Below are 72,089 nucleotides of genomic sequence, written 5' to 3' on the forward strand. Positions count from 1 at the left end.
AATTACATCAGCGGTGCTCGGTGAGGAAGAGGACAACGACGACGACGACGACGACGAGATGCCGACTCTCGTGTACGTCAAGGGATGCCAGAAACGAGAATGGCTGGTAGATCTGCTTGAGAGTAAAGCGAGAAAAAACCTAAACATCGAGACTCTGGATGCGGATTACGAAGATATCGAATCTTTAAATAATCTAGATGTTACCAATACTGTGCGATGTGGAAAACACATTAAAAATTGCGCATTGCAAAATGTATTAAAAATATTTAACTGGTGGTCGCGACGCCAGAGAGAATTGTCATCTTTTTAAAAAATAAATTTTATATGTATGTGTAAATTTTTCAATGTTTTATTTCTTTTCCCTTTAGTCGATAGTGTACAAAATTAAAGAATAAGTAAGTATACGTGACGAATTCTAACTCGAGAGCTTCGAGGAGGGGGAATGGGGTATCAGTTTTAGACGAACATGTCTGAACATGTTTCGCGGTTGATGTCATGCGGAGGGGAGAGAGGGAGGGGGGGATATACGTCTTAATAAAGAAAAAACATCCTACCTTAGTCCCCTCTCCTAAAATTCAGAGCGCTGATTGCACGTTACAGAAACATTAATTTCCTCCTCCTTCATCATAGTTTTGGAAGGGTTATAGTGGGTGCTGTCGCGTATACTCGATTAATTTTATACGACTAGTCTCGTATCGGCTGCTTGTGCGAACGGCCCGCTTCTCATAACCGAGAGAAAAAATGTATTCCGTTGGAGGAAGCAACGGCGGCAACAGCGGCAACAGCGGCAGTAGACGTATGAATTATTACGTGCCGATTCCCGATGTTGAAACTCCAACGTGTGAAAACAAGTAAGTTTTGTATAATTTATAGAGCTTTATATTTTTTTATATCTTTTTTTGCGAATTGTATTATTTTGAAAGTAATCTCATTATTTTTTTCTACAGCATTTCGTTGGATCGTTGCGCGGTTCGTATACTCAGCAGACGATACGCGCTGACAGCTACGGAATACAAATTCCTCGAAATTGGTATCAACGTGGGTCCACCAAGCTACGTGGAGATCGCCATTGGAGATCCTCGCCGAGGAAAGGAACTGCTGTTGTCTCTCGAAACGTGGAAGGCGCTATCAAGAGACACGGTAGTGTCTCGCGCCAAGTACACGCGGAGCGAGACCGACCGTGACTCTTTTACGCGACGCGACGGGTTGCGAGTACCCGAGATGTTGAGATCTCGATAACGAGTGAACGGATCAAGTTCTAAGTAGGCTTGATCGATAGCTTGGGGTCCAATTAGGGGGGGGTTTCTCTCATAATATTCCGCTACGTGCCTTACGAGCGGAGATATTGCGACGCAAAGTCCAAATGTGAAAATTTATTTTTAAGATACTCCTCCTAACGCTCTCATTCAATATTATTATGATTATCAGAGAAACGTCCTTTTCACTTTTTCGACGCTGGCGGCGCAGGTATCGCCAGTTTCGATATCGCGCGCGTATTTCAAAATTAGGTCGATAAACTTATCGGTCAGGAGGAAGATTTCTATTTAAGTAAAAATTAGGTATATATATAATAAATATTGAGTCAACGGAAAAGTAGGTTCTCTATGCTTGGCAGAAAGTGCCGCTAGGGAATTTTTAAGTCGATTCTTATGAATCAAGCTTGAATTTGATGTCTATGTATCCCAGGTTGCCGATGACAAGGTCCAGATAGTGCGCTTTATAGTTTTCGGTGTCCAGGTGTAATAATACGTTGAATTCGATGTCTACGTGTCCCAGGTTGCCGATGACGAGGTCCACATAGTGCGCTCCGTAGTTTTTGGTGTCTACGTGTATTAATATCTTGAATTCGATGTCCACGTGTCCCAGGTTGCCGATGACGGGATCCAGATAATGCGCTTCATAGATTTCGGTGTCCAGGTGTAATAATACGTTGAATTCGATGTCTACGTGTCCCAGGTTGCCGATGACGAGGTCCACATAGTGCGCTCCGTAGTTTTTGGTGTCTACGTGTATTAATATCTTGAATTCGATGTCCACGTGTCCCAGGTTGCCGATGACGGGGTCCAGATAGTGCGCTTCATAGTTTTCGGTGTCCAGGTGTAATAGTACGTTGAATGCGATGTCTAGGTGTCCCAGGTTGCCGATGACGAGGTCCACATAGTGCGCTCCGTAGTTTTCGGTGTCTACGTGTATTAATACCTTGAATTCAATGTTCACGTGTCCCAGGTTGCCGATGACAAGATCTAGATAGTGCGCTTCATAGTTTTCGGAGTCCAGGTGTAATCGTACGTTGAATTCGATGTCTAGGTGTCCCAGGTTGCCGATGACGAGGTCCACATAGTGCCCTCCGTAGTTTTCGGTGTCTACGTGTATTAATACCTTGAATTCGATGTCCACGTGTCCCAGGTTGCCGATGACGAGGTCCACACAGTGCGCATCGTAGTTTTCGGTGGTCCAGGTGTTAATAATTACGTTGAATTCGATGTCCACGTGTCCCAGGTTGCCGATGACGAGGTCCACACCAGTGCGCTTCGTATGTTTCGGTGTCCAGGTGTAATCGTACGTTTGAATTCGATGTCTAGGTGTCCCAGGTTGCCGATGACGAGGTCCACATAGTGCGCTCCGTAGTTTTCGGTGTCTACGTGTATTAATACCTTGAATTCGATGTCCACGTGTCCCAGGTTGCCGATGACGGGATCCAGATAGTGCGCTTCATAGTTTCCGGTGTCCAGGTGTAATCGTACGTTGAATTTGATGTCTACGTGTCCCAGGTTGCCGATGACGAGGTCCACATAGTGCGCTTCGTAGTTTTCGGTGTCCAGGTGTAATAATATGTTGAATTCAATGTTTAGGTGTCCCAGGTTGCCGATGACAAGGTCCACATATTGCGCTCCGTAGTTTTCGGTGTCTACGTGTATTAATACCTTGAAATTGATGTCTAGGTGTCCCAGGTTGCTGATGACGAGGTCCACATAATGCGCTTCATAGTTTTTGGTGTCTAGGTGTATTAATAACTTTAAATCTGAATGAGTGCGTTCAGCCGATACTCCGCTAGCCTAGCAATCGTGAGCAATTGCTCGTTTTTGCTCGTTTCTTCTTTTTTTAATCCAGTAAGTCAAAAAAGAGGAAACGAGCGAAAACGAGCGACTGCTCACGATTGCTAGGCTAGCAAAGTATCGGCTGAACGCACCCAATGTAGGACACGTAGATATCGAATTCGAGGTATTAATACATGTAGACACCGAAAACTACGAAGCGCACTATGTGGACCTCGTCATCGGCAACTTGGAACACGTGGCCATCAAATTCAAGGTATTAATACACCTGGACACCGAAAACTATAGAGCGCGCTATGTGGACCTCGTCATCGGCAACCTGGGACACCTAAACATTGAATTCAAGCTTGATTCATAAAAATCGACTTAAAATTTCCCTAGCGGCAGAATTAAAATTATGTCATGACATAATAAAAATCGCTGAATTAAAATTATGTTTAGACATAATAAAAATTGGACAAAAATTATGTTTAGACATAATAAAAATTGGATGAATTAAAATTATGTCTGACGTAAAAATAATTATCAAAAATATCGATACCTGAAGATATCGGTACATATACAGTTGCAAACAACATTCAGTAAGACACGCAAATAAAAATAAATAAAGAATTTTACAGTTAACGACTTATTAACATTAATCATGCTTTATTGCGATTATGTTTTATGTTGAAATTGAAAAATATATACAAGGTGTACAACTAAAAGGGTTACAGATTATTATTTTTAAAAAACTGAGCAAAATATTAAATTGTTGTTTTCTTTAGAAATAATAGTCCGTAACACTTTTAGCTTCATACCTTGTATTATATACGGTTTATGAAATTATAAGATATATTGTTTATAAGATTAAGTTGCGTAACACTACAAAAAAGCGTGATATCCGTACAAAATTACCTGTTTAAAAAAAAGGTAAAATGAGCGCCAAGTACACGCATAATAGTGTATATGTATTATGTTGTTACTCTGTTATGTTGTTACCTCGAAAAAAACAAAGTGGTAGTATTATACCTCCAAATAGCTTTATCCTGTACATACTGTTTATACAATGCGTAATATACTACAAAAAGGCGTGATATCCGCACAAAATTACCTTTTTTAAGAAAAGGTAAAAAAAGGCGCCAAGTACACGTATAGTAGTGTATATGTTGTTACCTAAAAAAAAAAGAAAGTGGTAGTATTATACCTCGAAAAAACCTAAGTAACAAGTGGTAGATCTTTATATCTCGAAAAATCTCAAAAAAATCTAAGCAGTAGTATCTTTATTTCCGAAAAATTATAACCCAAGTGATACACGTCACAAAATTATGTTACCTTATCAAAAAGAAGAGTCGCGCTTCAAGTGATCTATTACAATTACAAAAAAGAAATGATATCTCTTTAAGTTAGAGCGCCAATTACAGAGAGAACATGTATATTGCCTCAAAAAATAATTGTTGCACTACATTGAAAAATCTTTACATTGTGTCAATTAGAAAATAATGTATAATAACAATTTTATAAGATTAAAAAATTTTATTTAAATTTAACAAGGGAATACAAGATATTTAAATACAAAGTTATTTACATGTGTATTTTTTAATGGCCACAAAGAATTACAGAAGTAACAGTACAAAATAAAAATATTTTATTAAAATACATAAATTTTTCTTGTAAAAAAACTTGGCGCTGCTAGACCTCGAAATTTTAAATAAATAAATAAACTTATTCTATACTTAATTATAAGCCGCATTATCCGCCGTCCACGTAGTCACGCACACCCATATCACTCATTCCCACATCCACGCTGATAATCATTTAATATTACTCCCATTGTATTCTTCTCTGAATTATTTTTATTTATTGTTGTTTTTATTTATTTAAAAGGTCTAGCAGCGCCAAGTTTTTTTAAAAGAAAAATTTATGTATTTTAATAAAATATTTTTATTTTGTACTGTTACTTCTGTAATTCTTTGTGGCCATTAAAAAATACACATGTAAATAACTTTGTATTTAAATATCTTGTATTCCCTTGTTAAATTTAAATAAAATTTTTTAATCTTATAAAATTGTTATTATACATTATTTTCTAATTGACACAATGTAAAGATTTTTCAATGTAGTGCAACAATTATTTTTTGAGGCAATATACATGTTCTCTCTGTAATTGGCGCTCTAACTTAAAGAGATATCATTTCTTTTTTGTAATTGTAATAGATCACTTGAAGCGCGACTCTTCTTTTTGATAAGGTAACATAATTTTGTGACGTGTATCACTTGGGTTATAATTTTTCGGAAATAAAGATACTACTGCTTAGATTTTTTTGAGATTTTTCGAGATATAAAGATCTACCACTTGTTACTTAGGTTTTTTCGAGGTATAATACTACCACTTTCTTTTTTTTTTTTGGTAACAACATATACAACACTATACGTGTACTTGGCGCCTTTTTTTACCTTTTTTTAAATGTAATATACGCTAGCGATGCGTTCAATACGAATCAGATCATCGATTGTGAGCTCGCAGCTTTAGTTTTTAGCATGTAAGATATATTATGTAAAAAAAGAGTTAAATAAACAGGCTTTTCTTACACCCTAAAACAAACGATGTATTTTTCTTTTGCGTGCATGTCCTTCACCCACTGTATCTAAAATTATCTTTCCTTCTCCCAATTATTTATTATAGAGAAAAGAAACGCGAGCGAAGGGGCGCGAGCAAGAGAGGACGCGAACGAAGAGACGCGAGCGACAGAGAACGCGTTCACATGTGTCGATGCTCCGTCGAACTTTTGCCTGCCATTGTAGTGCGAGACATATTTTATTTTAATTTCTTTTCGTTGGAAGGGGCTGTCCGTTTTTAAACTGTTACCATTTCTTTCTCTGGTGACATTTTACCCCGCTTCGTTCTGCAACCGTCGTTGCAGAACCGAGAATTCAGTCTCGTCGAGTCCGCGAAACCAAACGTTCGAAAGTTCGAAAGTTTTAGTGTCAAACAATTATGGTGCAGTACATAGAAGTACTGATTCCGAGGGAGGGCACGGTACGGAAGACACGGTGACAGAGTATAGTGAATAGTGACATAATATAGTTTTTTAAATATGTTTTTTTCTGTTTAGCAGATGCAGCTAAATATACAAGTTGTGACGGATGAGCGGTGGGTGCGGGTGCGCATTGCACGGGAACACGTGAGTCTTATTTTTTGTGTGTGCGCGCGTGTTTTGAGAAAAAGTAATATTTTTTATATATTGATTTTACAGCTGAGGATGAATTATGTGATACCGGGCTTTGTTAATATTGCATATATGAGCTGGATGCAAGATGAGAGGCGTGCAAGCAGAGAATGGTACGACTGCCAAATCGATTCGTACTCGTTGCGAAGACTCTTCGGAGAAGATATTAAGGAGGAGGAAGAAAATGAATACTGATAAGATAATCGCTTTTTAATAAAAAAATTTTGAATTTTTATTAATTATATTAATCATATTGCATTTGTATGTTTCAGGTGAAGATCCTCCGGATAAATTGATTCTCCATATAAATTATTTAATTTTTATATTATAAATTTTCTCAAAATAAAAACAAAAAATTAAATAATTATAATATTTATTTATTTCCCTTCTTTCTCCCTACCTTAAAAATAGTTTAATTATATATAATAAAATATATTTATTATGGGGGGACGGGAGCGAGAGAAACTGCGCGCGAGAGAGAACGCGAACGGGGGACGGGAGCGAGAGAACGCGCGCGAGAGAGAACGCGAACGGGGGACGGGAGCGAGAGACTGCGCGCGCGAGAGAACGCGAACGGGGGACGGGAGCGAGCGAGAGACTGTGCGCGAGAGAGAACGCGAACGGGGGACGGGAGCGAGCGAGAGACTGCGCGCGAGAGAGAACGCGAACGGGGGACGGGAGCGAGAGAGAGAACGCGCGCGAGAGAGAACGCGAACGGAAGACGGGAGCGAGCGAGAGACTGCGCGCGAGAGAGAACGCGAACGGGGGACGGGAGCGAGCGAGAGACTGCGCGCGAGAGAGAACGCGAACGGGAGACGGGAGCGAGCGAGAGACTGCGCGCGAGAGAGAACGCGAACGGGGGACGGGAGCGAGCGAGAGACTGCGCGCGAGAGAGAACGCGAACGGGGGACGGGAGCGAGCGAGAGACTGCGCGCGAGAGAGAACGCGAACGGGAGACGGGAGCGAGCGAGAGACTGCGCGCGAGAGAGAACGCGAACGGGGGACGGGAGCGAGCGAGAGACTGCGCGCGAGAGAGAACGCGAACGGGGGACGGGAGCGAGAGAGAGAACGCGCAACGTCATAATCGAATGGCACCGCAAAAACGTGACCCAGTGAACCTGTGACCCACATGTTCACCAAAAAAAACCTCAATAAATTGCCCTAAAAGACATGTCTGAAGAGGACATTGCGGCGGTAGGCATGCACAGCGGGGGTCTCCGAGACTCACAGGCCAACTTTCTTTTCCGGCGTTTTATTGTTTCCCTTTTTTTACCTCGTATATCTCGGAGTTTTTTTAGAAATTTTCTTAAAATAAATATATAAATATTAAATAATTATCTATTTCCTTTCTCTTAGATAGTTCTCCTATACAGAAAAATAAAGAGAAGAGACCGCGACGGTTAAGTCGCATAAAATTTTGGTCGAGTACCTACGTCGCGCGACCATCGATGCTCGGCCATCCGCAGTGCGAGATGATATTCGTTTATAAATTCTGTCATCGACGTTCGTCGATACCCATAGAAATTGAGTCGCGTTGCCGCGCTTATGCCGTCTAGTGTTTATAAAATCTAGCTGCATGTCATCGGCGCTCGCCTTTGTAACGCGCGACGCCATAGCCGAATGGCGCCGCCGCGAAACACCGATAAGCGGCAATTCCTACGAAGAAAAGTGAAAAGGACCGCGGTGTCACGCTAGTCGCAGGTCGTAAATTATAGCCGCCTGCCATAGGCGCTCGCTCGCATTTGATAAGTGTGAAATGACATCTGTTTATAAATACTATCGGTCGAACATCGACGCGAGGCTGCATTTGTTTATCGAACATGTCCCGACGCGCTCGCCTAATCCACCCCCCCCCTCTCCCCCCTCCCCCCAACCCTATGCTAGGAACGCAGATCACCCACCACCCCTCCCCCCCCCTCCGCACCATATGGTGGAAACGCAGACCCCCCCCCGCCGCACCTCCTCGGAGGACGGTGGCACTAGAGTCCCCCCCGGCAGACCCCGCGGCCGCAAGTCCTTCCCTCGCCCCTCACCCCCCCTGAGATCCCCGGCCTAGAAGTCTCATATCTATGCTACTTCCGGATCAAGAATCCAGATTCATGCGGATTCAAAATTTTTAATCGGATTCAATCGATCATTTTTAGCAGGGTGAATTTCAAATATTTCATAAGCTCGAATCGAGAGATGCGATTTGATGCTACTGCTAAAACAGATACGTAGAACTTTACTTTAATCTAAACATGATGCTATTAAAAAAAATAGAAAAAAAACTATCCATATCTCAATTTGTAATATAATAATAATATAATAACAGTTTAATATAATACAGCGACCATATTTTTTGGGAGAAAATAAGTTTTTGAAAAAATAAATCTAAAGGACAGCTATTTCAAATAAAGGACTATCTTTTACAATATAAAGGTCAAATTGTACATGGTCACCGTAGGTATATACAAGTACGGTGACCATTTCCAGGAGAAAAAAAAGACAAAAGAGTTTTGAGAAAATAAATAAATCTAAAGGACAGCTTCTTGAAATAAAAGACTGTCTTTTACATCAAAAAACGTATGGTCACCATAAATAATAATTGAAATATACAGGATATACGTTAATCTTCCATTTTCCGAGAATACAGAAGAAGAACTTTTGTTTATACATATATTGGCCCATATTCTCAACTCTCTTTCATCACAGATTGCATTTCTCACTGGTTTCAGCGCCATACCGTGTAGCGGCCAATGCAGTAACTACTCTTAAGATAAAGCGGGTCATTTTCGGACGAAGTCCAGTCATCGTTTCGGTAACAGTCGATAAGTCGCGTCGTTAAAGCTATTTTCTGTAACTTTTATAAGTACAGTTTCGTTATCATCGTTATATTATCGCTGTGCAGATATAATATATATATGATAAAAAAGCTGCGCAACGACAATATAATGATAACGAATTGTTGTTAATTGTTATAGAATCAGAGCACTCTGATCTCTAAGCCGAGAACTCCGCGTGACGTGTTAGAGAAGTACGTTATATTGCAATCAAAATTAAGTATGTTAATTATTAGGACTTTCAGCCCTTAGAAATTTGTTATGTCAATTGTAGTTAAAAAGATATTGATGATTAACATAAAGTCTATTGCATCAAAGTTGCGACTTACATAGACCATATTATATAATTAAGAAACTATTAAATTTTTTTTGTTATTCAAACTTAAGAGTTTTTCAGGTTGCTAAATATTAATCTGATGTTAAATTTAGTTGATAAATTCAAAATGTCGGAGCCATATAGCGGCCGGATATCAAAAGTAAAAATTCTATCATTTTTATTTTTAATATTCGCTATTTTTAATTAACTTTTTGCCATCCGATTAATATTGCGGTTATTAAAAGAAAACCCTTAACTTCGAATACATAATAAAAAAATAATTCATAGATTCTGAATGATATATATATATATATATATATATATATATATATCATTCAGAATCTATGAATTATTTTATATATATATATATATATATATATATATATATATATATATATAATTGCAACTTTTTGACGCAATAGATTCTGTGTTAATCTCAGTGTTAATAATTATGCATCAATTATATATTATTTTTAATCATAAATGACATAAGAAATTTCTTTTAAGAACAAGTAAAGGATAAATATTTTAATTCGCGATGCTTCTTTAATAAACTTATTCTTTTAATTATATTTATTATTTATACTGTGTAGGAATTAAAGTTTCATATTTGTATATCAATTAAAATTTTAAATAAACTTTTATGTAATTTTCCTGGTAATTTCATAAAATTAATATTTTCATCAAATTAAACTGCCAAATACGGTCAGGTTGAATTTTGTTCATTTATACATATAGTAACAATTTTTCGTGTAAATTTTAAAAGTATATTCTTTCGCTTCGTCAACTACACGCGTCGTACTTTCAATCTTGAAACGCAGTCTGAAATTGAAACGTACAATCACATAATTAAATTGATAATCAATTTAACAATACCGATACTATACCCATCTCCACACACACACTGCAAAGAATGTTACGAAGACATTTTTAATTTATCGTTTCTAATTGTTCAAAAAATGTATCTCTGAACCGCGGTATTAACTTACAATAAAGGATTATGTTTATACAGAAATATTTCGATCCTGTAACAATAATCTTTCATTTTAGTGAAGAAAAGTGAGTTTAATGCCAAATTGGCAACAATTTGCTATTAATTTACTTACCGGATTATAAACACGCTATTGTGTATTACAGACGGGTTGCAATCACATCTACCTATTAGAGAATAGATATTTTGTACTCTAAACGATAAGATATAAATGCACCCATCTGCACATATAGGTAGCAATTTACTCCATTTGCACGAATTCTTGTATGAACACAGTGCACAAGATGACACTAATGTAGATAAATGAGCGAGCGTATATTTTATTTGCACATTATAAACAGCGCTAAGCGCAGAATGCATTTTGACAGTAGTCACTGCGGCGAGCGTAGAATGCATTTTGACAATATAGTTACTGCAATGCGGCGAGCGCAGAATGCATTTTGACAATAGTCACTGCGGCGAGCGTAGAATGCATTTTGACAATATAGTTACTGCGGCGAGCGCAGAATGCATTTTGACAATAGTCGCTGCGGCGAGCGCAGAATGCATTTTGACAATAGTCACTGCGGCGAGCGTAGAAGGCATTTTAACATTGCTTATTACGACGGTCGTCTTTATGCTTAAAATGTAAAAATTAATTTAAGTGGAAAACTTTGAGTCATAAGTTGAAACATAATATATTTTACATATGTTTTATATTTCTCAGTTTTTGACATTTTGTCTTAATTTCTTTTGATTTTCTAGATGCTGTATTTATTCCTTCGCTTCCTCCAGTGTTATTTTTTTTTGCAATTGCATATATTTTGACTTTTAACATAAAGTCTAACATTTGGATTCTATGTGGATAACACTTGTTGTTCTGGTCAAACCAATGTTCATCTGCATGCTGGACGTGTTTTATACAAATTTCAAGAAATTTTTTCTTCACATCTTTAAAATGCTAATACTTTTCGTAGCATGAGTTCAATGCTTAAGTTGAAGAGCGACAATATTCAAAAATGTATCCGTTGGTCTTGATAGCCATTCAACTTCAGGTTCTTCTTCGTCTTCGTGTTCATATTCACGTAGCTGAATATAGATCTCATTATCGTTTAATCCTTCCATCGGTGTTTTCATATTTGTTTCACGGCAGCTGTCACACTTAGTTTTTTCGTAACGGTAGCGAGCAATATACCCTGCAAAATATGCAATTGCATTTCTTTCATATGTCCCTGGTGAATTGAAGTTGTTCTCGTCGATCGTATTCATTACTGGATTGTCGGAGTTTTGTTCTGAATACCTAGTAATTTTTTCAAAAGCTGTCGCAATGAGATCATCATTACCGTCGTCAATATCCATTTCAATTGGAAAAGTAAGTTCTTCTTGTGTAATGGGACAGTGTTAGTTTCTATTTCACGGACTATCGACGTACCATTCGTTAACGAAGAAGTTTCTGGACAAATTACATTGCCTCTGTTGCTTCCATAAATATATCCGCTTGATAAAATATGGCGTAACGTTAACCGTACCATTCTCGCAGTGGGATTACGGTTGAATCCTCCGCGTCCTCTAACTTTTCTGTATGCTCTACGGAATCCTGGTTGCACAGTGCAGTGGCGAGCTTGAAGTCTGGATTATACTTTTGTTTGATAGAACGATACATTAATAAAATTGCTCGTACAGTTGTAATCATTCCATCAAAGCACGGAGGTCTGGTTATCTTGTTGGGAGAAGTACTCCAGTTTGAACACCATTCAATAAAAGACGTTAATATCTCTTCAACTATTGTATTATCATCTGATAACGGTCCCTTTTCTCCTTTCTAATTATTTAAACGATATACATTCATAGCATCTATTACTTTATTCATTTTGTAAGCAAAATCCGCGGATGCTTTCCATGAAGTACTTTTCAATACATTACTTTGGCCTGCTGTCGATATTGCTGCAGCGAATCTTGCACTTAACATTTGAAAAGCTCTTTTGACATTCATGGCTTCAAAATTGTTGGGATAAAAGTGCGTGTAAGTTATGTGATTCAATAAATTTGAAGTACTTAACTGTTTGTCAAATTGCCACGTTGCAAATAAGTCATTAAAAGACATAATTATACTTCTCCATTAATATAAATATATTTATGCGATCTCAATTGGCTAATCAATCGCTTGATAAGATGGGGCCAATCAAAAGAAGCAAAATAAGTTTCATTGTTCAATGAAAAAAACGGTTCTTCTGGTGAAATTTTCCATTGACCGAAAGCTTTTCTATTTGGTCCACCTTGGTCACATGTAATCAATTGTATATGCCCCTACATTTTTTAATTTTTCTAAACATATCTCGGTGAGTTGAACAATCTCCTTGTGCGTTGAATTTTTTCCGGTCAAAAAGTACGCTACTATTTGTCGCCAAGGATTTTCCGCATTAATACTATCAAGACAAAATAGTAAAACATGTACCGCTGGTTCATTGCTTTGTCCCAGGGGTCCGAGATCTGCTAATCCTTCAATGAGGTCATATTTTATGCTGTATTCTTGAAATTTTTTTATCGACATTTCATCGAATTTTAAACAGCAAACTGTCTGAGAAGGTGGTAGTTAGGAAATATTTTCCTCAATTTTTGAAAATATATTATCACAGAATCCTGGTCGAATTTCTGTTTCAGAAATTCAATTTCTGACAGAAGATTCTGACGGGAGATTTAATCCAGCTTTTCTAATTCGCGAATATCCACTTGCGGAATAATAAAACATGTGTTTTGCAAGATCTTTTTCTTCTTTCGTATATTCTGATTTCCCCTTGTGCAGTTGAAGTTTTATCATGGTTCTCGCAAGTGGTTTTCGACACTTCTTTCCATCTAAAAATTCATTGACACTGTGTTTGCAAATGTTCTTCTTTTTTAGAGCTTCAATATGACGACGTTTCAACATAGCAGTGGTATTTTTTTGTTTTCTTTTCTTTTCCATAAGAAGCGTTTTTAATCTCAAATTTTCTTTCTTTAATTTTTTGATTTCAGAGATTTCATCTTTAGTATATATTTTTTGGGGGGCTGACTTCTTTTACTGTTTTTTTTTCGCTTTTTCTGAGTGTTTGCTGTCATTTCTACTTCTCCCCGAGAGTAATTATCATGAAATAATGGAAATGGATTTCCATTATTGAGCCATTCATCGTCGTCTGCGATTTTATCTCCAAAATTGCAGAAAAGTTCTTTTCCAGAAGGATAACATTTTCTAGGTGTCGTCATTGTTGCTGTAACGATTTCTTCATTTGTATTCTCGGGGGTCTCCGCAATCTCTACTTGAAAGTCGGTGTGAGTCTCGACTTCCATCGGAGTGTATTCTCGATCATCTGTTTGATCAACGACATTTTCTTGTACAATTTCTTCAATAGTTATGGTTTCTTTCCTCTGTTGTATTTTCATCATTATCCTTGACAGGAGAAATCCCAGTATCCTTTGGGGTTTCTTCCAATGTGCAACCTTGTACGGCTTTTAAAATCGTGTTTATTAAAGTGATCTGCGCATAAATCCTGCTTTTTGAATTGATGCCGGGGACCACTTAAGTATTAAATTTTCATTACCTGTTTAAGCATAAATGTAGTTTATATACACAAAAAAACATCACGCATTTTCAACACGTTGCGTAAATAAATTTTATTTCATTAATCAAATAACAACAACATACAGATCGACGAATGGCTCGAGGTATCCTAATCACTCTCTCTCTCTTTTATGAAAGATGAAAAATAATTATAATAAAATGTATTAAGTGTATGTGAAAAAATTAGTAAATTTTTCAAAGTAATCTTTATTTTGTACAATTTAGAAATTCAAGAAGCCTCTTTTACGCTTAAAAAAAGTATTGATTTTTTTTAATGATGCTAATTTAATCTGCCTTAGAAAAAGCAACAAATTCAAGATTTCACGCTGAAAATACCTCGAGCCATTCGTAGTGGCTCGCAACGGGACAGCAACTCGCGCGCGGATTGAAGCGTCCTGGAGATGATATTTTTTTTTATATATCTTTAGGTAGAACGTATGGTTTCTATAAATTTTTTCTTGCAGAATTCGAATTTGTCGAGAACATAGTTTAACACATATCGTTTTATAGTTATTTCAACCTAAAAAAAGCCGAAAAATGGTCTTTTTGGCACATTTAAGTACAGATATCTCCAAAACCTGACGTGATAGAGCAATTTGGGAAACAGATTCGGTTTCAGCATGTCAAAATCCTTCAGAAACAACTATTGAAATCTGAAAGTGAAAAAAATCAAAATTTGTCGGCTTGTGTATAATAATACTATTTAATAATGATTGCAAAAAAATATTATTTGTGTGTGGACACTACAAGATATAAATAAATCAATGAAATTTGTATTTATTTTTTATGTGTACATATTGTTACTCTAATATAAATAAATGTATGTTGTCTAAAACAAGTACTCCGATAGGAAAACATTTACAAAAGTGTGACGAGAAATCTGAATAAAACTTCAAATGCTGCAATTATGTGTATACATCATATATTTCGAATACATGTAGAAATGTAGTCTTTTCATTACATATTGAAAAATATTTACACAATGCATTTTTAAATAATACGTCAGCACTGAACTTTAAGACTGTGTTTGGAATCAAATCTATTACACCGCGTGAAATAAATTAGTAATAAATTCTTCGCTTCGGATATTAATGTATAATTTCTGTTTCGTAATATTAAATGTAGTAGATATTTCGTTCCAGGAATAAACGGCATATTCCTTGAAAATAGGGGTTGAAAACGTTGTTTGTTTTTGCCTGTGCCGGCTCTTCCCTGTGTCTCGAGGCCTCAATGCGCGAAGTAAACACTCGGGGCGAAGCGAAAGACGTCGGCGATAACAGCTGATCGGCTGTCGACCCCGAGATCAGCTGAGCCGTTGATATTAGTCAAAATTACCGTTTTCTCGGGCTGTCGACAGTTGATTAACCCTGCAAACTTTTTGGTTCGTTTCCCCGGGTCCGGAGTTCGAAAAATGTCGCGACAATAAAACCTCGGACTTCCGCGCGCGGGTTGCACTCGATCTAAGTCTTTTCTCGGTGCAATTACAAATATGTGTTTCCGTATTCTAATTGTACGATTTTGTACTGAAAACATATCCTTTGTTGAAGCTCGCGCTTTCGCTGCTCGCGATAATTGCGCTATTCAAACCGTGTTTTTTTTTTCGATCATTGCCGTTCGCGTAAAATCTATCGCTCGATTAATTCTGTTGGTTGCGGAATATAAACTTTATATACAAATTTTGTAGAGACATACGATTGTAATCATCGTCAAATATTTTTAGTATTGTCAAAAATTTTGTATTTTTACTTACCACAGTTTTTTATCCAAATGTCAAATATTGTATCAGTCTTCCGTGGAAAACGAAACAGTTTACAGTTCTCTGATCTGACATTATTACAATTTTTATATGCGCATCTGTCGAATACCGTGATTTTCTTCACACTATTGTTATCCATTTTTATCTATGATTAATTAAATACCAACAACAATCCAAAACAAACCTCCGGCTGTGAACAAAAAACGCCGAGAAAGCACGCAATCTCCGCGAATTTTTACGAATCTCGTGATTTTTCTGAAACTACGTTTTAAAACTGTAGATCAGATCACTGCACACTTTACGTCACAAATTCCGATAACACCTTTCAGTAATTACGATAAAAAATTGCAAGAAACTAAAAATCGGAAGTAAAATATCTCACAAGCACTATGAAATACGTTCTGATGAGACAGTCAGTATGCGGTCACTCAAGAACGCCAGATGCTCGCAGAGGAAAAACAAGCAAAAAATGTTTTGCGTTTTTCATTTGTTTGGAACAGCTATAGCTTTGTCGGCAACCTTGTCGCAGTCGCTATCGCTATCGCTGTCGCCTATTGTGCAAAGAGGCTTTAAAGATCCAAGGTTTCCGCGAATAAAGTTTGAATACAAATGGGATATTCAATTTTTATATCACGTATAATCATCGATAATTTCGAGAACTTTCTTCCTTTGAAAACTATAAATTTCCTTAAAAAATTAATTATTAAGACTGTATATTTGACATTAAATTAATATAATATAAGAACGCCATCAAGTCCGAGCTGGGATCTAAGTAGCAAATAATTTCCGTGTAAATTTCTAATATTATTTCCAACTAAACTGCGCGCCAACAAATTGTCGGTCTTGAAACACAGTATTTTCGTTAGAACAGTAAATTCACTTAAATAAATCGCAAATCGCAAATTTATTGCGAAAAAATATTATCTCACAATTAGTCAGGGTTTTTTTGCAATAATTTTTTTACAATAATATTCGGGGAAGAGGGATGTTAGATACGATTTGTATCAGTATCAAAAATTAAATCGATTTGCGATTTATTTAAGGAAATTTACTGTTCTAACGAAGAAGCTGTGTTTCAAGACCGACAATTCGTTAACGCGCAGTTTAGTTGGAAATAGTATTGAAAATTCACACGGAAATTATTTGCTACTTAGATCGTAGCTCGGACTTGATGGCGTTCTTATATTAAATTGATTTTAAATCTTACAGTCTTATTACTATTATTATTACTCTGATGGAAATATTTTACTGAATATAATGGAAATTTTACTAAAATTCTGTCTCAATGACCCAGATGAAAATATTTTGCTGAAAGTACTATGAAATTGATGATAAATGAAATGAAAGTTATTGAAAAATTACTAAATATATTTCAAAATGAATCATAATTTTCTTTATGAAATTTAATGTAAATACTGTAAAATATAAAAAAAACTAAATTATACTGTTTAAAAATAATGAAAAATATGTTAAAATATTAGAGATATCGTGAAAGTTATTGAATTTAACTGAAATTAACTAAAAATTAAAATTTTCACAATAAATTTATGGAATAATAATAAAAAGGGGTCAATTGATAGTAGAATTTCATTATATTTTCAGTCAAATTTTTCCACCAGGGATAATTATTAAATTAATAATTTACTTTCTCTAGCTTTATTTATCACCACGATTCTTTACTGACAAATTTCTGAGTTCTTGCTCGTTCAGTCGCTTTTTGGAACTAAAGCATAGGAGCCTTCGTTAATTTGAGAATTTAGCTGATGCTAATTTGAGTTTATAAGACTATAAGTCTACTTTTTGTTGAGAATTACTCCTTTTTTATGTCACAGTTTTAAAGAATTCGATTTCTACTTAATTTATAGATTTTTTACTACTTGACTATTACATACCTTGACTTCGAAAAATTTTTTGACACGCAATGATTAAGACCGTTCGCTCTACATTTTTCAGCCTTCTAACACGATTTTTCTCGCCATTAAAAAAATAATTATTTTTAAAGTTTTAATTGTTAACAACTCTGTAATTAAATTTATAGTTTTACCACGCATACATTTCGACTATTTGTTAATCGGTTTTTTGAGCTTTCAACTTGACGTGGCTTCTTAATAACTCTATGTAATTTGTATACTATAATTATTAATATTAAGAAAGTAAAAACAACCACTATGATTTAAATCAATAGAGAGAATAAATTCCATAATAAAAATGCTATAATTATTAATTAATATTAATCTTATGATGACTTTCTTTTAATTTATTTCATCTCTCGACGGATTTGTTATGTATAATAACGGGTTTATTATGATGTATTACAGTTAATTAGAGGGATTTATTTGATTGATTGAAAAAGTCTCTGTAAAGCACAAAATGTCCCAGTGATTTTGACGGAATATTAAACTGTATTATTTAGAATCCTGTTGTTTAGTTATTGGCTCTTATTGGATCTGTCCTTGTTTTATCTAAGACATACGAGCTTTATCTACTTATATATTTTTTAATTTATACATATTATAATTATTGCAATGTTAAAAAAAAACAAATTTTTTACATTATCTCATGACGGAAGAGACCACCACGTTCTCGCGATTTCCGTTGAGCAACAATATGTACGTAATCTATTCGTAAAAGTGAAATACACAAAACTGTTATTAAAAAAATTTATCCTTTAATTTTACTATATGTATTTTACAAGACATAATAACTTGTGCCAATGTCAAATAATTAATGAAATAAAATTGCTTAAAGTTTCCATGTGCGTAATTTATCGAGCCGGTAGAAGCCATTTTTTAATGCATGGTAAACGTGGACGAGCGAGTAAGACGATCGGGTAGAATGCTGAAGGTCTCAAAAGTTCGAGTCCTGGTCTTTTTGTAACTTTTTTTGCATTTTTATTTTTTCAGGCAAATGAGTTGTTATATGTAATACATATAACATATAAACTAGAAAAATTATTTGACAATCATTAAAATTATTCGTATATTTTCTAACAACTTTAGGAAAGTTAACGATTTGCTTATAAAAAAATAAGAAATTATTTTCAAATTACAAAATAAGTTGTTATACATTATGCATTGTTAATATATAATAATAAAGAAAACATTTTGTAATTTAAAAATAATTTCTTATTTTTTTATAAGCAAATCATTAAGTTTCCTAAAGTTGTTAGAAAATATGCGAATAATTTTAATGATTGTCAAATAATTTTCCTAGTTTATATGTATATATATATATATATATATATATATACATATAAACATATATACATATATATATATACATATATATATACATATATATATATAATATCAATAAATATCATAAGTAATTAATAAGTACGACAAGACCTAGGTGCGCGCGCGCGCGCGACCGCGAGCGTCGAGAAAGAAATCCTACACGGAAAACCGAACTCACTATCAAACTTGATGCTAGAAATTTTCGAGCACTATGTATATGTCGATCAGCACTATTTATTTGTATACATATGCGTTCAACTGTACAGTGCTTACTGGGTTGCGTTATTTCTGACACACGAATAGGTTTTTGTTACGTCTGCACCAGATTTTGTGGAGCACAGTGCTAGAGTTCTCGATACCTCGATGAACAAACCATGAAGTACACATAAGGGTGCATCCCGATGGAGAAGAAATAGCGGAACGGAACAGTAACGGAAAAGAGATATGGTGGGGGGTTAACCAATCAGAGTAGTTCCGTTTCAATTCCGTTCCGTTATTTAGTGAGTGGGTTCCCCATGGCACGGAGCTGTTACGGAACGGAAAAGAAACGGAAAAATTTCTAACCTATTCTGTCGAAAGTTCGCAAATAAGTGCAGTGGATCGATCGGTTTGCAACATTTTTATTTTTGCAAATAAAGAGCAATATGTCGTCATCGGTAGGTATTACATGTGAAAATAAAATATATATGTTAAAATCCTATGCTAATTAACCGAATGTGATATATTTCATTAATTTCCAGAAATTCAAATGTGGATATGTTCAAAGCGTCCTGTTCAAAGAGCAACAGCATTAATTCCTTCCACATCAACAAGTGACAACCTCAACGTAGATGATGATCTTATTCCCATCATCAATGACAATCCTACGTCACTGTCTCCAGTCTCTCCGGCGTTATTGCTGTTATTCTCACTCTCGACGTGTGTTTCTAAAGAATCTAAATAATAACAGATTTAGTTTTACAACAAATTTATATATCATTTACATATTCTCTAACCATTAGTTATATTGAATATATATATTGCCTCTCTTGTACACAAATATACGTACCATTTATAAAGAGATTTCGATCTTTATCCATTATTAAATTCGCGCATGATTTGCTAAGCAAGGATGTGAAAGTTTTCCGTCTTCATCGAACCAAACAATCCAGCGACAATATCCACATTTGAATTTCTGGAAATTAATAAAATATATCACATTAATTAGCATTAACATATTAATAACATAGGATTTTAACATATATATTTTATTTTTACATGTAATACCTACCGATGACGACATATTGCTCTTTATTTGCAAAAATAAAAATGTTGCAAACCGATCGATCCACTGCACTTATTTGCGAACTTTCGACAGAATAGGTTAGAAATTTTTCCGTTTCTTTTCCGTTCCGTAACAGCTCCGTGCCATGGGGAACCCACTCACTAAATAACGGAACGGAATTGAAACGGAACTACTCTGATTGGTTAACCCCCCACCATGTCTCTTTTCCGTTACTGTTCCGTTCCGCTATTTCTTCTCCATCGGGATGCACCCTAACCTACAACATAACCATAAAAGATGCGCTTGCACCGGGTATCGAAAATTATCGAGGTATCGAAAAGTATAATGCGTGCGCATAAAAAACGACAGTGATCACCACGCTATCTTACGGTGCATAAACATCATTTACCCAGTCATCTATGCATCATCTTTCATTGTGAATTGGGTTTTCCGTTTAGCACGATTCTCGCCGGCTCGCGGCTGACCGAGCGTCGAGCATCTGACATCACTGCATTCACTGCTGAAATCTGACATCGCTGCAAAATTAGTCTAGCACGTTTCTCGCTCCGCGCTCCTCTCGCTCGGCTCTGTTCGGCTCTGTTCGGCTCTGCTTGGTTCTCGTTGCCGCTTGCCAGCCATTGCCAGCTTATTGCCTTCCGTTTTTAGAGTCCACGGGTCCACGCAATAGAAGAAACCGCAATAGAAGAAATGAATAAGAAAAGTCGTGAAAAGGGGCGAGAAGATCTGAGAAGGAGTCTACAGAGAAAGAAAGAAGAAGACAGAAAAAGCAGAGAGAGGAAGAAGCAAGAAGAGGAAGAAGCGGATAGAAAAAAAAGGTTAGAATATTATTATTCTTTATTTTTAAATTAGATTGTTATAATTTCCATTCTTAAAAAAGCCGTGTTAAATCGAATAGAATCGTTGCGACGTTGCCTCTTTTCCGCAATGTTGATCGATTCTCTCATTGTGCTCACTTCGTACTGCGAGATTATTGTCAGCACAAGGATATCATATAAGGGTGCAGTCCAATAACTTAATGCTACAAATCCTTCAAAACGTTCTTCTTCATCACCTTTTAATTCCAAAAAAAGAAGAAGAACATTTCGAAGAATTTGTAGCGCCTAATCGTATTTTGGTAGCTCAAACGTCAGGTTATCGTAATTGCGTAATTGTTTTGTACATTGTAAAAAATTATAGTAGATATCTAAGTAGCACGCGCGTCTGTGATGGTTAGTTGTAGCATAGGTAACCCAGATAGCACAGAGAATTGAAAAACTTTTTTTTTTTAAAAACCCGATTTTTAAAATGTATTCTTTTCCCATATATCATTTCTGTTCTAAAAGAATTCTTAAGAGTTCAAAAGGAGTTCTTTCCTACGTCACCAGTTCTGAGTTCTTCTTCAGATACAAAAAAAAATCACTTTTCTACTCCATAAGAATTCGTAATGTATTCGAAATTATGTTTAGACAGTATTCTAATAGAGCTCTATTTAAGCACTATTTCGAATGTGTTCGAGATCCGTCGAACTTTCCTATGCGAAACATCGGCTCGAAAATCTTATTATATTTAACATCAAGAAATACCGATGTTTATGTGGTTCGAGCTCTTTCGAACTTGTGCGAAACATACGTTCCCCGCGATCCCCGCGCCCTCGAAACCCATCGATCGCGATCACGCGTTACGAGAGTGCTCCCTTATTTGTCGGAGCACGGAAAAGGCTGTTGTGACGCGTGATATAACCATACGGACGAATAGCGATTCAGCTCTCATCGCGCGTTCGTTCCTGAAAAACAACCCTCTTGAGTAAACGGTGAAATCGCTCGCCGGACATTCATAGCCTCAAGTCGTGGGCCAGAACTCATAGTCGAAAGTCGTCGCGTATCAATCCTCGTCTAAAGACAGCACGGCTCTCTCCCTCTTAAATCGCTGCTTGAATCGCTACTCGCTCGTTTCGTCTCAAAGTGCGGATCTAAGTTATTTATATTTCTTCATTAAGTGTACTACTTTTAGCGAGGGGTCCGAAACCTTCCGGTCGTGCTCCGCTCGCGATCGTTCTTCTGCCGCGCGCTCAAGATTTCCGTTCGACGCGTACAAGATCTCCGCTCCGCGAGAGGCTTCGACACGAGAAGCCGAGACAAGATTTCCGTTCGCGATACCTGGCAGAAAATACGAACGACTCAGAAGATTTCCGAATCCGCGGCGCACGATCCGTTGTTCCCCCTCGCGTCTTTTCCGTTCTTGAAATAAAGACTATATATTTCTTTGTGCAATCTGTGTTCCGAGTGCTTTAATCCTCATTCCTCCCGCGAATTTACGACTCGCGTTACACACGCTTCTCGCTCAACTCTGAGCGGAATCCAGATTCAGGGCGACCGTCGAAAAGCGACGCCCGAACATTTTGGTCCTTCGAGCTGGATAGAAGCGTGTGGAGGGTCGAGTGTGTGACAAGTGTGCATATTCGTCACCATGTCCGAGCATCTCGGGAAACAGTCGCAGCTTCAACGTTCGATCGAGTGTTATCTCGATAATTTCAAGAAAATCGGAAAGAGAAACTTAACCCCGGCGAAAGTGCGTTCCCGCATTCAATCTCTAAAGGAGCTCTGGGCTCCATTCTTCGACGGCCACGCAGATCTCCTGCATCAGATTCCTGAATTGAGCCAAGCAGCCCTGAGCTACTTCCAGGACAACGCCTTCGACACGATTCTCGCAGCCTATCAACACGCCCTCGACTACATGACGGAGTGCCTGGAGGAATTGGAGCCGGTCGTGAGTCCAAACCCTATTTTTTCGAGTTCGCGATCGAACTTAACGGGACCGGCGTTCTCTCTCTCACATTTGCCTCCGATTCAATTGCCTCCGTTCGATGGCGACCATGACGACTGGGAGACGTTTCGCGATAGATTCACCGCGTTAATTAAGAATAACAAAGATCTCGATAATTTCGCGCGCATGCATTTTCTCGCTTCATGTTTGAAAGGTCGCGCGGCCGAGTGCATCGCAAATATCTCGATTACCGCGGATAATTTCGCCATTGCATGGCAAGCTCTCATCGCGCGGTACGAGCACAAACGAAGGTCTCTTAATTTGCATCTTTCTACTCTAATTGAGTTACCGAAAATCACGCGCGAGTCTGCTTCGGATTTACAGACATTGTACGATAAAGTCAGTACCGCGGTAGCTTCTCTTAAAAATCTAAAGCGCCGACCTGATGAATTGTGGAACGATGTTCTCGTTTACCTCATCGTACATAAATTAGATCCGATAACGCGTAAAGCGTGGAGTGTAAAATCGAGCGATACCGATGATCTGCAATCATACGAAGATCTTTGTCGGTTTCTAAAATCTCGTACCCGCGCGCTCAAAGACTGTGCGATCGGTTCCTCAAGCAAAACCGCGTCGAAATCTGCGAACTCGTCGCGAGTGCACGCCGCGAACGCCTCCGCCAACGACTCGATTCCGTGTCCTTTATGTAAAGCGTCACACTTCATAAATCTGTGTCCATCGTTTATAAGCAAGAATGCGAGTCAGCGTCGAGATATCATTAAACAACACAAAAGGTGTTTTAATTGCTTAAGTACCAAACACTCCGTACAGGATTGCAAAAGCAAATATTCTTGTCGCGTATGTCATAAAAGGCATCACTCTCTGCTGCATTCCGACTCGGACTCTTGCTTCAGTGCCACAGGCGCTGTCTCTAGCGACAGTTCGTCCTCAAAGGACAATGCGGCGATTAACTGCTCGTCGTCTCAAGCCTCTAACTCGAAATCGGAGGTCAACTCTCTTTTCGCGGCGGCGAAAAATCGCTCGCCGATTCTATTGGCGACAGCGTGGATCACGGTCCGCAGTTCGTCCGGCCGTACCGCCATCGTCAGAGCGTTACTCGACCAGGGCTCCGAGATGACGTTCATCTCGGAGAACTTGGCGCAAACCTTGCGAGTCAAACGGATTCGCATGCCGATCTTGATTTCCGCCGTCGGCGGAATTAACGCCGGGACATTTCAAAACGCGACACGCATATTCATTTCGCCGCGCGCGTCTCTCGTCTTGTCCCTCTCGACTACGGCGCTCATTCTCCCGTCCGTAACCTCCTACATTCCGAAACGCAACGCGGATATTTCGTCCATCTCATATCTCTCCGACTTACCGCTAGCCAACACGGATCCGACGAATCGCGATCCAATCAGTCTCATTATTGGAGCGGATCTCTATAATGAGATTATTCTTGACGGCGTGCGTAAAGGGGGGATCGGGCAACCTATCGCGCAAAATTCTATATTCGGATGGGTCATCTCCGGACCCGTCAGTTCAGCCGCGTTTCCTGAACAGTGTTCAGCGAAAGTTCCTCGAATCTCAACGCATCATATTTGCTCTCTCTCGCTGGAGAAAGAACTCCGCCGGTTCTGGGAAATCGAGGAGCTTCCGCAGCAATCCGCTCTTACACAAGAAGAGAAGGATTGCGAAGAGCATTTCCGCTCGACTCATTCTCGAAATTCGGAGGGACGCTACGTCGTGCGTCTCCCATTTAAGAAAGGCCCTCCTATCAAAATCGGGGAGTCTCGGGTTCAAGCCGAGAAAATGTTAAATTCGCTAACTCGTCGACTTCGTGACAAACCGGAAGTTATGAAAGAATATCATAACTTTCTCGACGAGTACGAGCGTCTCGGACACATGCGACCGTTATCTCCCGCGGAAGACAACGAACAAAGCGTCTATCTTCCACACCACGGGGTGATTCGGGAAGATAGCGTTACCACACGTCTCCGCGTCGTGTTCAACGCGTCAAGCGTCACCTCTAACGGTACCTCTCTCAACGACCACTTGCATATTGGTCCGAAAAAGCAAACCGATATTTCCGCAATAATTTCGCGGTGGCGCAGATACAAATACGTTTATTCGGCGGATATCGCAAAAATGTATCGCCAAATTCTCGTCGATTCTCGCGATATAAATTACCAAAGAATTTTATGGAGACGGTCTCCTCACGACGCGATAAATATTTTCCTGTTGCTAACCGTGACTTATGGCCAAGCCTGCGCGCCCTTTCTTGCCCTTGCCGTTCTCGAGCAATTAACTATCGACGAGGGTAAACACTTTCCCCTCGCCGTTCCGATTCTCAGAGAACATATTTACATCGACGATGCCGTATTCGGAGCTGACGACAAGCCTCATATTCGACAAATTCGAGATCAGTTAGTTGCCTTATTAAAACGCGGCGGGTTCGAGTTAAAGAAATGGGCAAGTAACTCCCCCTCTCTTCTAGACGATATTGACGTAGCAGATCATGGGCTAGCCGGTAAAAGGCCCTTCGCGCAAGACGAACAGCTCAAAATTCTCGGTATCGGGTGGAACTCCTCTAAAGATGTTTTCGAATATCGCGTCGCGCTTTCGGATAAAGTTCCCGATACCAAACGTACCATATTGTCCGCTGTCGCGAAACTTTACGATCCGTTGGGCTGGGCCACGCCTGTCACGATCGCCGCGAAAATCCTCATGCAAAGGCTCTGGCAACTTAATATCCAGTGGGATGAGCTTCTTTCCGAATCGGTTTTCGCGAGATGGAACGATATATATTCACGTTTATCAGTTCTCTGTCACGTGCAAATTCCTCGTTGGAACGGCCTCGGGCCTGATGCCGAACGTTCCGAAATACACGGTTTCGCGGACGCTTCGAATCATGCTTACGCCGCCGTTGTTTATATAAAGGTAGTGTCTTCGTCGAGCAAAGTCACGATATCGCTGCTTGTTAGTAAATCTAAGGTCGCTCCTTTGAAAACGATAAGCATACCTCGACTCGAATTATGTGCGGCCTTGCTTCTAGCGCGACTTATTGATTTCGTTCGCGCGTTAAATGGTTATCAAAACCTTCCGTATTATTGTTGGACGGATTCCAACATCGTGCTTGCTTGGATCGTTCAAGATCCTTCGCGATGGAAGACGTTCGTCAAACCTTCTATTAATCCTGCGGCCAAATTTTTTATTATTAATGGTAGCGCTTTATCCTCTAAATATGTTCTTACTTTTCTAATCATTACCCTACCAAGAACAGAAGTTTTTGATAGGGAAACATTTTTTTCTGACGATACTTCTATCGTAATTTCGTTAAATATTCTTAGTATATTTACACAATGCTCCATTAAGTCCCAATCATCTGGCTGCAAAGTGTTCTTATTATACCCTAACAATGCCAAAGCAGAAATAATAGGTTCTTTATTAAGAAGAAAGCAATCTAACATGTCAAAAGTGGAGTTCCATCGGGTTGGCACATCTTATTTTAATTTTAAATGATCTTTGTTCATGTTATTTTGCATCTCATGCAATTTTGCTAAAGCGAAACTACTTTGTTTAAAATATTGCACGATAGCTTTAACTGTTTCGACTAGATTTTTAATGTTTTTCTCAATAGCATTTACAATGAGATTTAACGAATGAGCAAAACAAGTAATATGCCTTAGGTTTAAGTCATTAACAGCAGATTTCATATTAAACGCATTATCTGTCACGATTGCACAAATCTTATAAGCTATATCGAAATTTTTCAAAATTCTTTAGATCCATTGGGAAATATTTAAACCAGTATGCCTCTCGTTAAATTCTGAACATTCTAACAAATGTGATTTAAGACGTGTATTTAAATCGATATAATGAGCAGTAAGAGCATAAAAACTTATATTATTAATATTTGTCCAACCGTCGCACGTTAAGCAGATGGCTTGCGAATCAGCTAATCGACTAGTTATTTTAATTATAATTTCGTTGTGTATGGAAGACAGTAAAGAATTGGACAATGTTTTGCGACTAGGCAAACTATAACTAGGGCACAAAAGTTTGACAAACTTCTTAAATTCTTTGTCTTCTACTATTGAAAATGGCTGATACTCCTTGCACACCGTTCTTAATAATTGAATGTCAATTAATCTGCTTTTATTTAACGATACGGGTTTAATAATATCAACATATCTATTTATTGAACACTGTTGATTGACTAAGTTTGGAGTGTTTGGACGTGAGGAAGTAGCAGGGCTAATCGGGGATGAAAATTCAGATCCATCTAATCTTGATTGTGAAGGTTCCTGAATGGGACTGTTACGATCAGATAACATTAATTGAGAAATAGTCCGTACCTCAGATTCGATTTCAAGTGGATCATCAGGATTATCTCCAGATCTAATTAAAACTGAGGGAGATCGCGATCGACCGTCTGCTGAAGGTGAATCTTCCCGCAAAAGTGGCACAGTTGGATGTTTACTTTTTAAATGCCTTTTGAGGTTCCCAGTGGATGATTCTCCAGGCATTGATATATCCTGATTGCAATACCGACATCGTCCTTTTTTATCTTTCTTATCCTTGGTAAAATGATACCAAATGTTGCTCGTACCTCGGGGCCAAGATATTTTAATCTAAAAATATTAATTACTAAATAATAAAAAACGTCATCGATCAATACATATTAGAAATCTGCCCAGAAACTTTCTGGGCAGAAGAAAGAAGAAGAACGAGCGACTGCTCACGATTGCTAGGCTAGCGGAGTATCGGCTAAACGCAGCCAATGATTGTCAAATTCTGATAAGTGATAGCTGTTTACAAGAAATAGAGATATAGTTACTTTTTTAGCTGCTCGATTTGCCAATTCAAGTATCCAAGTCGCTAGATTTGGCCATCATATGGTGCAAAGCTAAACCGATCGAGGTTCTCCGCCGGAGAGCGTAGCCGTTGTTAACGGCTCCTCACGTGCCCATACGAGACCTCGCTGTTTCGACTGATGCTTTAGGATTAGGACCCGTAGAAGAGCAGTAAACGAGTAAACCGTAGAGTAGCTGGGTAAATCTAAGGTACAAACAGGTAGTGGAACAAAGCATAAACAGAGAAATTACACGCTGCACATAGGCCACATAGTACTTACGGATTGTCCTCGTCGTCGTTGTTCGTCTTTGTCGACCTCTGATTTTACGTTTCACCGCCGTGATCAACACAATGAAACAAGCGAATCGTCGCCGAGTTTCTATTAAATAAAACAATACGACCGGGGGACTCTTGTAAGGACGGAATTATTCGCTGCACTCGCGTCAAATCGAGCCCCAAGTCGCTCGCAATCGGCGATATACACCAAATTGTTTAACACGTACGTAATTAGAATTTTCGACGAAGTAAAATGGGCTGCACGGCTGCACGTGCACACGGAATGCGCAACTGAACGCGGTAATAGTTACCGCGCGGCGACAGTTGGCGAACTTTGATTGGCTACTGCGTTGCTTCTTGCCGCGCAAGCGTGTTGCGTCCCATGTGTAGGAGCCAATAGGAAAATAATCGATTACCAAGAAAACTGGTCCGCGCACGTTGAGTGAATCTCGACGTACGACGTTCGATTCTTCGATTGTTCGATATCTCTAGAATTTCTAGTTAGTGACATTTATCCTCCATAATGCTATATAGTGGAGGGAATTGGGAACTAGGAAATGAACCATGGTACTTTTTTTACGAACCGTTTCTGAAACGTTCTTTGATGTAAACCGGTTCAATTGAACGGTTCACGAACCGCCTGCCCATCTCTAGTCGTGACGTCACTGACGAGTGCACCAGCACCACTATACCAGCACTGTGCGCATCGCGCATCTGCAGCGTGCAGCGAAGTGAGCGAAGCGGGTTAGTCCCATGGTGGAAGCAATAAGGTGTGCTTATGCGCACGTTTCTTGCAATATCCAATCACAGAACGTGACAGAAGTCCCCCATGATTTTTTAATTTTGGTAGGAGATTCAAACGGAAACACACCGACACAAGAATCTGTTAGTATGAGTTCAAAATGGACGATTTTTGTCACGATGCGCAGAACAGACGAAAATGTGTCCGCAATACGAGCACACCTTATTATTACTTCCACCATGGTTAGTCCAGTCAAATTAGACAAAAAAAAGGTTTTTGCTCGGAAGTGAAGCGGTATCAATGAAACCTTTTTAGGGTTGTTGGGGGGATGTAGAAGAGCTTATTTCTGAGTTTTCGGGCTAATCAGACCGATGGGTTTTTAAGGGGGCCGGGGAGGGGAAATGAAAAATTTTGTTTTTTTGCAATAACTCGCCCTAAGAGCACAGTTGACGGAAAGTCGACGGTAAGTCGACTTTTATAAGTCGACTTTTAGTCGGCTTCTAAAAATGGCAGAAAGTCGAGTAAAAGTTGACTTCTAAATAGTCGACTCATAAAAGTCAACGGAAAGTTGACTTTTATAAGTCGACATCAAGTCGACTTCTAAAAATGGCGGAAAATTGACTAAAAGTCGACTTCTAAATAGTCGACTATAAAAAGACGGAAAAAAGTCAAGCGGCGCGTCATGCATCATCAATATGGCGGCGAATCTCGAGGAAGCTGGAGCAGGAGAAAATTAATGTTTACGCGAGTGCAAGGAATACATGCCGCGAGACAGGACACGATAAGACGTCGAAAAGCGCCGCGCTATCAACTACCGCCACGAAACGTCGTCGTCGTTGTCATCATTGTCTTCCCGTTGACTACCTCGATTAGATCAGAATACTGGAATTTGACTGTATGTGTATGTTGCAATATGTTTAAGACGGTTGTCTACATTGGCTGCATTCCGATATTCACTGTCAGCAACTTTCAATACTGAAAATCTATAGTATACGTGACGTAAAATATAGATTTGCAGTACTGACAGTGAATATCGGAATGCAGCCATTGTCTACAACAAGAATTGTTACAGAATGCCGTTACCAACCGACATGGAAGCGAAATTGCTGCGCCAGATAGTTCTTGCAGTTATGCCGGATCTAAAAGAGGATCAGGATAAGGCCAAGTGGAAACATGCTTTAGAGGTTAGGTATGGTGTGTTATTAATTATCATCGATAATTAAGACCTATTGAATGCGACCTCTTTATTCTGAACCATCTTTCATTCTTCGTGCGTTTTACGGAAAATTAGTCCGGAATAGGTGGTTTATAAAGAGGTGTACGAAACGAATAAGATGTATATGCGAGGTGTCACGGCGATAGAACCCGAATGATTGCCGAAATTCGCTTCCACGCTATGCCATCTTAGTGAACCATTGGTTGATCCACCGCCAAAGTATTTTTATCACACGTGTTGCTTTATAATGTTTTTCCTATTTATTTATAAAGATATTAATCTTCATTATGATCGAATATTATTCTCATTTATAGATATAATCAAGGAACCGGGAAGATCATTTGCCACGTGTCTGGTACATTTGGAAAGGCTGGATGGGCACTACCATCGATGGACATAGAGCATCTGTGGACGGTGTAAAATGGTTCGCGTATTCTTTGAGGGTCAAGTGTACCCTAATCTGAAACGATTTGTTCCGTTGCTGCTGACGACACCTGGGAGCATCACCAAGTCATAGGCCAGGTAAATCGTTATTCTCCTTTCGATTTCACGTTGATTCATAGAATAGATTACATCAATTCAATATGATTTTTTCAGGTTGATACCACGCACTCAAGCAATAGTACAGACGCTGCAGTCGCAAGGAGTCGTGTCCAAATACAAACTGCTAGAAATTTGGGGTTTGGATGAAAAATGTGAGATTTTAATTTATAAAATAATATTTAGATATTATCATAGAGTAGACTTCTATACAATTCTAGACCGCTGACAGGCATCTCGGCCGTGATGCTTGCCGCCATGTTGATTTTAGTCAAGATGTGCTATACTACAGATTCTATGCAAGTGGTTTTATACAAGATTTCTATACAATAGTCTGGCATATACAGAATGTCCAAAAGAAAGGGTTTAATACTACAGGAGTAGTGGTTCGAATTCGGCATTCAAGTACGCTACACGTTGAAGGCATGACTTACAAACTTATTGATAACATGTACCAATATTTAACACAAAAACATTGTACGAAACGTTGACGTACCAAGTCTTTCAAACCTTTGAGTCTTGCGATACATGCGACCAATGACTGTTTGAGACCGATTGATGACTGATCGATTGATACTCGTGGCCGCTTAATTCGGCTTTGTTCTTCCAATGATTCGATAAACTCGTCACATCGTTGCTCCCACGTGGCAAAGTCTTCCCTCGAATTTAACAGGGTGGATTGCTCCAACAACTCTTGCTCCATGTTATTGTACGATCCTCTTGCTAACGCCATTTGTTGCACTGCGACTTCCAGTTCTCGACTATTGAGCGTATCCTCCAGATTCGTCATTTTATATTCTACTAAAGATGCATCGTTTGCTTATCGTATCTAATTTCATCTCAGCAGCCGTACATCGGCGCTATTTGCAAAATTTGCAGTTTTGCACGTGTTCGATGAAATCATTGCGAGACATGTCGCGACATGTAAAGCGAGAAGACATCTAAAAATTGAGACTTTGGATGCAGATTACGAAGATATCGAATCTTTAAATAATCTAGATGTTACTAATACTGTAAGATGCGGAAAACATGTTAAGAATTGCGCATTACAAAATGTATTAAAAATATTTAACTGGTGGTCGCGACACCAGAAAAAATTATGATTTTTTGAAATAAACTATATATGTATATATAAACGTTTTATTTTCTTTTCCCACATACTTTGTAGTATAATATAGATGTTTTAAGTGCATGATAATTGTGTTAAAGATGTTTTAGTTGTTTTAAAGATGTTTTAGTTGTTTGATAGTTGTTTTTAACGATGTTTTAGTTGTTTGATAGTTGTTTTTAAAGATGTTTTAGTTGTTTGATAGTTCTTTTTAAAGATGTTTTAGTTGTTTGATAGTTGTTTTTAAAGATGTTTTAGTTGTTTGATAGTTGTTTTAAAGATGCTTTAGTTGTTTGATAGTTGTTTTAAAGATGTTTTAGTTGTTTGTTAGTTGTTTTTAAAGATGTTTTAGTTGTTTCAAAGATGTTTTAGTTGTTTGTTAGTTGTTTTAGTTGTTTGATAGTTGTTTTTAAAAATGTTTTAATTGTTTGTTAGTTGTTTTTAAAGATGTTTTAGTTGTTTGATAGTTGTTTTTAAAGATGTTTTAGTTGTTTCAAAGATGTTTTAGTTGCTTGATAGTTGTTTTTAACGATGTTTTAGTTGTTTGATAGTTGTTTTAGTTGTTTTTAAAGATGTTTTAGTTGTTTGATAGTTGTTTTTAATGATGTTTTAGTTGTTTCATAGTTGTTTTTAAAAATGTTTTAGTTGTTTGATAGTTGTTTTTAACAATGTTTTAGTTGTTTGATGGTTGTTTTTAAAGATGTTTTAGTTGTTTGATAGTTGTTTTTAAAGATGTTTTAGTTGTTTCAAAGATGTTTTAGTTGTTTGATAGTTGTTTTTAACGATGTTTTAGTTGTTTGATATTTGTTTTTAAAGATGTTTTAGTTGTTTGTTAGTTGTTTTAAAGATGTTTTAGTTGTTTTTAAAGATGTTTTAGTTGTTTTTAAAGATGTTTTAGTTGTTTCAAAGATGTTTTAGTTGTTTGATAGTTGTTTTTAACGATGTTTTAGTTGTTTGATAGTTGTTTTAGTTGTTTTTAAAGATGTTTTAGTTGTTTTTAAAGATGTTTTAGTTGTTTTTAAAGATGTTTTTGTTGTTTGATAGTTGTTTTTAATGATGTTTTAGTTGTTTGATAGTTGTTTTTAAAGATGTTTTAGTTGTTTGATAGTTGTTTTTAACGATGTTTTAGTTGTTTGATGGTTGTTTTTAAAGATGTTTTAGTTGTTTGTTAGTTGTTTTAAAAATGTTTTAGTTGTTTGTTAGTTGTTTTTAAAGATGTTTTAGTTGTTTGATAGTTGTTTTCAAAAATGTTTTAGTTGTTTCAAAGATGTTTTAGTTGCTTGATAGTTGTTTTTAACGATGTTTTAGTTGTTTGATAGTTGTTTTAGTTGTTTTTAAAGATGTTTTAGTTGTTTGATAGTTGTTTTTAATGATGTTTTAGTTGTTTGATAGCTGTTTTTAAAAATGTTTTAGTTGTTTGATAGTTGTTTTTAACAATGTTTTAGTTGTTTGATGGTTGTTTTTAAAAATGTTTTAGTTGTTTGATAGTTGTTTTTAAAGATGTTTTAGTTGTTTCAAAGATGTTTTAGTTGTTTGATAGTTGTTTTTAACGATGTTTTAGTTGTTTGATGGTTGTTTTTAAAGATGCTTTAATTGTTTGTTAGTTGTTTTAAAGATGTTTTAGTTGTTTTTAAATGTTAGTTGTTTTTAAAGATGTTTTAGTTGTTTTAAAGATGTTTTAGTTGTTTGTTAGTTGTTTTTAACGATGTTTTAGTTGTTTGATAGTTGTTTTAGTTGTTTTTAAAGATGTTTTAGTTGTTTTATAGTTGTTTTTAAAGATGGTTTAGTCGTTTGATAGTTGTTTTTAACGATGTTTTAGTTGTTTTATAGTTGTTTTTAAAGATGGTTTAGTCGTTTGATAGTTGTTTTTAACGATGTTTTAGTTGTTTAATAGTTGTTTTTAAAGATGTTTTAGTTGTTTGTTAGTTGTTTTAAAGATGTTTTAGTTGTTTTTAAAGATGTTTTAGTCGTTTTATTTGTAACAACTTTACGGCGGAAATGTATCATCGACAGATGTAATGCGGCAAATATCTTGCGTGAAGTTTATGATAAAAATTCGATTATTGATTGCGAATTATTAGCCTACGCTTTAGATACTATTGTGTATAATGCGCTACATGACAAATAAATGTATATAATATGGTAAAAAATTTAAATTATTTTTCCTTTTCGTTTACCGTTTCTCCTATTCCATGTCGTTAGAATTACGCTGCAATATTGTCCTCAGGTTTATTTAATATATTAATGAGAATTATTTGAGAATTAAGATACTGTTGAGAGAGGACATGAATACGAGCTACGAAGAGGAATGACCGCGAGCGGGAGACAAATAATACGCGAATAGATAGGCGAATGGTGGAGACGGCAAGTGAGATGTTTTAGTTGTTTGATAGTTGTTTTTAATGATGTTTTAGTTGTTTGATAGCTGTTTTTAAAAATGTTTTAGTTGTTTGATAGTTGTTTTTAACAATGTTTTAGTTGTTTGATGGTTGTTTTTAAAAATGTTTTAGTTGTTTGATAGTTGTTTTTAAAGATGTTTTAGTTGTTTCAAAGATGTTTTAGTTGTTTGATAGTTGTTTTTAACGATGAGATATGATGATGCAAGTGAGAGAGGAGAGGTAAGAAGAGGTGAATGGAGATAGATGATGCGGGCGGGAGAGAGAACGCGCGAATGAGAAGACGCGCGCGAACGGGGGAGAGCTGACGCGAGCGGGAGCGCGCCGTGTGACGCGGACCGACGCGGCCGACCCCTCCCCCGCGGTGCCCGAAACGCGGACTCTCGCGGCGCTGGAAAACGCGGTAAACCGCCGGAAAATGCGGTCCGCCCGCCCCCGCCGCGCCGGAAAACGCGGTACCCCCTCCCCTCACCCCGCGGCGCTCGAAAACGTGGTACCCCTCTCACCCCGCGGCGCCCGAAAACGCGGTACCCCCCCCCCTTACCCGCGGCGCCCGAAGACGCGGTACCCCCCTCCCCCCGCGGCGCCCGAAGACGCGGTACCCCCCCCTCACCCCGCGGCGGCCGAAGACGTGGTCCCCCCCCGCGGTCCCCCCCACCCGCGCCCCCCCGCCCCTCACCCCCCCTCGCCCTCGGTATGTGGTCCGGAACTCTCGTTACTTACCTACTAACATCTAATTACATCGGCCGTACTTGGAGGGGGCGACGAGACGTCGACTCTTGTGTACGTCAAGGGATGCCAGAAACGAGAATGGCTGGTGGATCTGCTTGAGAATAAAGCGAGAAGACATCTAAAAATTGAGACTTTGGATGCAGATTACGAAGATATCGAATCTTTAAATAATCTAGATGTTACTAATACTGTAAGATGCGGAAAACATGTTAAGAATTGCGCATTACAAAATGTATTAAAAATATTTAACTGGTGGTCGCGACACCAGAAAAAATTATGATTTTTTTGAAATAAACTATGTATGTATATATAAACGTTTTATTTTCTTTTCCCACATACTTTGTAGTATAATATAGATGTTTTAGCTGTTCAAGGGCTGTTTTTAGTTGTTTAAAAAAAGTTTGATAACGGTTCAATAGCAGTTATACAGATCGCAGTTATACAGATCGTTGTTATATAGATAACTGTTTTGTTTGATAGCTGTTTAAAAGCTGTTTTTAGTTGTTTAAGTTTAAAAGAAGTTTGATAGCGGTTCAATAGCAGTTATACAGATCGCTGTTATACAGATAACTGTTTTAGTTGTTTGATAGCTGTTTAAAAGCTGTTTTTAGTTGTTTAAAAAAAGTTTGATAGCGGTTCAATAGCAGTTATACAGATCGCAGTTATACAGATCGCTGTTATACTGATCGCTGTTATACTGATAATTGTTTTAGTTGTTTGATAGCTGTTTAAAAGCTGTTTTTAGTTGTTTAAAAAAAGTTTGATAGCGGTTCAAGAGCTGTTTTAGTTGTTTGATAGCTGTTCAATACCTGTTTGATAGCTGTTTCATAGCGGTTCAATACCTATTTGATAGCTGTTTGATCGCGGTTCAATAACAGTTTTACAGATCAAATCATCGAAAGTCAATGGCGCAATATCGTTTTCGAGAACATACGTGTCTCGCGGTGACATCATTGCACACGTGCAAAACTGCACATCGCAGATTTTTCGGAAGGTGCAAATGTATGGATGCTGAGATGAAATTAGATATGATAAAAAACGATGTGACAATTGTAAGATGTAGAAGGATGAATATGAATGTACGTTTAGTAGTCGAGGACTAAAAGTAAGAGTCGGTTGGCATACTTGATAGTGCGTTTTATACAACAATTGGTTCGTCATCTTAAGCTGTATATCAAAACCCACCGATATGAGCAAGTACGCAAAACTTTGCAAACCAGTGTTCTATCCTGAAGGGAAACCGATCGTGAAAATCAACGATCCGTTCCTGAGGAATGGGGATCCGCGGACCGTCGATGTAACGAGATATCAGATCCGTCGGGAAATCGGAATCGCCGATCTCCGATCGCATCGGAAGTTTCTCGAATTTTATGAATGTCGTGAAATACTAATGTGGCAGGATTTTGATGATCATGAAATGTTTAAAGGAGACATTGTATGAAGCGAAGAGAGAGGCCGCATATATATGTGTTTGTAGATTTTTTCCTGGGAAGCATCCGTCGCGAATTCGGAATTGCCGATCGCCAATCGAACTGGATGTTTCTCTATTATCAATTATATTAGAAAAGAATAGGAGACGGTCGAGAAGACGGTAGAAAATATAACGTCTAATTGATTTAGACGCGTTAGTGCAACACCGCGGTTTCATCATTAAAGTAAAAAATGGATTTCGAAGAATTGCAGTTTGAAGGACTGATATGGAAGTTGAAGCAAACGATGAAGAATTGGAAGTGTCTGGAGAAATATTTTAAGTGTATATTATCTAAAATTAAGAAACCTATACTGCTAGGAGATTAACAATAAGTGTAACAATAAATGTAACAATAAGTGTAACAATAAAAAGACAATCAATGTTGTGTCACACACAGTGCGGAAGGTGACTCAAGAGCCGGGGGTTTTAGGTTGAAATCAAGCGGTGATAAGCAATTTTTCTATTTGTAGTTTTTGTATAATTTCTGAACGAGAACGCGAACGGGGGAGAGAGAGACCGCGCGAATGAGAAGACGCGCACGAACGGGGGCCGGGAGCGAGCGAGAACGTGCGAGGGAGAGATAACGTAAACGGGAGCGAGAGAGACCGCGCAAACGAGAAGACGCGCGCAACCTGGGAACGGGGGAAACATCTACGATGGAGAGACAACGTGAGCGGGAGCGTGTGACGTCACGCGGACTCCACGGCGCGGCGAAACGCGGACCCCCTCGCCCCGCTCCGCGGCGAAAACGCGGTCGCCCCGCGGCGCCGGAAAACGCGGACCCCCTCGCCCCGCGGCGCCGGAAAACGCGGACCCCTCGCCCCGCGGCGCCCAAGAACGCAGTTCCTCCCTCCCCCTCCCCCGCGGCGCATGAAAAAACGCGGTTCCCCCTCCCTCTCCCCCGCGGCGCCCAAGAACGCGGTTCCCCCTCTCCCCTCCTCCCGCGGCGCCCAAGAACGAGGTTTCCCCTCCCCCCGCCCGCGGTCCCCCCCCGCCCGCGATTCCCCCCTGCCCCTCACCCCCCCTCGCCCTCGGTATGTGGTCCAGAACCGGCCTAGCTTATCTATTCCGGGTGCGGAGTTGACACACCTTCGGCTCGTGCGTCAACTCCGCACCCGGGAATTTTCATCTTACAGCACTTATTGCACAAATAACTATTACACAATTAATAATATTTTTTAATTCTGTATACTTTAATATTCAGAAATACTTGAAAATCTTTTTATCATTAATGTAATACCGACAGAAAATAGTATGCATTGAGATTTTCAATAGAATATTACAAAAAATTATTATTATTATATAATAACAATTAACACCTACATTTTTTCGAATTAGATCCTTGTTATTATTACATTATATATATATTTATTTACAATTAAACATTTAAGTACGCAATAATTAATGTAAAACTGAACAATTTTTTAAATTTTAATAGTTATTTGTTTCAATTCAAGGGTGCGGTGACCGCACTCGCCTTCGGCTCGTGCGTCAACTCCGCACCCGGGAATTTTCATCTTCACGCACGACTTGCACACCCTATTTTATGTTGCAAATGCGTGGAAAGTGGCCTATCACGCGCGCGTAGCGTGCGTAATAGGCTACTTTTTATTTCCATGCACGTGTGACATAAAATGACTATTTCGTGCCGATCACATGACTTTCATGTTCTCTATTGTATGCAATTTTCAATGAATTTCGATGTAATGTGCGGCTAATGGTAGGTATTTTCATCCTCTACAAGTTTCATATTAGTCATTTTTCGATTGCATTTATCAGAAAAGACACGCGCGACTTCCGGAGGCTCCCCTAGGCTCAATTTTTAACGAATTGAAACGAGTCACCGCTCATTTTCTTTGTTTTTTTAAGCCCTACAACTTTCTCAGGAGCGAAAAGTGCTATCTATTAATCGAAACGAGATAAATGCAAAAAACCGCGAAAATTTTGGTTTCCCCTCTTCCCCCTCAAAAAGCTCTGGGTCAAATAACACGACAACTCAGAAATAAGCTTTTCTAAACACCTCCAACACGTCTAAAAAAAAATAAAAAAGTTCGCATAACTTTCGAGCAAAAACCTTTTTTTGGTCTAATTTGACTGGCCTAGAAGGAGAAAATGAAAACCATGATACAAAAACAAGGGTATGCTCACTTGGTGGTAACCTATTGCGCAGAAATACGGAATAGTGGGGATGTCACCATACGTACCGTACGTCATACTCGACTGTTTCCGGAAAGGTTCGAGCAAGTTCGGCTCAAAATATGGCTGCTTTTATCGCTGTCAGCAGTCCACAGCAGTCTACAGCTGTATTTATTAAAATAAATTGTGCGGTTAAAGTCTACAGCTGTATTTATAGAAATGAATTGTGCGGTAAAAGGGTATAAAAACTATTATCGAAAAACAAAAAATTTGGGAAAAGAAGTGCAATATTTTTCATTCCCAAAAGAAAATGATATGGCACTAAAGTGGCTCGAAGTGTGTAAAACACAAGATACCAAAGGCAAAGTACCGTAAAAATAATTTGTGACATTACTGTAATAAATGATACAAACAATTTATTACATTCTGTTTTCTTTCTGCTTTATTTGTGCATGTAATATACACTCTCCTTTGTTCCGTATTGCATAATTTGGACTGCCAAGTTTGCCAAAACGTCGCACTAACGACTCGGCTGTAACAGTGTCCTGACACTGGAATATATAATGCAATATGTTGTAAACGTTCATTTCGTGGAACGATGTCCCTAATGCAATGACAAATACGTCGATGTCCACCGTCAATAAATCTGAAGAACCGATAAATGCATCGACACACATCAATGATTCCACCGATATCAACGATGCTGTCGTGTCTATAGACGTGGTGGATGTATCATCGACAAGTATAGAAGATACGTCCAAAAATACTACGGTTGCCGTAATTGGTTCACCTGCTGCAACGGATCTTTTTAGAAAAATATCACGGATCAAATCTTCGAAAAGATCAAGATATTATACATGACAAAATACAACTAATTCAACTACCACGCGATGTTATTTTGTGCCTTGTCCGAACACGAACATATATCCGAGTTCGTGTAATTAATCGGCAGATATGTGAAAGCAATAGAAAAAAAAATAGAAGAAGGAAATTAGTAAAATTTACTAACAATAAAATATTTTAATACACATCTTTGTCGTTTTCCTGGAATACATTTCTTTAATTATTATTTTAAAATTTATTCATTTAATATTAAATTATTTAATTTAATGTTTTATTCCTTAATTCCTTAATTTCGCTTCTTATCAATGTTTTCGTATTTATGATAGCTGAGTATATTCTCGGCGGAGGGTCGAAAGACTACCGAACAATGTAGTAGGATTCTTTATGAAACACTTTATTATTAGGCTACCTATAGGCGTCAGTTACTTAGTAACTTTACAATTGCTCTGAACGTACATACGTCTATCGTCGAAGAGCTCCTTAGTCAGACTGATCGTCGGATCGGCAGAGCCAATATGTTATGCTCATTGCATCTTATAGAGGAATGTCACAGAGCGCGGCCAGAGTGCTTCAATAGTATCACGCATGATACAAAGACAAGGGTATGTTTACGCGCATATACAGGGTGCCCCAGAATTCTTGGTACTTTTTTCATATTTAGATAGAGCGATTTTTTGCATCATGCATATGTCACGGTTTTGACCAAATTGTAATCCATGCTCATGAACTTTGGTCGTTGGCAAATCGGGGTTTTACTATTGGTACATGCAATATTATGACGGTGTCAAATCGTGCTTTGTTATAATCCTCGCCGGTGTGTTGACCTACGACATGCCTCTTCTTGCAAGACCTTTCATATTATTGTGTGTCGTGTCGACAAGATCGTCAAGTCTTCTCGCAGAGAGTAGATATTCATTATGTACGCATGGCTCTGTATTCCATGTTTTTCAGACCGAATGATGAGTTTCCTAAGGGATCTTTTTGATATCTCAACATTAATTGTACAAATTTACAGATATGGATCAATTGGTCCATGTCTGATACTTTGAATCAGTAAACTCACCGTACGGTACGGAGAACGTGTAACTTAACTTCTGTAAATTATACTGCTGAAGATAGCTCAAAGCTGAGCCGAAACGTACGGATCGATGTAATATATCAAAACGACGAATAAATCAGTTATTTCTGATATTACGCACTGTGATCTGCGTCTGACCCTCATAGCCTTGACTTCTCTTATCAAAATAATTAGCAAATTAAATTTTTGTTTTAATTTTGTATTTTTAACTGAAAAACTGAATAATTAGAATGTAGAATATTATTTATTTTAAGTAATATTATCAAGAAAACATTTTTTGTAAAGATCATCGTTATTTAAAAGAAGAGAAAACTGAGTAATTGGTTTTCTTAGCATTAGAATGATATTTTTTTACGTGTGCGTATACGGCACGCCATTTTACTATTTAATGTCATCATAAAAATTCTATCAAATTAAATCGATACTTAAAGAAAATAAATTATTATTATGTCTAGACATACTTATAATTTATCGAATTATTATTAAGCTATAATTGAAAATGCAGAATTACAATTATGTCTAGACAAAATATTAATTCTGAATTTATTTTACGTTATGACATAAAAAATTTTCGGGAATTAAAATTATGTACATAATTGTAATTTCCAAATTTTACTTATGTACGCAATTTTAATTTTCTATTATGTACACACAATCGTAATTCTGGAATTACTTTTTTTTTGGTAAGTAACGGGGTTCTTTAAGAAAGAATATTTTCTTGATAATAATCTTAAAATGTATTCATCACAAATTTTAGAAAAAGTCTTTATCATGTACTGGAAAAAAGAATTTATACTCCTTCAAAAAACATTATACTATTTTATCAAAGAAAAGTCAAAATAATAAACAAATCAAATTTTTGCTTTATTTTTATGTTTTTAATTGAATAGTTAAACAATTAGAATTTAGAATATTATTTGTTTTAAGTAAAAAGAGTGATGAGTGTGTATTTTAAGATTATTATAAAAATAAAATATTTTTTGCGAAGATGACCGTTAAAAGAAGGGAAATGGAGTAATTGCCGGTTTTCTTAGCACTGAAATGATATTTTTTGAGCACTTCGAACAGTTCATGCATTAAAATATAAAAATATGAAAATAACAAATGTAACGCCACGACGCCGCCCTCCGGTGCACGCTCTCGTCCGGGATAACGTTGTAATATCGCGACGCGTGCGGTCCCTTGAGACCGCGTATCGAATGGCGATCGACAGCGAGAGCGAAGGGCCTCGGGATGGTATTGTGGCCGCGGAATTGAGAGAAAGACGCGATTGCGAGCCTCTGGAGATCGTGATAGATTCGTGGCGAAATCCGTTACTGCGAGTCCGTTTCGTGCACTGTCCGCGCTCGCGATTGTGTCTCGTGCCTTCCGTATTCCCGGCGTATCAAATTACCAAACATTGCTCTTGTGGAATTTCGCATGCGTCGGTACATCATTCGCGTTAATCGGCCGTCTGTGAGTGGCTAATTGCCTCAGAGAATCGTGCGTGTTAGGGTAATTATGTTCGGATGCGTTGTTCGGTGATTGCGTGTTATTATTGCTCGCGGTAATCCCGCACATTTTCCTCGCGTTTCTTCCTGTATTTCGCGCTACGCGGATTGCCTCGGCGTCTCGTTTTTGCGTTTGGAAATCACTGAGGACAGTATTGTCTTTGCCCGAATGACTGGCGCTACCTTTGGTCATTTCTCGCGTTAGATTAAGTCCGTATTTTCGCGTTTGTTATAGTATTTCGCGTCTCCTTGCGATCGCGCCGAAATTGATCTCGCGTTATTGTGTTGCGTTCGATCCTCATTACGTTGGGACGTGGCTTACGCCACGATTCATACTTGCGTTAGGCTTAAGATAATTGGCGACAGAATTCTCGCGCGACTCCCGGCGTTGCGTTCACGCACTCCGAGCGTGAGGTATCGTCCTGTCGCGACTTTTCCTGCGAGATCTTATTTTCTAATTCCGTGCTTATTTCGTGTTTACCGTCGATGTTCCATATTACTTGTAAGTTTTATCATACTGTTCTGAGATAATCGCAGCGCCTTCTGCGCGTTACTATACGATAACGCAGTACCTCGTTTATTCTGGTGTCCGCGCTATTACTAATTCTTTTGTTTCATTTCTGACGCTCGCGCGACTGATGATATGATTTGTCTGACCGACCGAAGCCGACTCGGCTTTTATTGGTTCACGCGTGAATTTCTAACGAATAAATGTTATTTTGATTTGTTAATTGCTTGAGTTCGTGGCCTTATTTATGGCGTGTCACCCCGCCGAATATCGCGCCGCCCTTCATCACCCCCGCCCCAGCCCTTAGGTCGAGCTAGCCAATTCCTCGCACATCCGCACGTCTCGCTTTGCGTCTCGTGTTGGTTTTCTTTCGCGATTTCGCGGACGCGCGTTGACGCGTTTGGCGCCCAACGGTAAATTCGTTTCGCGAAGTGTCGGAGGTGCGAGGGAGTCGTCGGAGAGGCCCGTCATCCCGCTCTCCTTACTCCTTTTGATCCGGCACACGTCCCGGAGCGGTCCGGGAGTGAAAAAGTCGTGACAGTACATAATTTTAATTCCCGAAAATTTATTATGTCATAACGTAAAATAAATTCAGAATTAATATTTTGTCTAGACATAATTGTAATTCTGCATTTTCAATTATAGCTTAATAATAATTCGATAAATTATAAGTATGTCTAGACATAATAATAATTTCTTTTCTTTAAGTATCGATTAAATTTGATAGAATTTTTATGATGATATTAAATAGTAAAATGGAGTGCCGTATACGCACACGTAAAAAAATATCATTCTAATGCTAAGAAAACCAATTACTCAGTTTTCTCTTCTTTTAAGTAACGATGATCTTTACAAAAAATGAGTAGATATATCAATAACAGTCCTAGGCCGCGGATCTCAGGGGGGTGAAGGGCGGGGGGGAAGAACTTGTTGAGTCACGCCGTGGTAATTGAGGTTCGAGGATTAGGATGATTGCGGATATTGAATTCGACGCTCGTGTATATTGAAGAGAACAATTTATTCACCGACCGTACAGGGAGAATCGATCGATGAGACTGTTCGATACTATTGTAGGCGCCCCTGGCGGACAGAAAGCTCCGTCAGTGGCGTGGCAGTCTTTCATGCGCGCACGACAGGTACGCGCTAAACTCAAATAGAAAGACAGAAGTACGAAAACCTTTATTTTACTCAACACTCTCACTGTTTGAGTACTCTCTGTACGTTCTTAAACTCAACATTTTACAAAGTTTACAAAAACGCTCGTTCGGCATAGCCTTAGTAAATATGTCAGCTCTTTGAGCTTCGGTAGGTACGAATACTACTGAAATTTCGTGGCTCTTTACTTTTTCACGTATGTAATGATGTCGCACATCAATGTGTTTTGTACGTTGATGCATCTCGGCGTTCTTCGTTAACCGTATCGCGCTTTGATTGTCGACATGCAGCGGCGTTGGTTCGTCACAACTGACGCCAAGGTCTCTCAGTAGTTTTCGTAACCAAACTACCTCTCTTGCAGCTGCTGCTGCAGCGACGTACTCCGCTTCCGTCGTGCTCAGCGTCACAAGTTTTTGGCGCTGACTAGACCAGGTGACTGGCCCATTCGCAAAGCCAAAAACATACCCTGTAGTAGACCTACGTGTTTCTGAATCTCCTGCATAGTCCGCATCACAGTAACCTACTAGATTTGGCTCGTTTCCATTTCTTTGGTACATTATACCTAAATCTCTAGAACCGACCAGATAAGCGAAAATTCTCTTTACAGCCTTCCAATGACTGAGATCATGATTATTTAAATACTTAGACACTGAATTCACTGAGAAAGCGATATCTGGTCGTGAGACCACTGAAAGAAATAATAGAGAGCCTACCGCCTCTCGGTATGGAACGTTTCGTTTCTCACTGTCTGGCTCGGAGGGAGCCAGTGCAGAGTGAGGGTCGGCAGGGACACTCACTTGTTTCGCGTCGATCATTCTGAATTTTTCTAGAATTCGGTCGACATACTCGGTTTGATGTATGAACATACTCTTAGCGACTCTATTTCGATCAATTTGTAGCCCTACAAACCTAGTCGCGTCTCCGAGGGTTATTTCAAACTTACATACTCTTTCATACTTACAATGATTTTCTCAAGCACACTTGATGATTTCGAGGCCACAAGCCCATCATCGACAAACAGCGCTAGCCATACTACGCATCCTTCCACACAGCCGATATATATACATTGATCGGCGTCGGATTGCACAAAATTAAATTTCTTTAGAAAAGCACTGAACTTTTTATTTCAGCACCGAGGTGCTTGTTTGAGACCATAGAGCGACTTGTTTAGTCGACACACTAATCTCTCACTGTCACCTTCACTTTCTTCTTCTCCGACAGTTAACCCTTCCGGAACCAGCATGAAAATTTCTTCTTCCAGCTCGCCGTAGAGGAATGCTGTGCAGACGTCGAATTGTGTCAGCTCGTAGTCTTCCTGTGTGACCCGAGCCAGAAACTGTCGAAGCGAGTCGTATCTCACGACTGGAGCGAAAGTTTCGTTGTAGTCTATTCCTGGCTGTTGGAGAAATCCTCTGGCGCACAGTCTGGCCTTGAACCTCGGTTGTCCTTCTGTTTTTCCTCGCACAAGTTTGAAGACCCATTTCGAGTCGATGGGCTTCATTTCATCAGTTCTTTCGACTACAGTCCACGTATTATTCTTGCTGTGAGCTTGTAGTTCGTCTTTTATAGCGTCGATCCATTTCCTTTTGTTCGGTCCTCGCACCGCCTCGCCAAACGTAGCAGGCGTCTCGTACTCCACGAGATCTATGTCGTACCTCTGTGGCATTCTCGTGTCGTACCTCTGTGGCATTCTTATCGTCTGCCTGTCTCGAAGTTGGCGCTGACCTCCGGCTGGATCTGGTTGCTGGTCCTGATGACCTGCATTCGGTCGTACGACTGCTTCTGCGCCCTGCGCATCGTCGAATACCTCGTCGTCGTCATCTAGGATTTCGATGACTGCACCGTTGTTGTCGTCGACTGCTTCTGGAATTGGCATGATCTTAGGAAGCACTAGTACCCCTTGTTTTGAGCTACTCTCACTGGCGCTTACCTCACTCAGCTTCTCGTCGAACACAACGTCTCTGGACACGCTCACTTTTTTCGTCACAGGATCGTAGAGCCGGTAGTTCGATGAATTTCCTTGGTATCCCACCAAGATCATCCTCCTTGATTTGTCGTCGAGCTTCTTCCGCAACTGCTTGGGCACGTGTTTGTACGCCACAGATCCAAAGATTCGTACGTGCTGCAAGTCCGGTTTTTTTCCTGTCCAGACTTCGTACGGAGTTTTTATGTCCTTACGACTTGAGTGTGTGGTGCGGTTGAGTATGTAAACCGCCGTGCTTACAGCCTCTGCCCACAGGTTCTTTGGGAGGTCCTTTGCACGCAACATCGTGCGTGCGCACTCGAATATTGTTCGATTTGCTCTTTCCGCTTTGCCGTTCTGTTGTGGGGTATATGGAGCAGTGTTCTCCATAGCTATTCCGCGCTGTCCGAGATATTTTTCGAATTGTCTGTTTTTGTACTCGCCACCATTGTCAGAACGCACAGCCTTCACGGTTGTACCGAATTTATTCGCCACTATTTTTTCATAGAGCGCGAACTTCTCAACGACTTCGTCCTTGTGTTGCATAAAGTACACGTAGCAAAAACCCGAAGCGTCGTCGATGAACGTTACGTAGTAGTTCGAGTGACCGAGTGATTCGACTTGTACTTTTCCACTCACATCGGTGTGAACAACTTCGCCCGGTTTCGTGTCTCTGTCTCCGCGAGTTTGAAACGGTAACACGTGTGCCTTCCCGAACTGGCACGGTTCGCAGAAAAACTTGTCCGCATTTTTTATTTGTACTCCTTCGACAAGGTTATTTTTCACCATGTCGCTGAGTGCTCTACTACCGACATGTCCGAGTCGCTCGTGCTACACTTTTAAGTCGACAGTGGCCGCGTTCGCTTCACTCGACACTCCCGGTACCAGCACTCGGAAGAACATGCGATACGTTGAATTGTTCTGTTTTGCACCGACTGCTTTCACCTCATTTTTGAGTCTGACTATCACTTTCGAGTCGCTGAACTGAACGTCGAAGCCTTTTCCGGTACACATGCCCACTGAAAACAAGTTTTTCTTTAGCGTTGGCACGTACAACACACCTTCGATGCGTCCGGTGCTCCATCTTCCGTTGACGAGTTTCTCAATTCGAATTGTGCCTTCGCCGCCAACTTCGCATTCACGACCATTTCCGAGCACAACCGTATCGCCTACACTCGGGTGAAACTCTTCGAACCAATCACGTCGGTGAGAGATGTGTCGTGACGCCCCACTGTCGGTTAGCCAGGCGTCTTTGTTATCGACCTCGAGTAGTTGCCGCACTTGTTCTGTCGACGGATCCGCACTTTGTTTCGGCGGTTGCTTTTCCGTTTTCGTCTCGTCTTTTGTGACCACGAACGCATACTCTCGCGATCCACTTCCATCTCGGTCACCGCGTTTTTTGTTCTTTGACGGACACTCCCGAGCGAAATGTCCTTTTCCTCGACATTTGTAGCACTCGACGTCTTTCTTTGAACGGCTGTTCTTCGAGGTTCCGGAAGTCTGCGATTTGTTTTTCGCACCGCTGCTCTTCACAACCGCCAACGCTTCCGTGGCGTCACTTCCGTTTGCAAGCCTCGCTTCTTCTCGAATGAGTCTGTCCGTTAGATTCTCTACGGTTTGTCTCCCTTCCTCGACGTTGTCCCACACGGTTTGGAATGCGCCGAATCTTGGCGCCAACGTCGCTAGAACTTTCGCCATTACGGTGTGGTTCGACATCGTTTCTCCAACGTCTCTTAGCTGAGCCGCCATGTTCTTCACTTTGGCCACGTGTTGCACGACCGTATCACCCGACGCCATCTTGTAGTCATAAAACTTTTGCATCAGGAATAGCTTGTTAGCCGAGGATTTTTGCTCGTGCACTTGGCACAGGGTATCCCACATTGCCTTTGCCGTGTCGCACGTTATCAATGACTCTAGCTGCGACGGCTCGATCGTTGTCGAGATGAGCACCATTGCTTTGGCATTGTCTCTTCTCCACACCGCGGTTTGCGGATCCTGAGCGCCGATCGGTTGCGTTCGCGTGCCCTCGACTATGTCACTCACTCCCGCCGCCATGAATACGGCTCTCATCTGGAACTTCCAAGTGAGGAAATTCGTACCGTCGAGTTTTTGCACTTGTCGCACAGACACTTCTTCCGACATCTTTTATGTTCTCGTTTTTGGCTCGCGACCGTTCGATCACTTGCCCCGCGCGTGGTTTTGCGCAATATGGCTGCGACCCGGTTCGCCACGCGAAGACGCACCGAACACGTTTTTCTATGTCCCTGCGTTCTCGTTCACCTCAGCTCAACTCGGGTGACTGGGCCCATAACCTGTTGAGTCACGCCGTGGTAATTGAGGTTCGAGGATTAGGATGATTGCGGATATTGAATTCGACGCTCGTGTATATTGAAGAGAACAATTTATTCACCGACCGTACAGGGAGAATCGATCGATGAGACTGTTCGATACTATTGTAGGCGCCCCTGGCGGACAGAAAGCTCCGTCAGTGGCGTGGCAGTCTTTCATGCGCGCACGACAGGTACGCGCTAAACTCAAATAGAAAGACAGAAGTACGAAAACCTTTATTTTACTCAACAGGACTCGTGGCCGATGGGTCTGCCGGGGGGGAGCGGGGGGGAGGACTCGAGGGCAAGGGGGAGCGGGAGGGGACGACTCGTTGGTGAGGGGGAGCGGGGGGGGGAACGACTCGTTGGTGAGGGGGGGCGGGGGGGGACGACTCGTTGGTGAGGGGGAGCGGGGGGGGGGTCGGCGATAGTGTCGGGACATGTTTATTAAATATTAATAAACATATCGTATTGACAAGGTGTACCGCTGAGGGGGGGGTAGGTGTCCGCGTTCTACGCCGAAGGTGGTTCGCGGGGGGGGAGAGGTGTCGTCACTTTATCGGCGCGGGGGTATTACAAAGGCGCCGTTCGGCTGCTGGAATTTTATCGGCGAATATAAACAAAACAGCGAGTTAGACACTTGACTCTGCAATGATCTCACCTTTCTAGAACATGCGAGCCGCCATTCGGTTACGGCGTCTCACTACAAAAGCGAGCGCCTATGGCAGGAGGCTATAATTTTTATGACCTGCCACTAGCGTGACACCGCGGTCATTTTCACTTTTCTTCGTAGGAAGAGCCGCTTATCGGTGTTTCGCGGCGCCATTCGATTATGACGTTGCGCGTTATTTTTTTTCTTTCTTTTCTTTGTCTTCTTCTCGAAAAGGACCGTTTTCTCGTTCGCGTTCTCTCTCGCGCAGTCTCTCGCGCGCAGTCTCCCGTTCACGTTCTCGTTCAGAAATTATACAAAAACTACAAATAGAAAAATTGCTTACCACCGCTTGATTTCAACCTAAAACCCCCCGGCTCTTGAGTCACCTTCCGCACTGTGTGTGACACAACATTGATTGTCTTTTTATTGTTACACTTATTGTTACACTTATTGTTACACTTATTGTTAATCTCTTAGCAGAATAGGTTTCTTAATTTTAGATAATATACACTTAAAATATTTCTCCAGACACTTTCATTTTTTCAGGCACATATATTTCTATCTTGATAAAAAAAGAACGTTTCTCTTACAAGGATGAACCAATTTATTTGGAGATCGAGAAAATCTTGATGCAATCGGAGATCGGCGATTCCGATCTCGCGACGGAATAGATATCGCACTACGTCGACTCTCCTCTTATACAATCTGCTACAGTTTCTCATCTGCGGTTCGCTAATTTTCACAATCTTGAATTTGGAATTACGTATCGGTTTGCAAAGTTTTGCGTACTCGTTCATATCGGTGGGCTTTGATATACAGCTCTTAAGATGGCGAATCAATTGTTGTATAAACCGCACGATCAAGCACACCAACCGACTCTCACTTCTAGTCCTCGACTACTGAGCGTACCTTCAAATTCATCCTTCTACATCACACTATTGTCACATCGTTTGTTTATCATATCTAATTTCATCTCAGCATCCATACAATTGCACTTTCCGAAAAATCTGCGATGTGCAGTTTTGCACGTGTGCGATGAAGTCACCCGCGAGACATATTCTCGAAAACAATATTGCGCCATTAACTTTCAGTTATTTGATCTGTAAAACAGCTATCAAACAGCTAAAAACAGCTATCAAACAGCTCTTGAACAGCTATCAAACAACTAAAACAGATATCTGTATAACAGCAATCTGTATTACTGCGATCTGTATAACTGCTATTGAACCGCTATCAAACTTCTTTTAAACAACTAAAAACAGCTTTTAAACAGCTATCAAACAACTAAAAACAATTAAAAACAGCTAAAAACAGCTAAAACATCTATATTATACTACAAAGTATGTGGGAAAATAAAATAAAACGTTTATATATACATATATAGTTTATTTCAAAAAATCATAATTTTTCTGGTGTCGCGACCACCAGTTAAATATTTTTAATACATTTTGCAACGCGCAATTCTTAACATGTTTTTCGCATCTTACAGTATTAGTAACATCTAGATTATGTAAAGATTCGATATCTTCATAATCTGCATCCAAAGTCTCAATTTTTAGATTTTTTCTCGCTTTATTCTCAAGCAGATCCACCAGCCATTCTCGTTTCTGGCATCCCTTGACGTACACAAGAGTCGACGTCTCGTCGCTCTCTCCAAGTACGGCCGATGTAATTAGATGTTTCGCCATGCTGTACGACACGTTTCCATCTTCCCATCGTAGTCCATGGTGATTCACAATCAACCAGGAAGCGCATGACTTGTCGAATTTCATGAGGAGACTCCATGGCATGGGACACGTAAAAATGTAATGCGCCAGAACGGCCCCGTTTCTCAGAACCGCCACCTCTTTCACGACAAATTTCATATCCCGACGGTAAATCCTTGCAGATCGATAAACGTCGGTACAATCATGTCGAAACGATGGAGCAATCTGTATCTTATCGCGGTACATCAGTGTCTCTTATATTGTAATATCTGCGTATATTGCAATATCTGCTGATATTGCAATTTACATGATTTTGAGCACTACGTTCGACAACGGACAGTATTCGATTACGCGATCATGCAAGATGAGACAATAGGCGATAGTATTTGCAGGTACATTTTCTTTACAATCAAATTCTATTCGCACATCCACAGTGGCGCTCTTGACAGATTCGTTTTGTCGCGAGCAATCTATGACTACAAAAGGTCCTTTTGTCAGGAATGTAACCACGGTGCAAAGCGTATCGAAGCAGTCTTATCAGTAATAAGCTTTACGAAAACGCGCACACATATCGAAAAGGACGGCGTATTGATTTTTGCCAAAATCCAGATTTATGTCATCGTACGGATAAAATTCAGACTTTATATAAAGTTTTACGTTAAACTTTTCACATTAAGTTAAACGTTTAATGATCGCGCGACGAGTGCGGCACGCTCATTCTTATCGAGAGTTACCGCTCTGTAATTCTAAACCGCTGACGGTGGACAAGGGAACGGTAGACAGAAGGAAAGATAATTTTAGATACAGTGATATGCATTTAGTATACATTTATTTCTCATGTAATGCATCGTGTACAATATTATTTGCAGCATACGCCAACAGTTCACACAATCAATAATTGAATTCTTATCATAAAATTCACGCAAGATTCTAACTGCATTACATTTATCGGTAATACAATTTTAGCGTAAAATTGTTATAAATTGTTTAAATTTTTCACTTACGCCATGAACATTTTGGCATATTTGAAAATACACATTTTCAACGCAATGTTCTAGTTTGAACAGGAAGAGTACGGTTGACGGTTTCATGTACAAGCTGGTGCCGCACGACGTCAATTTTACAATATCTGCGTCGCGTATTTTTTAACGAGTTCCAAATCTCGAAACGCTAGCGATAATGGTGCAGGCGACTGCACGAGTCGCTGAATACCTACACGTTTTTCGATGAATGTCACCCACATTATTGCATGAGGTAGAATTATCCGATTGCCTCGGTTATCGCCAATAAGTATATCCACAGAGGACATAGGTTCAGCGTTGATTCCAACATCCAAAAATTTATATGCGGTCGATGTCAAGGCAAATCTCTTTCCCAAAATACGAGGCGTGTAGCGGGGTTTATCAAAACTGAAAAAAATACAATTATGTTTATAAAAGTTTTTTTTGCTCAAGTATATATGAAAATTAGCGGTACTTACTCATTGTGCTGTTTCTCGCACGTGACTCGATCACACGCTTAACAATATCGTGTGCAATGTTGAACATGATTGTGCATGCATGTATATACCCGATATCAAGTATTTGTATAATGCTGTATGAAACCAATGAATATAGTTGAGTATGTTGTTAAATATGGGTTTGGAAGTGGATCTTCGATCTTAACGGACAAATAATCCATTTTACAAAATGTTATTGTACACCCGAGACACCCTTACACGGAGCATCTTTTTTTGTCACGTTTGATATTACGTTTGTAACGTGGGTTTTATTTTCTATATTGACATTTCTTTTCAAAGTCAATTACTCAAAGCATGCCACAGATCAAAAGTTCGCATTGCGCGTCCCCCATAGTTTGTAAATAGTCTCCAGATTATTGCTTGTCCTCGGATCATATTTCCACCAACCATTTCGACCTTCGTAAAACCATTGGTACTCTTTCTTGGGATGTTCCGACTCCTTCTGAGGCTCCTCCATTTCCACCAGCTGAGGTCTCTCGAGAAAATCCGGTGGGATCTCTTGACGACACATCGGACACCGCTTGCTCAGATTAGCGACACCCTTTACGCACAGATAGCAGTATATATGGCTGCAGGGTAATCGTGCTGGATGGATACAAGGCTGCAGGCATACTGTGCATTCTGGCACAACAGTGGGATCTTCCTTTTCCTCGGAATCCTTATCCTTCTCTTTAATGCCGCCGCCAAATTTCTCCGACACGTCGAGCTTCGCTTGCGCCATGGCAGGACGAGTCGCGCGACCGCCGTCAGGGTCAGAGTCTCATCCGACGAAGCCCGATACAGCTCTCATGCATGAACGACATAGTGCAAGTGCACCACCCGTTGAATAATAATAATAAAAAAATAGTACGCACTCTCTTTTGTATGTAAATTTAGTGCAACGATTTCCTCACGCGACACAATTCTTTCAATGACTTCTTTACGACCATCTTCTTCATCGCTGAAGTAATCACTGTCGTCCGTTAACGCGTGATCCATATCGGAATTATTATCATCTTGCTATACTTTTTTCCAATCGATGTACCGACGCGTAGACTTTTAAATCACAGACTGTGATTTTGACTCGCTTCATTCTTTCTTATATACTTTTTCTATTGCCTTTTCTTCTCGTTCCCACTAGAGCATCGCGTATTGTTTCTTCTGTTTTAGTGCATGGTGTGCATACACTGCAAATTGTGCAATTTCACATAAGTCAATAGAGCGATATTGTTTTCAAGAACATGTCGCGACATGTCTCGCGATGATTTCATCGAACACGTGCAAAACTGCAAATTTTGCAAATAGCGCCGATGTATGGCTGCTGCAATTATACAGATCAAATCACCGAAAGTCAATGGTATATATTTACGATAGCATTTTATAATGCCCCCATGGCGGCGTCTCGGTAGAACCGGGTATAATGTATCGCTTATCGTCTTACGGACTTAAAGCTTTTTTCGTTTCGGACAAGGTGTACATTTTGTGTTGTTTGGATCTTATGCACGCCTGCTGTGATTTTTAAAGGTCAACCATTTGTCGTCATCGCTCGGTAACTTGATCGCGCAGTCGTTCATCTCCCGACAGTCGACGGTGTGGGCTTCCAATTTCTCGCTCGTGTAGAAATAGTGCAAACATCTGTAAATAATGAAATTTTTTATATATCTTTTACGTAAAAATTATTTTTATTATTTATTAAGATGTATACTCACCGATCGCAAAAGTATTTCCGACCACGGTGCCTGTTGATTTGCGAGCTCACGAGGCGAGATAGGTTCTTAATCCATGCAAAATGTCCCACGTTATCGTCATGCACGTACAGCAGATTTACATGTCTGTCCATCTTTCGATCAGTAACCCGTATTGGCAGGATTGCAAGTTCCATGTTTTTTTTCTCGATGCTAAACACGTTGATGGAGATGTCGTTGTGATTTTCAAAATTTTTAATTTGATTCAACGTCATTGGAAGCTCAATGTCCGTAAGATTTAGCACCGACGTGTAATGTGGATACGACGATTCCCGTTCTGCATTTCTTTGGGCTGGATGCAGAGCAGCCACCACTGACCATGTGAAACATGCATTGTCTATTGATTGCACGTTTATCACCGCTCTCTTCAATTTAATTTCTCGCGGTATTTCTACAAAACACATGTTATTACACGATCTTTTTTCTAACACAATTTGTTGTACTCACGATTTCCAATTCTCGACTACTGATCGTATCCCCCGGTTTCGTCATTTTATATCCTACTAATGATGCATCGTTTGCTTTTTATCGAAAAATGTACGATTTGCAGTTTTGAACGTGTTCGATGAAATCATTGCGAGACACGTATGTTCTTGAAAACGATATCATACCATTGACTTTCGGTGATTTGATCTGTATAATTGCAGCAGCCATACATCGGCGCTATTTGCAAAATTTGCAGTTTTGCACGTGTTCGATGAAATCATCGCGAGACATGTCGCGACATGTTCTTGAAAACAATATCGCTCCATTGACTTATGTGAAATTGCACAATTTGCAGTGTATGCACACCATGCACTAAAACAGAAGAAACAATACGCGATGCTCTAGTGGGAACGAGAGGAAAAGGCAATAGAAAAAGTATATAAGAAAGAATGAAGCGAGTCAAAATCACAGTCTTTGATTTGAAAGTCTACGCGTCGGTACATCGATTGGAAAAAAGTATAGCAAGATGATAATAATTCCGATATGAATCACGCATTAACGGACGACAGTGATTACTTCAGCGATGAAGAAGATGGTCGTAAAGAAGTCATTGAAAGAATTGTGTCGCGTGAGGAAATCGTTGCACTAAATTTACATACAAAAGAGTGCGTACTATTTTTTTATTATTATTCAACGGGTGGTGCACTTGCACTATGTCGTTCATGCATGAGAGCTGTATCGGGCTTCGTCGGATGAGACTCTGACCCTGACGGCGGTCGCGCGACTCGTCCTGCCATGGCGCAAGCGAAGCTCGACGTGTCGGAGAAATCTGGCGGCGGCATTAAAGAGAAGGATAAGGATTCCGAGGAAAAGGAAGATCCCACTGTTGTGCCAGAATGCGCAGTATGCCTGCAGCCTTGTATCCATCCAGCACGATTACCCTGCAGCCATATATACTGCTATCTGTGCGTAAAGGGTGTCGCTAATCTGAGCAAGCGGTGTCCGATGTGTCGTCAAGAGATCCCACCGGATTTTCTCGAGAGACCTCAGCGGGTGGAAGAGGAGGAGCGTCAGAAAGAGTAGGAACATCCCAAGAAAGAGTACCAATGGTTTTACGAAGGTCGAAATGGTTGGTGGAAATATGATCCGAGGACAAGCAATAATCTGGAGACTATTTACAAACTATGGGGGACGCGCAATGCGAACTTTTGATCTGTGGCATGCTTTACGTAATTGACTTTGAAAAGAAATGTCAATATAGAAAATACAACCCACGTTACAAACGTAATATCAAACGTGACAAAAAAGATGCTCCGTGCAAGGGTGTCTCGGGTGTACAATAACATTTTGTAAAATGAATTATTTGTCCGTTAAGATCGAAGATCCACTTCCAAACCCATATTTAACAACATACTCAACTATATTCATTGGTTTCATACAGCATTATACAAATACTTGATATCGGGTATATACATGCATGCACAATCATGTTCAACATTGCACACGATATTGTTAAGCGTGTGATCGAGTCACGTGCGAGAAACAGCACAATGAGTAAGTACCGCTAATTTTCGTATATACTTGAGCAAAAAAACTTTTATAAACATAATTGTATTTTTTTCAGTTTTGATAAACCCCGCTACACGCCTCGTATTTTGGGAAAGAGATTTGCCTTGACATCGACCGCATATAAATTTTTGGATGTTGGAATCAACGCTGAACCTATGTCCTCTGTGGATATACTTATTGGCGATAACCGAGGCAATCGGATAATTCTGCCTCATGCAATAATGTGGGTGACATTCATCGAAAAACGTGCAGGTATTCAGCGACTCGTGCAGTCGCCTGCACCATTATCGCTAGCGTTTCGAGATTTGGAACTCGTTAAAAATACGCGACGCAGATATTGTAAAATTGACGTCGTGCGGCACCAGCTTGTACATGAAACCGTCAACCGTACTCTTCCTGTTCGAACTAGAACATTGCGTTGAAAATGTGTATTTTCAACTATGCCAAAATGTTCATGGCGTAAGTGAAAAATTTAAACAATTTATAACAATTTTACGCTAAAATTGTATTACCGATAAATGTAATGCAGTTAGAATCTTGCGTGAATTTTATGATAAGAATTCAATTATTGATTGTGTGAACTGTTGGCGTATGCTGCAAATAATATTATACACGATGCATTACATGAGAAATAAATGTATACTAAATGCATATCACTGTATCTAAAATTATCTTTCCTTCTGTCTACCGTTCCCTTGTCCACCGTCAGCGGTTTAGAATTACAGAGCGGTAACTCTCGATAAGAATGAGCGTGCCGCACTCGTCGCGCGATCATTAAACGTTTAACTTAATGTGAAACGTTTAACGTAAAACTTTATATAAATTCTGAATTTTATCCGTACGATGACATAAATCTGGATTTTGGCAAAAATCAATACGCCGTCCTTTTCGATATGTGTGCGCGTTTTCGAAAAGCTTATTACTGATAAGACTGCTTCGATACGCTTTGCACCGTGGTTACATTCCTGACAAAAGGACCTTTTGTAGTCATTGATTGCTCGCGACAAAACGAATCTGTCAAGAGCGCCCCTGTGGATGTGCGAATAAAATTTGACTGCAAAGAGAATGTACCGGCAAATACTATCTATTGTCTCATCTTGCATGATCGCGTAATCGAATACTGTCCGTTGTCGAACGTAGAGCTCAAAATCATGTAAATTGCAATATCAGCAGATATTGCAATATACGCAGATATTACAATATAAGAGACACTGATGTACCGCGATAAGATACAGATTGCTCCATCGTTTCGACATGATTGTACCGACGTTTATCGATCTGCAAGGATTTACCGTCGGGATATGAAATTTGTCGTGAAAGAGGTGGCGGTTCTGAGAAACGGGACCGTTCTGGCGCATTACATTTTTACGTGTCCCATGCCATGGAGTCTCCTCATGAAATTCGACAAGTCATGCGCTTCCTGGTTGATTGTGAATCACCATGGACTACGATGGGAAGATGGAAACGTGTCGTACAGCATGGCGAAACATCTAATTACATCGGCCGTACTTGGAGAGAGCGACGAGACGTCGACTCTTGTGTACGTCAAGGGATGCCAGAAACGAGAATGGCTGGTGGATCTGCTTGAGAATAAAGCGAGAAAAAATCTAAAAATTGAGACTTTGGATGCAGATTATGAAGATATCGAATCTTTACATAATCTAGATGTTACTAATACTGTAAGATGCGAAAAACATGTTAAGAATTGCGCGTTGCAAAATGTATTAAAAATATTTAACTGGTGGTCGCGACACCAGAAAAATTATGATTTTTTGAAATAAACTATATATGTATATATAAACGTTTTATTTTATTTTCCCACATACTTTGTAGTATAATATAGATGTTTTAGCTGTTTTTAGCTGTTTTTAATTGTTTTTAGTTGTTTGATAGCTGTTTAAAAGCTGTTTTTAGTTGTTTAAAAGAAGTTTGATAGCGGTTCAATAGCAGTTATACAGATCGCAGTAATACAGATTGCTGTTATACAGATATCTGTTTTAGTTGTTTGATAGCTGTTCAAGAGCTGTTTGATAGCTGTTTTTAGCTGTTTGATAGCTGTTTTACAGATCAAATAACTGAAAGTTAATGGCGCAATATTGTTTTCGAGAATATGTCTCGCGGGTGACTTCATCGCACACGTGCAAAACTGCACATCGCAGATTTTTCGGAAAGTGCAATTGTATGGATGCTGAGATGAAATTAGATATGATAAACAAACGATGTGACAATAGTGTGATGTAGAAGGATGAATTTGAAGGTACGCTCAGTAGTCGAGGACTAGAAGTGAGAGTCGGTTGGTGTGCTTGATCGTGCGGTTTATACAACAATTGATTCGCCATCTTAAGAGCTGTATATCAAAGCCCACCGATATGAACGAGTACGCAAAACTTTGCAAACCGATACGTAATTCCAAATTCAAGATTGTGAAAATTAGCGAACCGCAGATGAGAAACTGTAGCAGATTGTATAAGAGGAGAGTCGACGTAGTGCGATATCTATTCCGTCGCGAGATCGGAATCGCCGATCTCCGATTGCATCAAGATTTTCTCGATCTCCAAATAAATTGGTTCATCCTTGTAAGAGAAACGTTCTTTTTTTATCAAGATAGAAATATATGTGCCTGAAAAAATGAAAGTGTCTGGAGAAATATTTTAAGTGTATATTATCTAAAATTAAGAAACCTATTCTGCTAAGAGATTAACAATAAGTGTAACAATAAGTGTAACAATAAGTGTAACAATAAAAAGACAATCAATGTTGTGTCACACACAGTGCGGAAGGTGACTCAAGAGCCGGGGGGTTTTAGGTTGAAATCAAGCGGTGGTAAGCAATTTTTCTATTTGTAGTTTTTGTATAATTTCTGAACGAGAACGTGAACGGGAGACTGCGCGCGAGAGATTGCGCGAGAGAGAACGCGAACGTGCGACGGGAGCGAGAGAGAACGCGCGCGAGAGAGAACGCGCGCGAGAGAGAACGCGAACGAGAAGACGGTCCTTTTCGAGAAGAAGACAAAGAAAAGAAGGAAAAAAAGAAATAACGCGCAACGTCATAATCGAATGGCGCCGCGAAACACCGATAAGCGGCTCTTCCTACGAAGAAAAGTGAAAATGACCGCGGTGTCACGCTAGTGGCAGGTCATAAAAATTATAGCCGCCTGCCATAGGCGCTCGCTTTTGTAGTGAGACGCCGTAACCGAGTGGCGGCTCGTATGTTTTAGAAAGGTGAGATCATTGCAGAGTCAAGTGTCTAACTCGCTGTTTTGTTTATATTCGCCGATAAAATTCCAGCAACCGAACGGCGCCTTTGTAATACCCCCGCGCCGATAAAGTGACGACACCTCTCCCCCCCCCGCGAACCACCCTCGGCGTACAACGCGAACACCTACCACCCCCCCTCGGCGGTACACCTTGTCAATACGTGATATGTTTATTAATATTTAATAAACATGTCCCGACACGCTCGCCGACCTCCACTCGCTCCCCCTCACCAACGAGTCGTCCCCCCCCGCTCCCCCTCGCCATCGAGTCCTCCCCCCCTGCTCCCCCCCGGCAGACCCTTCGGCCGCGAGTCCTTCCCCCCCGGCCCTCACCCCCCTCTGAGATCCCCGGTTTAGGACTGTTATTGATATATCTACTAAAATGTTTTCTTGATAATATTACTTAAAATAAATAATATTCTACATTCTAATTATTCAGTTCTTTAGTTAAGAATACAAAATTAAAACAAAAATTCAATTTGCTAATTATTTTGATAAAAGAAGTCAAGGCTATGAGGGTCAGACGCAGATCACAGTGCGTAATATCAGAAATAACTGATTTATTTGTCGTTTTGATACATTACATCGATCCGTACGTTTCGGTTCAGCTTTGAGCCATCTTCAGCAGTATAATTTACAAAAGTTAAGTTACACGTTCTCCGTACCGTACGGTGAGTTTATTGATTCAAAGTATCAGACATAGACCAATTGATCCATATCTGTAAATTTGTTCAATTAATGTTGAGATATTAAAAAGATCCCTTAGGAAACTCATCATTCGGTCTGAAAAACATGGAATACAGAGCCATGCGTACATAATGAATATCTACTCTCTGCGAGAAGACTTGACGATCTTGTCGACACTTAACTTCTGTAACTACTGCTGAAAATGGCTCAAAGCTGAGCCGAAACGTACGGATCAATGTAATGTATCAAAACGACGAATAAATCAGTTATTTCTGATATTACGCTCTGTGATCTGCGTCTGACCCTCATAGCCTTGACTTCTCCTATCAAAATAATTAGCAAATTGAATTTTTGTTTTAATTTTGTATTCTTAACTGAAGAACTGAATAATTAGAATGTAGAATATTATTTATTTTAAGTAATATTATCAAGAAAACATTTTTTGTAAAGATCATCGTTACTTAAAAGAAGAGAAAACTGAGTAATTGGTTTTCTTAGCACTAGAATGATATTTTTTTACGTGTGCGTATACGGCACGCCATTTTACTATTTAATATCATCATAAAAATTCTATCAAATTAAATCGATACTTAAAGAAAAGAAATTATTATTATGTCTAGACATACTTATAATTTATCGAATTATTATTAAGCTATAATTGAAAATGCAGAATTACAATTATGTCTAGACAAAATATTAATTCTGAATTTATTTTACGTTATGACATAAAAAATTTTCGGGAATTAAAATTATGTACATAATTGTAATTCCCAAATTTTACTTATGTACGCAATTTTAATACTTGAATTTCTATTATGTACTGTCACGACTTTTTGCACTCCCGGACCGCTCCGGGACGTGAGCCGGATCAAAAAGACTTAGGAGAGCGGGATGGTTGGCCTCTCCAGTGATTTCCTCGCACTTCCGATACTCCACGAAATGTTCCGAATGTTAGACGCGTACCTTCGCGTCCACGAAATCGCGAAACCTAAACGAGACGCAAGACGAAGTGTGGAGGTGCGTGGAATCGGCTAGCTTGACCTAATCACAGGCGGGGTTAATGAAGTGCGGCGCGGTACTCGGCGGGGTGACACGTTAATTTCATACTCAGTCAGATAACAAAGAATATAACATTTATTGAGTACTGGGTGTCGAGAAAATAACAGCGTTTATCCAACCGGCTTCGATCAAACACAAGCTAATTTCGATAAATAAATCAAGAATAGCCGGTGGCGGGGTGTCGAGATTCATTTAACAGAACTAATATTACTGCGGACGCGAGACACCCATGGAGTATTAATTGGGCCTCTAATAAACCCGCTGAAGGTTCTATTCTCAAACAATTAATAATATGATATGAATAATATGAATAATAATAAGACGCTTAATATCACTCACGAGAGTGAGGTTCAACACAAAATGTCGCGAAATAAGGGTACGTCACGCTTGGATTGCGTGGAAACCACGTCCGGGACCGTACGAAAACTCTGTCGCAATAATATCTTAACTTAACGCGAGATATTCGGCTCGGGCGCAACGGGGAGGCGCCTAGTCATTTAACCAAGCAAGTCGCGATATCGCTAATAAGGTTGGGCGCCAGGTGTGGAGAAGGCCACACCACCTTTGACTCGAAGTGCGCTTCTAATATCCACGGAACGCTAGGAAGAACTACGCAATTAACATCTAAACGCACGAAGCGTGTGAACGCCGGTACTTTATTAACGCGAGTATAGGACGCAGCGCAAGTAATACCGGACGCAAAGTTTCTCAACGCGAGAGCACAATTCTCAGCCCGTAATAACGAAATTCGAACACCGATCGATACGCTAACACCGACGCTCGAACACCAGAATTTTCCGACGCGAAGAAACGGTAACGCAATTGACGAACCACCAGCCCGTATGCGGCCGTATACCAAGGTCGCGAGGACAACGCAATATACTCGCGATACCGAACTCATTAACACCTATCACGATCTCCAGGGATTCGCCACAACGCTTGTACCACGGTTCCGCGGCCACGATACCATCCCGAGGCCCTTCGCTCTCGTTATCGATCGCGAAATTACACTCAATCTTAACAGACGTTATCCCGAGCGAGAGCGTGTACCGGAGGGCGGTGTCGTGGCTTTACATATCGCGATTCACGGGCAACCTCACCGGGGATACGCCTCCTCCTGGGCTCCTCGCCGTTGCCTTCCACCACGATCCTCGATCCTCCATACGAATATCGAAATACCCGACTCGGGGTGGCTATCGCGTATCTTACAAAACGATTCTCGCCGACGGACGACCAGAGAGTGAAAGCGCTAGACCCGCTCGATTGCGGAATCGATACGGTACCCCTTCCTGAGGGGCGCGCGAGCCAATCGGGCGCGAGCTTGCAAGCCCGCGGTGTCCCGGCGCAGTGCTGTCGATACGAGATCCTTCGGGGGCGTGCAACGGTCCCTCGGCAGCGTGCGACTTCTCAATTCTGTCCTTAGCAGCGGACGGAATTTGGTTATCGCCGGTGTGTCTCCGGTTTGACCCTGGGGCGGTAATCAGTCACCCCGTAGGTCGATGTTTTGTAGAGATCCTTTGCTGAAGCCGGGTGTTCACCCATGCTCTTGGGGCCCTGCTATCGGCGGCCTCGTCCGTCGCTGCCGTACGTGCCGCCCGCCTGCCGCGCTGCTCTCGCCAGCCCGCGATCTCTGCTGCTTCCGCGTTTGCCACCCCTCCCGGGTCATCGATCGTCCTTGATTTTCCTCGCCACGTACTCCCTCGAAGGATTGCCGGGGTATAGGTGAGGTGCCGCGAGTATTACATTGCAAAAAAAAGAACGTTATCAGAATGTGGAAACGCAATTAATTACGACCCCTGGAGATCTCGCCGTTGCCTCCCTGGTCCGTCCCTGGGCGCGAAATTCCGCGTCTTGTGACGGCGGCGGGGCGCCGCGACGATGCGGCGAGCCGCAACGTCACAACACCCCACCCCAAGAAGAAGCATACCGGGCGCGGCTGCCCCGTTTAGCCACTCGCCCCCCGGGGGTGACCATAGGAACGCCACGCGATCGAGATCTCCAGCTCCGGGCCTCAGGACAACGGAACGAACACAAGTAGGACATCACAACATAACTAAACAAAAAAAAACTGTCGCTGGAAAAAAAAGAGATTAATAGCTAATTCTATCCTAATAACCCTTCGGCCCACCCCCACGCATTGTAGTACCTCGGAAATCGCAATCCGGGAACGCAATCCATTATCTCCCCGTTACCCCGTTTCGGACCTGTCCACGCGGCGCGGTCGGACTCCTGTACGACAGCCTACGACGGCGAAATGCCTCCCGCTTGTTGTCGACCGTCTATCCAAAACCAAACTTAACACCAAGGCGAAGGAGTTACCCCCCTTTTGGTTGAGTACGCCGGCAGTACTCGGCCATAGCTTGCCGGGTCGTTTTTGTCCAGCGGCCCTAGTTTTTGCTACGCCGCTTTCGGCGAGCATTCCAAAACCAACCTAACGCGAAATGACGTGTCGACCGCAGAACGAGAGCGCGAATATGTTCCATCGTGGCCCTATTACGTACGGCTGGACCGGCGCGGTATCTCGGACGCGGCGGCCGTTCACGGCGGGTTTCCTGCGATACGGAAATTGACGAAGGACGGAGGTCTTTGGGTGGGTTAAGAACTTCGCTTACAGTTTGCTTACAGCAATTTATTTACACACAAAAAGACACTTAAAAGCGTGAGTCCCAAAATACTAACAAAGGAAGAACGCGAATATTATTCATAATAAGGTTTTAGATCTTTAATATGAATTTTTCCGATCGAGTTGCCTAATGAATCGGCAAGCTCGTATACAACTGGCGACAGAATTTTTCGTACGGAAAAGGGGCCATGAAATTTGGTAGACAATTTCGCGGAAACGTGCTGAGCGGCGGACGATAAGACGTGCTGTCGTTTCAATACGCGGTCGCCCACCACGAACTGGCGATCTCGCCTACGCAAATTATAATATTGGGTTTGTTTCATTCGAGCCGTCTCTAAATTTTCGACAATCCATGTCCGTAACTGTTGGATCTTCTCCATTCTTTCCTTCCAAAGGGTAGGATCGGAGTTCTCCACCGCGACAGCTTCGGCTTCCCGTCCGCGAGATAGATTAACAGGCTGAGGTTCCCTCCCGAAATTTAGAAAAGCGGGTGTCGCTTGCAGCGAAGTATGGTGTGCGGAATTGTACGCGAAACGAAACTCGTTAATATGTTGGTCCCATTCGCGGTGGTCCCGTTCCAAGTAAGCGGTAATCATCGTTTTCAATACGCGATTGACTCGTTCGACAGGGTTCGCTTGTGGGTGATACGGCGGTACCGTTGTGTGTTGAATGCCGTACTGTTCCGCTAACGTGTGCAATTCTCGATTCAAAAACTCGGTGCCGTTGTCAGTTAACAGGACGCGCGGGGCTCCCCAACGGAAAATAACGAGGTCTTCGAGAGCCTCTCTGATTTTCTTGCCGGTAGCCTTACGTAATGGGCAACACTCGATCCACTTCGTGAAAAGATCCTGCGCCACGAGAAGATATGCGTGCCCCGATTTACTGGGCGGGAGTGGCCCCATTATATCCGTGGCAACGACCGTCCACGGAGCCTCTATTACGCGTTGACCCATTAACCCCGCGGGAACATCTTGCTCTACTTTAGTCCGCTGACAAGTGTCACACCGGCGCACGTACTGGGCGATCTCTCTATACATCCGCGGCCAATAATATCTTGTCGCGACACGGCGGTACGTCTTCTCGACGCCCAAGTGTCCGGCCTGAGGCGGATCGTGGTTTTCCCGAATAATATCCCCCCGCGAGTCCTTCGGCACGACTAATTTCCATCGATTAAGGTCCTCCACGGTTTCGTTTATTACGGGGTGAGGTCGGCGAAAGTATAGCTGATCTTCCTCTACTTTCCATCCCGGGAATCTACGCGGTTTCTCGAGAACTTCTCGGAATCGTCTAACATACCAGTCATCGTCAACCGCGGCGACAGCGCACACCTCGACATCCTGCTCATATATTCGCGAAAGCGCATCCGGCACGTGGTGCATCGCACCTTTCCTATGTTCGATACTGTAGTCGTACTCGAGAAGTTCGAGGGCCCATCTGGCTAGACGTCCGGTAGGATTCTTTAGGTTATGGAGCCAGCGTAGACTGCTATGGTCCGTAATAACCGTGAAGCGATAGCCCTCGAGGTAGGGTCGGAATTTCTTAATGGCCCACACGACCGCTAGGCATTCCTGCTCGGTTGTCGAGTACTTTTTCTCCGCGTCGGACAGGGCTCTACTCGCGAAAGCCACCACATGCTCGTGACCGTCAATCTGCTGTGTTAGCACAGCGCCTAGACCCACGGAGCTTGCATCTGTTTGCAGCACAAACGGCACGCTAAAGTCCGGACACGATAGGGTTGGCGGGGACGTCAGACACTCCTTTATTGTGTCGAAAGCGGACCTTTGTTCTTCGCCCCATTCCCACACCTGATTCTTTTTAAGTAACCGCGTTAACGGTTCGAGAAGAGTAGCACACTGCGGGATGAAACGACGGTACCAAGAGGCCAGGCCGATAAAACGGCGTAACTGTCGGAGGTTACGCGGCGCGGGATATTCCCTAATCGCAACAGTCTTGTCGGGATCGACCTTCAAACCCTCCCGTTGGACTAAAAATCCGAGGTACTTTACTTGCGAGCGACAGAATTTGCTTTTCTCAGGATTAATCGTTAAGCCCGCCTCGCGAATACGCGCGAAAACTCGTCCCAACCACTCGAGATGCTCTTCGAAAGTTTCGGTAGCCACGACGATATCATCCAGATACGCGAACGCGTAAGGATCCATTTCTGGTCCAATTAAGCGATCTAATAACCTCTGAAAGGTGGCGGGAGCTCCCGTTAAGCCAAACGGCATTCGCTTAAAATGAAATAAGCCTTTTCCCGGTACCGCAAAGGCCGTGATTTCCTTGCTCTTTTTTGATAGCGGGATCTGAAAGTAAGCCTGGCTGAGGTCGATGGTCGAAATATACCGTGCCTTACGCAGTTTGTCTAAGATCGCGTTCATATACGGTAGTGGGTACGCGTCCTTTTTCGAGACATTGTTCACGAGTCGGAAATCTAAACAGAAGCGATACGTCCCGTTAGGCTTTTTAATCATGACGATAGGCGTCGACCACTCGCTCTGCGACGGCTCGATTATACCGGCCTTTAGTAGGCGATCTACTTCCTCGTAAATGGCTTCCTTTATTTTCGGTGACACGGGGTAACAACGTTGCCGAATTGGAGGGTGGTCTCCTACATCGATATTATGCTCGGTCAACGTGGTGGCGCTGAGTTCCTCTGTACTTCCCGCAATTTGTGACTTTAGGAACGATTGTAACTGTTGTTCTTGTTCGGGGGTTAACTCGCTTAGTCCGCAGCAAACGAGAGGCGACGCTTCTGGCTTTCGCGTCCCTTCTCCCTCCCCCGTTTGACCTAGCTCGATATCCACGCTGTCATTTCCGGCCACTATCACTCAAACGCTCGCGAGAGAGCTAGAAGATCCCTTCTCGAAAGGGTAAGATCGCGAGGAATCCTCAACGAAATTCCAAGTACCGTTCGCGAAATTGATATTTACTCCGAATGCCGTCAGGAAATCCACACCCAAGATACACGGTAACGCTAATGTCGGTAGTGAATAAACTCTCATGTTCAATGTTTTACCGTGCACGCTAATCGGGACCCTCACTTCCCCCCTTACTCTCGCCGTCTGATTGGTCGCGGTCGTCACGCGCCTGCCGCCGGCCGGATTGAACTTAAAACCGAGCTGCTTAATTAAGGCGATAATTTCCGGACCCGCGAACGTACGGCTAGAACCCGAGTCTACTAAAGCGCTGATCTCAAACCCCTTGATTTGGATGCGCAGAAACTTGAGAGAGGCCGAGCCTCCCTGTTCGCTAAACGCGCTATACGCGGCATCGCGGTGCTCTATCGGTAACGACTTTTCAGGGGCGGAGGGGTTAGGAGTCGGGTCGCCCCTGGTTTGCGACTCCCTTACTCGTTTCCCGAACACGTCGGGCAAGTGCGGGTGGTGTATTCGGCCCTTCCACACCGATAACAGTGTTTACGCGGCGGGGCCGTGCAATCACGCGCGAAATGCCCAGTCGAATCGCAATTCCAACATTTTGCGGCCTGCGTCGCGTTTGCGGTGACCGATGAGGTGCTCGGCGCATTCGCCGCAGATGCGGCAGTCACGGCCGGGGTATTCTCTTTCGGCCCGTGGGCATTGGCCCTCCTCGCGCCCGCCCCTGCTCCGCTCGAATTTGCGTTAGTCACGCCGAGAGCAGCCCCGGAATCGCGATGTTGCCCGCCCCCCTGTCGGTTCGCGCCCTTCGGCGCTCGGTAAGCGAGATCCGGGAAGAAGGACCGTTCCGGCGGAGGCGGAGCAAGATAATTCTGTGCGGCGCAGTAGCTACACGGAAAAAGGTATTCACCGTATAAGATCATGCAAGGCGGACCATGAAACGCGCTGCGCCCTGCCACTACGCTGGGCCGTGTCCCCCACTTTTTTCCGTCGTGCGCCCATGCAACGTCTTTCCTCGTACTAAGCACGGTATTTTTCCGTGCATTGCACCGGCTTTCGCGTTGCGAACGTAGCACGTCGTATCTTGCAGCGCTGCGCAAAGTACGAAAGCCGGTGCGATGCACGGAAAAATATCGTGCTTAGTACGAGGAAAGACGTTGCTGCGCGGCAGCGTGTTTTGACATGGGCGCACGACGGAAAAGAGTGGGGGACACGGCCCAGCGTAGTGGCAGGGCGCAGCGCGTTTCATGGTCCGCCTTGCATGATCTTATACGGTGAATACCTTTTTCCGTGTAGCTTCCGCACGCGCAGCCCATTGCTCGAGCGCGTCCATATTGTCTACCGCGTCCCGAGGTATTAAGGTCTGCAACCGGGGCAGCATGTGTCGGTGCGCGTACCCGACCTTCTCCTCCTCGCGCCACGGCGGCGATAACCGATCGTAAAGGGTGTTTAAGCAAGTCAGGAAGTCCGTTACGGACTCCTGTTCCCCTTGTGTTCGCCGCATAATTTTGTCGCGAAGGGCGAACTGAAAATCTGGGTTTCCGAAACGTGTACGCCACGCGGTTTTAAACGCGGCCCATGTCGTCAGCCGTTCTCTCTTCCCGCGAAACCAATAAAGCGCTATACCTGAGAGAAAGAACGGGAGACATCGTAAAATATCCTCATCAGCGACCGGAATCAACTCGCGGCCCTCCTCCATACGCAACAGAAAAGTCTCGGCATCCTCTCCGCGCGCGCCCGAAAACTTTAAGTCCCATTTCCGCATGATATTATAAATGGTCGTCGCGGAGTTTTCGCCCGCCTCGTGCGAGGTTCGATGCACGTGGTCCCGGGAAACGCCCGAGTGATCGAGGTGCGAAGACGCAACCAACCCCGCGGACGGACTATCCGGGCGGGTGTCCCCCACAGGAATCTCAAGGTATCCTGCATTAACCGGGTAATTCGCATCGGCCCCCGTCAGCTGTATTAATTCGACGTTCGTCGCGCGGTTCGATTCGGAGTCGGCCACACGGTTCGACTCGGATGCCCTTTCGGAGCCGCCGCCGCGACGCGCGGTTGTCAGCAAGCGTAACAGGCGAAGCGCCAGCTCGGGATCGGACCCGTCGGTGGCTAATCCGCGTCGACCCAATTCGGCGATCCGTTCCTCGCGCGTAGCGTGGAGGATCCACTCATCGGTAAGCTCGGTGGAATTCATTTCGTCGTTCGAAATTATTCTCGAAAGCGAAATCTATATTCCGCGCGAAAGCTACGGAATGTTACCGTATTTCCGAAAGAGAATAACACGCGAACAATAATACACGAACAATAACACTCGCGAAAGGAATGTAACGGTAACGCGAAATAGGCAAACAGTTTTTCTGACGCGATAGTCCGCTCGATGTAAACACCGAATTCCGGTGTTATCGCGATCGCACTTTCACCAAATTCCAACGCGTCACACGGCACCGAATAATATCTCCGATTTACCGAGTAACCCACCCGAATACATTTACCTCAATAATCAATTTTCAAATAATATTTCACACAAAGCTGCAAGAAAGAGGTTAGACAAAACATAATATGGCACAACACAATTAAATAATATCGCAATCAGAAATATATCATATATAATATCGCATCAAAACATGAAATAAGGAAAGGATTAATTCTTTATTCCGACAAACACAAGGAAACGAAATCAGCAAGTAATCCGCGAGACTCTTGTCACCCGCGCGAAAATATCGTAGCGCCGTACCGAGCCCTTTACGTGCTTTTCGGCGATCTTTCGGTGGCCCCACGTTGGGCGCCAAATTTTGTCACGACTTTTTGCACTCCCGGACCACTCCGGGACGTGAGCCGGATCAAAAGGACTTAGGAGAGCGGGATGGTTGGCCTCTCCAGTGATTTCCTCGCACCTCCGATACTCCACGAAATATTCCGAAGGTTGGGCGCCAGACGCGTACCTTCGCGTCCACGAGATCGCGAAAACCTAAACGAGACGCGAAACGAAGTGTGGAGGTGCGTGGAATCGGCTAGCTTGACCTAATCACGGGCGGGGTTAATGAAGGGCGGCGCGGCACTCGGCGGGGTGACACGTTAATTTCATACTCAGTCAGATAACAAAGAATATAATATTTATTGAGTACTGGTTGTCGAGAAAATAACAACGTTTAGCCATCCGGCTTCGATTAAACACAAGATAAATTCGATAAATAAATCACGAAGAGCCGGTGGCGGGGTGTCGAGATTCATTTAACAGAACTAATATTACTGCGGACGCGAGACACCCACGGAGTATTAATTGGGCCTCTAATAAACCCGCTGAAGGTTCTATTCTCAAACAATTAATAATATGATATGAATAATATGAATAATAATAAGACGCTTAATATCACTCACGAGAGTGAGGTTCAACACAAAATGTCGCGAAATAAGGGTACGTCACGCTTGGATTGCGTGGAAACCACGTCCGGGACCGTACGAAAACTCTGTCGCAATAATATCTTAACTTAACGCGAGATATTCGGCTCGGGCGCAACGGGGAGGCGCCGAGTCATTTAACCAAGCAAGTCGCGATATCGCTAATAATGTTGGGCGCCAGGTGTGGAGAAGGCCACACCACCTTTGACTCGAAGTGCGTTTCTAATATCCACGGAACGCTAGGAAGAACTACGCAATTAACATCTAAACGCACGAAGCGTGTGAACGCCGGTAATTTCTTAACGCGAGTATAGGACGCAACGCAAGTAATACCGGACGCAAAGTTTCTCAACGCAAGAGCACAATTATCAACCCGTAATAACGAAATTCGAACACCGATCGATACGCTAACATCGACGCTCGAACATCAGAATTTCCCGACGCGAAGAAACGGAACGCAATTGACGAACTACCGGCCCGTATGCGGCCGTATACCAAGGTCGCGAGGACAACGCAATATACTCGCGATATCGAACGCATCAACGCCTATCGCGATCTCCAGGGATTCGCCACAACGCTGGTACCACGGTTCCACGGCCACGATACCATCCCGAGGCCCTTCGCTCTCGTTATCGATCGCGAAATTACACTCAATCTTAACATACGTTATCCCGAGCGAGAGCGTGTACCGGAGGGCGGTGTCGTGGCTTTACATATCGCGATTCACGGGCAACCTCACCGGGAATACGCCTCCTCCTGGGCTCCTCGCCGTCGCCTTCCACCATGATCCTCGATCCTCCAGACGAATATCGAAATACCCGACTCGGGGTGGCTATATCGCGTATCTTACAAAACGATTCTCGCCGACGGACGACCAGAGAGTGAAAACGCTAGACCCGCTCGATTGCGGAATCGATACGGTACCCCTTCCTGAGGGGCGCGCGAGCCAATCGGGCGCGAGCTTGCAAGCCCGCGGTGTCCCGGCGCAGTGCTGTCGATACGAGATTCTTCGGGGGCGTGCAACGGTCCCTCGGCGGCGTGCGACTTCTCAATTCTGTCCTTAGCAGCGGACGGAATTTGGTTATCGCCGGTGTGTCTCCGGTTTGACCCTGGGGCGGTAATCAGTCACCCCGTAGGTCGATGTTTTGTAGAGATCCTTTGCTGAAGCCGGGTGTTCACCCATGCTCTTGGGGCCCCGCTATCGGCGGCCTCGTCCGTCGCTGCCGTACGTGCCGCCCGCCTGCCGCGCTGCTCTCGCCAGCCCGCGATCTCTGCTGCTTCCGCGTTTGCCACCCCTCCCGGGTCATACCGGGTCATACCGGGTCGTACTCCCTCGAAGGATTGCCGGGGTATAAGTGAGGTGCCGCGAGTATTACATTGCAAAAAAAAGAACGTTATCAGAATGTGGAAACGCAATTAATTACGACCCCTGGAGATCTCGCCGTTGCCTCCCTGGTCCGTCCCTGGGCGCGAAATTCCGCGTCTTGTGACGGCGGCGGGGCGCCGCGACGATGCGGCGAGCCGCAACGTCACAGTACACACAATCGTAATTCTGGAATTACTTTTTTTCTTTTGGTAAGTAACGGGGTTCTTTAAGAAAGATTATTTTCTTGATAATAATCTTAAAATGTATTCATCACAAATTTTAGAAAAAATGTTTATGATGTACTGGAAAAAAGAATTTATACTCCTTCAAAAAACATTATACTATTTTATCAAAGAAAAGTCAAAGTAATAAGCAAATCAAATTTTTGTTTTAATATTATATTTTTAATTGAATAGTTAAACAATTAGAATTTAGAATATTATTTGTTTTAAGTAAAGAGAGTGATGAGTGTATTTTAAGATTATTATAAAAATGAAATGCTCTTCGCGAAGATGACCGTTAAAAGAAGGGAAATGGAGTAATTGGTTTTCTTACAGCCGAGTCGTTAGTGTGACGTTTTGGTAAAGTTAGCAGTCCAAATTATGCAATACGGAACAAAGGAGAGTGCATTACATGCACAAATAAAGCAGAAAGAAAACAGAATGTAATGAATTGTTTGTATCATTTATTACAGTAATGTCACAAATTATTTTTACGGTACTTTACCTTTGGTATCTTGTGTTTTATACACTTTGAGCCACTTCAGTGCCATATCATTTTTTTTTGGGAATGAAAAATATTGCACTTTTTTCCCCAATTTTTTTGTTTTGCGATAATAGTTTTTACACCCTTGTACCGCACAATTCATTTCAATAAATACAGCTGTAGACTTTAACCGCACAATTTATTTTAATAAATACAGCTGTAGACTGCTGTGGACTGCTGACAGCGGTAAAAGCAGCCATATTTCGAGCCGAACCTGCTCGAACCGTTCCGGAAACAGTCGAGTATGACGTACGTATGGTGACATCCCCACTATTCCGTATTTCTGCGCAATGGGTTACCACCAAGTGAGCATACCCTTGTCTTTGTATCATATGGTATCACGTGTACACCAACTCTCATTACTTGAATTATACATATATAGTTCACGCGTGTACTAGTGTCGAATCGACCTAGCTCCCACTTTGTCGGGGGGAGGTTAGGTTGTCGCTGAAGCACAAGGTCACCGACCTTGAGGTTCGCTTGTGGTGTTTTCCATTTACCGCGCTGTTGTAGAGAGTTTAAGTATAATCAGACGACCAGACCTTCCAAAATCGTTCGTGCAGTCGTTGAATCGTTTGCCAGCGTGATAATCTATTTACATTTATGTTCTTCACGCTTGGAGTAGGAACAGCTTTAA

General features: G+C 41.4%; 2 protein-coding genes, 5 long non-coding RNA genes and 1 pseudogene across 9 annotated transcripts; 4 read left to right on the forward strand and 4 right to left on the reverse strand.

The window, feature by feature from the left end:
- Positions 1 to 5,648: 5,648 nt before the first annotated feature.
- LOC143897875 (uncharacterized) lies at positions 5,649 to 6,464 on the forward strand. Its single transcript, XR_013257017.1, has 2 exons — positions 5,649 to 6,220; positions 6,293 to 6,464. It is a non-coding gene; the product is annotated as an uncharacterized LOC143897875 (long non-coding RNA).
- Positions 6,465 to 19,351: 12,887 nt separating this feature from the next.
- Positions 19,352 to 20,020, forward strand: LOC143897681 (uncharacterized). The gene is made up of 2 exons (XR_013256974.1): positions 19,352 to 19,616; positions 19,701 to 20,020. It is a non-coding gene; the product is annotated as an uncharacterized LOC143897681 (long non-coding RNA).
- LOC143897680 (uncharacterized) lies at positions 19,564 to 20,405 on the reverse strand. Its single transcript, XR_013256973.1, has 3 exons — positions 20,231 to 20,405; positions 20,009 to 20,134; positions 19,564 to 19,895 (listed from the first exon to the last, which is right to left on the reverse strand). It is a non-coding gene; the product is annotated as an uncharacterized LOC143897680 (long non-coding RNA).
- Positions 20,406 to 27,354: 6,949 nt separating this feature from the next.
- Positions 27,355 to 28,418, reverse strand: LOC143897794 (uncharacterized). Its single transcript, XR_013257000.1, has 3 exons — positions 28,125 to 28,418; positions 27,828 to 28,048; positions 27,355 to 27,621 (listed from the first exon to the last, which is right to left on the reverse strand). It is a non-coding gene; the product is annotated as an uncharacterized LOC143897794 (long non-coding RNA).
- A 1,152-nt stretch (positions 28,419 to 29,570) lies between these two features.
- Positions 29,571 to 31,696, forward strand: LOC143897720 (uncharacterized). Of its 3 annotated transcripts, none has more exons than XR_013256984.1 (4): positions 29,571 to 29,757; positions 29,935 to 30,297; positions 30,393 to 30,600; positions 30,676 to 31,696. It is a non-coding gene; the product is annotated as an uncharacterized LOC143897720 (long non-coding RNA). The 3 variants fall into 3 exon arrangements; XR_013256983.1 differs by lacking the exon at positions 29,571 to 29,757 and having other exon boundaries at positions 29,872 to 30,297; positions 30,676 to 30,773; positions 30,840 to 31,696; XR_013256982.1 differs by lacking the exon at positions 29,571 to 29,757 and having other exon boundaries at positions 29,875 to 30,297.
- Positions 31,697 to 52,006: 20,310 nt separating this feature from the next.
- Positions 52,007 to 52,423, reverse strand: LOC143897658 (E3 ubiquitin-protein ligase rnf146-like). The gene has a single exon (XM_077406464.1). The coding sequence runs from the start codon at positions 52,421 to 52,423 to the stop codon at positions 52,007 to 52,009; it is 417 nt and encodes a 138-aa protein (XP_077262590.1).
- A 628-nt stretch (positions 52,424 to 53,051) lies between these two features.
- Positions 53,052 to 53,909, reverse strand: LOC143897740 (uncharacterized). Its single transcript, XM_077406604.1, has 2 exons — positions 53,391 to 53,909; positions 53,052 to 53,316 (listed from the first exon to the last, which is right to left on the reverse strand). The coding sequence occupies exons 1-2, from the start codon at positions 53,828 to 53,830 to the stop codon at positions 53,178 to 53,180; spliced, it is 579 nt and encodes a 192-aa protein (XP_077262730.1). The 5' UTR covers positions 53,831 to 53,909; the 3' UTR covers positions 53,052 to 53,177.
- A 738-nt stretch (positions 53,910 to 54,647) lies between these two features.
- Positions 54,648 to 56,545, forward strand: LOC143897741 (E3 ubiquitin-protein ligase rnf146-like; annotated as a pseudogene).
- Positions 56,546 to 72,089: the final 15,544 nt, after the last annotated feature.

The sequence above is a fragment of the Temnothorax americanus genome, unplaced genomic scaffold, assembly GCF_048541705.1.
Source record: "Temnothorax americanus isolate GAGA-0224 unplaced genomic scaffold, ASM4854170v1 Scaffold21, whole genome shotgun sequence".
In the NCBI taxonomy this organism is placed as follows: Eukaryota; Metazoa; Arthropoda; class Insecta; order Hymenoptera; family Formicidae; genus Temnothorax; species Temnothorax americanus.

Bases quoted from the DNA above. Each gene is read 5' to 3' on its own strand.
- LOC143897658 (XM_077406464.1), bottom strand. From the start codon at position 52,423: ATGGCGCAAGCGAAGCTCGACGTGTCGGAGAAATTTGGCGGCGGCATT.
- LOC143897740 (XM_077406604.1), bottom strand. From the start codon at position 53,830: ATGTGTTTTGTAGAAATACCGCGAGAAATTAAATTGAAGAGAGCGGTG. The intron at 53,317-53,390 runs GTGAGTATACAT...CATTATTTACAG, and splicing joins CGGAAATACTTTTGCGATCG to ATGTTTGCACTATTTCTACA.